Genomic DNA, 72,089 nt, shown 5'->3' with positions numbered 1-72,089 from the left:
GGTTCTCTTCCTCGTGAACTTTTGGAAGAGACGCCAAATTATGAAGATGTCTTGTGTGTGTAATGAAGTCATCCTACCGCCACATTCTGCAGTGGGCGTCCAGGTGTCCTGCTGCTGTGCTATCAACGACTCTTTTGAGGCTACTGTGGCGCTTCTTAATTTACAGTGCGCAAAGAAAAATGTGTTAGTGCTGCATTGTTTGGTGTGCGTGAAAAAGGGCAGTTCCGGACAGTGGACTATAAATTGCTCACCAGAAGCAGTTGTTTTTTCACCAGGCTCTAAACTAACTTCGTGTAACGTAACTCTCCCGCATTATGTGTCTCGTTGCTCCTTTCCTTGATAATCCCGCTACTAACTCAACTGCTGACCAGAGGCTTCTTCCTATGATCAGCGCATCGTTGAACACCTCACAACGACAGATATTCAAGAACCTCTTATTCCAACACGGTCGGTTTATGATTTCGCACAGTCCGAAGGCTCGCAACGTTTTCCGCTGTCGCGCATGCCATAGGTTGACGCGGCATCTGCCAATCCGATCCGCCAGAAGCTGTACCGCGTAGTTCTGTCAGAGCGCCAGTGGATCACCGAGCAAGTTTAAAGACATGTTGAACAGGGGCGTGACTCAGGAGGCATCGAGTCCTTGGGCTGCCCCCATGATATTGGTCAAAAAAAAAGGACGGAACATGGAGGTTCTGCATCGACTGCCGTTGCCTCAACTCCATCACTAAAAACGATGTGTATTCTTTCCCAAGCGTCGACGCTGCCTTAGATTGCCTTTTCTCTGCGTTCTATTTCTCTTCGGTAGATTTGCGATTGGGGAATTGGCAGATTCCGATGGACCCTGCCGACAAGGAAAAACTGCATTCGTAATGCCGGATGGTCTATCTGAATTTATTCGCCCGGCGTCGCTTCCTTATAGCCATCCCACGACCCAAATACCATAAGATATCTATGGCTACGGCACAGGGCTCTATATACAAGTCGTCCACTGACCAATCCCGCTCCCCATTGCCAAAAGCAAAACGGGTCACTAAGATGACAATAAGAAATATCACTTATTTACATAAATAAAATATTCACTTTCCTTTAAAAAATGATGATCGTGCATGCATGTCTCAACAGCCGCCAACAGGTAATCAAGAATCGTCTGACTACAGGCTGCGTATAGCGGTTAAGCGCCGCCCTTATCAGTTCTGCTTTCAGCATCACGACTCGCCACCTATGTTTTACCAGTGAGATGGTGCCTCTAAAGCACATGCAAACACGCTTTAAATATCTTTTTATGATTTCAAAGTACATTTATGATTTAGTTCCTTCTTGAAAAAAGGCGTGCAGTACCTAGAAACGATTGCGATAGTATAGAGTAGTTCAAAGCGTATGCATTCTTAAAATACCGCAATATCTTAGCATGTCAGTCAACTCAGGAGGCCGGCGCCAGACGGAAGGGGGACGAATATAACCACATGAAAATAATTTTGCCTGAATCCTTTTTTTTTTTTTTCGATTCATCAAGCGCGTATGTATGTAACCGTTTCTTTACACTTGCCGTGCTCTTTCAAACACTGAAAAGTAGGCGACATCATTTTCAAACTGCCTTTTTCAGACGCCACGATACCTTCGTGTTGGGAAGCCGGATATGCCCTTAACAGGCTCTCTATAAGCTAGCGTTTCATCAATTCGCAAAAGCTGCTCGCAACGTTCGGTCTATTGACGATTTTAGTTTCGATGCCTGAGCGCAGCCATCTTAGTTTGATGGTGGCGCCCCGTATGAGACAAACTGGAAAGGTCCGCTCCAGCTTCTCTTCGCGCCAATCTTGGGCTGTGCTGTGCATGTTGTTGCTGGAATGCGGCAGTGTAAAGGCGCTGTTTCGTGGTGCTCGTGAAGGCTATCTGACACCTTTGTGATATTTTGTGTTTTATTTGAGCGCGCCAGCAAAACCGTGTACCATTCGTTTGACATGGTGGCAACTGTTGGAAACAGCACTAGTGGCCGGGGCGACTGTGAAGGACTGCGCTCAGAGTTAACTGTGAAGATATATCTGTTGTGTCTTTAACGGTAGACGTATTTTAAATTATATATTTATTCCCCTCCCCCCCAATTATAACTGTACACACAAATACAGAGCGAATGAACCGTACGGGTAGCTACCGAACGCGGAATACCGACACTACGAAGGATGCCTTCCAGTCATTGCCGCATTGATTTAATGTGAAGAGCCACCCAGTTTTTTTCATGTATTTCCTGTCGGCAATCCATAATTGTAGACGATATTGCGCTGCTTTTATTTCGCATTAAAGGCACGGGCATCATTCATCGCGGTTACACCTCTAACCGCTGCTATTGCTTACAGAGCTTGACGAATGCGTGCGTGTCTGTGGTGCGCCGGAGACCGAGTGCGGAAAGCATACAATCGAGCTTTCCTGTTTCAAGAACGTATACTTTTAAAGCACGGTTCAAGAGCAGCACATAAAAGAAGCAGTGTCTTAAGTGCCATCCGCCGACGTTTTTATGCAGCCTTGGTACGTACATTCAGCGGCGCAGCAACATCTTATCCCCGTCCCATTGTAGCAGCATCGTTTGCACGACGCATTTTTGTGCAAAATGTCGAAGAACGTGCGGCCTCAGATGCACCATGAACAAAGGCGACAAATTCGCAGCACATACAGCAGCACTTACGAAAGTGGCGCGGCGGACGACGGCACTGTTGCCGAGCGCTACTCCCTAGTTGTCGCTTAGCCTAAATTTTTTCGCATCGAAGGCATATCCGACAGCGCTTTGTAATTGCTCCTCGCTAGAGTAATTGGCCCCCTGTGGAACTGTCTTACTGCCGATTCCATTGTATCACTATAAGGAAGAGGTAAATTACGGTAACGCCTTAGCAGCGGAGCCAGCGCGCAAACGATGAGCCGCGCGCTGCTCTTAAAAATCTTGCTGTGTTACAATTATCAATAACACGGTAAAGATCAGACCCGCAAGAATACATATATATATATATATATATATATATATATATATATATATATATATATATATATATATATATATATATATATGCAGATAAATGAAGGGGAAATGAGGATGAGGGTGCTCGTTATAATACATGAAGGAAAGAAGCCAACAGTCGGCGATGCCAAGGAAAGCATTGGGGATTATGTTGTATGTTTTTTTTTTTAATTTTTACTTGGATAATCACAGAAAGGAGTAATGTAATCTGCTTAGGGAAAATATAATGAAATAGATATATATATATATATATATATATAAATATATATATATATATATATATATATATATATATATATATATATATATATATATATATATATATATAATAGAGCGAAGGGTACGCTTCATTTAAAGAAACATTTTATTAGACATAGACCACACCAGGGTCCCTACCCAGGTGTGGTCTATGTCCAAATGCTTAAAAAGCCGCAACACTATCCAAGAAGATTCACTCTTGAGAAAGATCGGTCTCCGATCGAAACGTCGAGTCTAATAAAATATTTCTTTAAATGAAGCGTACCCTTCGCTCTATTATTTTTTAAGCCAAGTACGTTAAATGTTCTCGCATCCTATATATATATATATATATATATATATATATATATATATATATATATATATATATATATATATATATATATATATATATATATATATATATTGTCCTGAGCCTAGAAGAGTGCCGAAGTCCGAAAGTGGTCCGAGCAGCGGTCTGAACGCGGTTCCAGGCAACCAACTTCGTCGTCTACGCCAACTAGCCACTGATTGTCTCCGCTTCGTCGTCGACTATAGCTTGTATCCCTGCCCCCCTCCTCTGTAGCGTCGATTCGATGCGACGCGGTGCTACCAGGAAGAAGTTAGCGAAAGGGTGACGTCACTGCATAGGTGACGTCACTGATACGGCGAACAATCTCGTAAAGGCCGAAGTATCGGTGTAGTAACCTTTCAGATAGGCCGCGATGACGAACAGGTGTCCACACTCAGACAACGTCGCCCGGCTCGTAAGTGACGATTCTTCGGCTGAGATTATACCGAGCAGCGTCATTCGCCTGTTGTCGGTGGATTCTGAGGCGTGCTTGTTGCCGCGCTTCCTCAGCACGCTGAATAAAGATGTCGGCGTCAAGTTCGGCGTCAGAGCCGCAAGAAGGACCAACTGGCATCATGGCATCCAACGGCGTGCTCACTTGGCGACTGAAGACAAGCTGGAACGGGGTCAGTCGCGTCGTCTCTTGAGTGGCGGTATTGTACGCGAAAGTTATATAGGCAAAACTCGCATCCTAGGTGCGATGTTCTGCGTCCACATACATAGAAATTATGTCGCTGAGGGTGCGATTGAGGCGCTCCAGCAGCCCGTTGGTCTGAGGGTGATACGCCGTCGCAAGTCGATGGCTAGTGTGAGTCAGAGTCACGACCAACCGGATTACGCGAGCCGTAAAAGCTGTTCCGCGGTCAGTGATTATTACAGCGGGGGCGCCATGACGTAGGACAATGTTATGAACGAAATAATGAGCAACTTCGGCTCCAGTACCTTTAACAAGGAACGCGGTCTCTGCGTACCGTGTTAGGTAGTCTGTCGCGACGACTACTCAACGGTTGCCAGACGAAGGTTTCGGAAAAGGACCGAGAAGATCCATGACCACTTAATGGAAAGGGGTCTTCGGCGGAGCAATAGGCTGAAGAAATCCAGCGGCTTTCAGAGGCGGAGACTTCCGACGTTGGCAGTCACGGCATGAGCGTGCATAGGCCCGCACCGATGGAAGTAACCTGGGCTAATAATACTTTTGACGAATTCGTGCAAGTGTGCGGCTCACCCCCAGGTGGCCGGTGGTGGGTTCATCATGAAAGGCACTCAGTATATCTCGGCGCAACTCGGAGGGCACAAGGAGAAACGTTTCTTCACTGTTAGCAATGTGTCGCTTGTAGAGCACGTTACCACTCAGAGTGAACGTTTGAAGCCCACGATGAAAAACACTGGGAATACGGGCGTCGACGCCCAGCAGATAGTTGACGAGTGACGCTAACGCGGGGTCCATTCTCTGCAGCTGCGCCATTTGGGTTGTACTATAGCCCCCAGAAAGGGAAAATCATCGGCCGTTTCTTCTGGGCATATGGCGATGGGCGAGCGCGACAGACAGTCAGCATCCTGATGCTTCCGTCCTGATTTGTATACGACTGTTACGTCATACTCTTGTAATCTAAGGCTCCATCTATCCAATCGTCCTGAGGGGTCTCTGAGGCTCGCTAGCCAGCATAATGAATGGTGGTCGCTTATAACGCGGAAAGGTCGGCATTAGTGTTATGGTCGGAACTTGGTGAGGGCCCATATTACCGCCAGACATTACTTCTCAGTTGTTGAATAGTTGGTTTTGGAGCGGGTAAGTGTTCGGCTCGCGTAAGCGATGACCCGTTCTGCACCGCCTTGCCACTGAATTAGTACTGCACCAAACCCAACGTTGCTGGCATCAGTGTGAATGTCAGTAGCGCCGTTTTCGTCAAAATGGCCTAGTATTGTGGGATTATGTAGGCGGCTGCGAAACTCAAGGAAAAAGCGGCCTCTTGATCACTTCCCCACAGGAACTGCGTGTCATCTCGAGTCAGTGTGGTTAGCGGTTCCGCGATGTGCGAAAAGTCTCGTACAAAGCGTCTGTAATAGGAACACAAACCTAAGAACCGACGAACAGCTTTCTTGTCAGTAGGGTGCAGAAAACCAGAAACGGCAGCTGTCATTTCAGGGTCCGGGCGAACACCTTTTGCGTTGACCACGTGACCAAGAAAGCGAAGTTCCTCAAAGCCGAAGTGACATTTCTCCGGTTTGGTTGTCAGGTTGGCGTCTCGGAGAGCTTTTAACACAAGGCGTAACCTTTCTAGGTGTTGCTCGAAGGTGGTAGAAAATATGAAGACATCGTCCAGGTAAACAAAACCCGACTGCCCCTTGTGGGGCCCTGCACCACGTATCCGTAAGGCCCGTGCGCGCCGCGCATTCGAAGGCCCCGCAACTATCCCAATGCTCCCTGCGCGGTGCCTGTTTCCCTCTCCCCGCTCGTTCGGGGATAACCGGTCCCACGCGAGGGGGCTATAAAGGAAGCCACGCGCCGCCGTCGCTCTCTCTTGGTCTCTGCCTCTTCGTTCCTGCTTCGCTCCTGCTTCGCGCCTGGAGCTTCTGCACGGAAGACGACCCGCAGGCTGCAGCCCCCCGGATGACGACCTAGCACCGACTTCGACGATCCCTGGGAGATAAAAGATGTTTGTTATACGGCCCACTGTGTGTTTGTCGCACGCATCCATCGGGCAGATGAATCGCCCACAACTGGCGCCCAACATGGGGCTGAATTAGCACCCATGTGGACGATTTCTCTGCCAACGTGGCAGCGCACGGCAACACGACGGGCCGGTTCTTTGTATGTTAGGCGCGACGCCATTTTGAGTTTAATGCTAGCGTGTGTGCATATGAGGGGGAGTGTAGTATATGAGGCGGAGTGTAGTATAGTGGTGCTTGTACAGTGTTTTAATTTTGTTTTGGGCTAGGTGTGTGTTTTTTAGTGTCAGGCGGTTTGTGTTTAAATTTTTTTTGTGCATATGTTAGTTGTTTGAAGTGTTTAGCCTTTGTGAATAGCCTCCTGACGCGGGCTAGGTGGCAGTCGTGCGTGTGCAGCAGTTCTGCGGCTCTCTGCCGGCCTTAGTTGTTGAGTGCAATGCCTCCGAGAAAAGACGTGCCAGATAGGGCCGTCGCTTCGGACGCCAGTGCGTCCGGAAGTGAGGTGAGGGACGCAGTATAGTCTGCGCAGGTTACCGATGCGGCCGCCCTGATGAGGCAGATGAACGAAATGTTGTTGGTGTTCACCCGTCAGCTCGGTTCGGTGGCTGGCGCCAACTAAGCCACAGCTGCGGCGACAGTCTCGCGTCTGCGGATAAATGTAGAGGTTTCCTCCTTTTCCGGCTACACGGACGTGAAGTCAGTCCACGAGTTTGCAAGAACTCGAGGATTATCAGACGGCACTTGGTTCCCCAGTCGACGCGGTGTTAGCGCAGGTAATCCCCGTGGCACTTGTTGAAAGCGCGGCGCAATGGAGACGCTGTCAGCCGGACTTCCAGTCGATGGCAGACTTCACAGATCGCTTCCGCGCCGAGTTCTTGCAGCCCGATTACGAACGCCGGATGCTTGAGGAGCTAGCGTTGCGCACACAGCACCCAGAGGAGAGCCTCCTAGAGTATGTACGCGCAATGCAGGAGCTCTACAAGAGGGCAGATCCCACGGCAACCGATCTAGAACAGGTCACGCGCGTGATGAGGCAATGCCATCCGCGCTTCAGGCCGTATTTGCGGGGACGTGGTTTTGCAAACCTCGAGGCCCTAGCACAGGAAGCGAATGTAGTACAGGCGGATTTACTCGCTGAATTGCGCTACCAGCCACCCCCCAGGCCAGCCGAATTGCTAGAGCCGCGATGCGCCTGGGCCAGAGGCCAAGACTCCGTGCCGCGCGCCAGAGGCGCAGACGTAATGACGGTAGGGCAGGAAAGGCCAGCGGAAGGCTCCGCGATTCCTCGCGCTCTTGACCCGTATGCGTTCGAGCAGCGGCATTGAGCTGGGCTCGCCAGCGACGTCCGCACAGGCGCGGAGAGAGGGGAAAGACGTCCCCAGCCGCTTCGTGGAACGCGGCATCCCCCGACCGCGCGGCAGGGGACCGATCGGCTTTGCTGGAATTGCAACCAGCCGGGCCACGTGGCACGAGAGTGTCAAGTAAGGCGTATGCAGGGAAACGCGGACCGCCGGCGGCCATAACTGGTAACACCAGCCTGTCGCCGTCGGCGGGAGAATTTCGTGGTAGCCACGGCGGAAAATGGCAAATGTACTCCCACGCCGCGTCACCGGGTGACCGCCCCGGGGGGCCAGAGGCTTTCGTCCCCCTCGCCTGCAGAGCGCAAGGAATGTTGTCGCGCTCGAGCCCTTTTATGCAAGTGCGGTTAGCTGGTCAAATTTACTCGGCACTCATTGACACGGGCTCAACTCTGTTACTGGTCGGTGATGATGTGTTAGAGGCCTGCCGTAGATGTAACATCCGTGTCAGGCCAGCAGAAACCCCTTTGAGCTTAGCAGCAGGGACGACAAAAGCGGAAGGAGCGGTACGTCTGGTCCTGTGTTTTGACAGCAGGAAGCGGAGGCATCGCTTCGTCTATCTGCCCGGCTTAGCCATACCAGTTATTCTGGGAAGAGATTTTCTTTCGAGCGAAGGCATTGTGCTTGACATGGGGGAGAATGGCTATCGCTACAACCCCTTCACCCCCCTCATTCCCTTTGTTAGCGCACCCAAACAGGAATGCGTCGCTGAGCGAGCGAGCTTTCACGCTTGTGTGGCAGACAGCTCCCTCGCGACACTGAATGGTAGCCCATTAGAAGCAATTATCGCGTCCTTCTCAGGAACCGGTAGTGAGCGCCGAAGGCTAGTGGAAACTTTACTCCCGTTTTCGGATTGTTTCACAGAGAAACCAGGCAGAACCGACTTGCTTCAGCATGAGATCGAAACGGGTGATGCGCGTGCTTTCAGATGTAACCCGCGGCCGTTAAGCGCGCATAAGAGACAGCTTTTTGACAGCGCCCTTGACGAGATGTTAGATACCCGCGCGGTGAGTCCCTCATAAAGTCCCTGGGCGTCCCCAGTGGTTCTAGCGCCTAAGAAAGATGGTTCGGTCAGGCTGTATGTTGATTATCGAAAGCTCAACTCACTGACGCCTACGGTTTCGTACCCTTTCCAGTCGATCGAGGCTGTGATGTACGCGTTAGGAAACGCAAGGTTCTTCACAGTCCTGGATGCAAGCAGAGGGTACCTGCAGATTAAGGTGGCGGAAGGTGATATTCAGAAAACCGCATTCACCTCTCACCGCGGGCTCTTCGAATTTACTCGACTCCCGTTTGGTTTGTCTAATGCACCGAGCACGTTCATGCGATTGATGGACATCGTGCTGGGCGATGCAAGGTTCAACTCCGCGATGGCATACCTCGACGACGTCGTGATATTCTCACAGTCGTTCGAAGAGCATCTCATTCACCTGAATTCCGTTCTTGAAAGAATGAGACGTGCGGGTATAACGATCAACCCAAAGAAAGTGCAGTTGGCATCAAAGAGAGTGAACCTCTTGGGGTTTGTGGTTGATGATGGCACTTTGAGACCGAACGATGACAAACTGCAGGCAATTCTGAACTACCCCTGCCCGACGGACGGGAAAAGCTTGCAGAGCTGTTTGGGAATGGTTGCCTTCTACAGACAATTCATCCCTAGTTGTTCAGAGCTCGCTAGGCCGTTGAACCAGCTGTTGCGGAAACGCTCGAAGTGGGTCTGGGGCAAGGAACAGAACGACGCTTTTGTTTCCTTGGCTCGCGCGATAGCGAACACCGCTAGTTTGTGCCTCCCCGACCGAGAACAAGCCGTTTGTCTTGCAGACAGATGCTAGTGAGGCCGGTGTAGGAGCTGTTTTGTGGCAGCAACACGAGGGCAAGTTGCGCCCTGTTGCGTTCGCTAGCCGCGCGCTCACATCGGCGGAGCGGAATTCCTCCGTGACCGAAAAGGAATGCCTGGCGATAATGTTCGCATTGTCAAAGTTCGACATGTACCTAGACGGAGGGGTTTTCACCGTGCAGACAGATCACCGGGCGCTTTCGTGGTTAAAGAGGCTGAAAAACCCCGCAGGCAGACTCGCGAGATGGGCGCTGACGTTGCAACGTTACGCGTACGCCATTGAGTACCGCCGGGGCAGCATGAATAAGGTGGCCGATGCGTTATCGCGCGCACCGTTGAAGGCTGGCAGAAGCGCAGAAGAGGCGCAGACCAGCTTTGCTGAAAGCGGCGTCGCCGCTAGTGGAGAGGAGGAGAGGGCGGACCCGAGTGTCGCGCCCTGCGTAGTTAAAGAGAGAAAGAAGACGGACAGAGTTGCCGCGCGGTGCTGCGAGAGAGAGAAGGCGCAGCAGCTGGTGGCGGCGACTACTCGCCTGCCAAGAAGCGAGGCAGAGAGAAATCGGTCATGGGGAGTAGCGGTCAGTAGGGAAGAGCTAATTGGGGCCCAGAAAGCAGACGGTATATGCCAGCGGGTGCTTACAGAGCTTGCGAGTAGTGCAGCTTACACCGGGAACGCTGAGGGCAAGTACGGCGCGTATCTGCTGGGCGATGACGGCTTACTGCTCCGCTACATCCCCAACTTGATGAGGAAGAGACGATTGCATCCCCCTTCCGAGTCGTGGTCCCGAGGAAATTGCGGAAACGATTCCTCCAGTACTTCCATGACTCAGCGCTGGCAGGCCATGGCAGCGGCAGTAAGACTTACGATAAGTTATGCCGTGTCGCGACCTGGCCAGGTATGAGAAAAGGATGTGCTGGGTTACGCCCGTACATGTCCTGTTTGCCAGGTAGCCAAGCCTCAGGCGGGGAAACCCGCTGGCATGATGAAGAAGGTAGTTAACAACTATCCGTGGCAGGTGGTCGCGTGCGATATCATGGGACCCCTCCCTCGCTCCGCGCGCGGACACCAATATATCCTGGTAATAACGGACCACTATTCCAAGTGGGTTGAGGCTTTCCCCCTTATGAAGCTTGTGTCAGAACGGATTTGGGAGAAACTGTTGGAGACATTCATTCGTTTCGGTTTCCCTTCTGACCTGATTACAGACAATGCCTCGTACTTCACAAGCAAAGTCTTTGTTGATTCCTGTCGGGCGCTTCAAATCCGCCACAGGAAAACGAGTCCCTACCACGCTCAGAGCAATATAACCGAGAGAGTGAATCGGAATGTTAAGAGTATGCTGGTCGCGACGACCGAGCAGCACAGAGACTGGGACGCACGGCTGTCCGAACTGGCTTTCGCCACTAGAACAACCGTGAAGAGGTCGGTGGGTATGACACCTGCCTTCTTGAATTTTGGGAAAGAGATCACTTTTCCGCTAGAGAACGTCCTACTTGACGCGGCGGGGCCCGCGCCCCCTCCGCTTACGCAGTACGCGGCAAAGCTCCGCGAGCGCCTTGTGGCAGCGCAGCGCGCGGCTCGTGAAAACCTCGATGTCGCGCGCATGGAGCAAGCGGATCCGTACAACAAAGGTCGTCGTCACGTCGTTTTCAACACGGGCGACTTGGTACTAAAATGAACGCACCCGCTTAGTAACGCAGCGCGTGGTTTTGCCGCTGTCGCTAGCGCACAAGTGGGTTGGACCGTTCGAAGTTACGGCACGGACTACGCCACTCACCTACCAGCTGCGGTTGTTGACGAGCGGTGAAACCGCTGGTTCGGTGCATGTCGCAGACTTGAAAGCTTACCACCTTCGCAAGGACGATAACTGCGAAGCGGGGGAAGCTCAAAGCAATGCAGCGCTATCCCCCAAAGTAAGGCGTACAGGTAGCAATCCGGGTTGCAACCGACGCTATAACCTAAGGCCAAGGTAGTGCACTACTTTGTCTAACGTCTTTGCTTCTTTCAGAATGCATTCTGATAAGATTTTGCAGCAGCCAGATGAACCACCGTCGCTGGGGCGGGAAACCGCACCCAGCGCATGGTTCAAGGAGGGGCCACTTAAACAGGGGGTACCTCCCTAGTTTGTAGTGGTTTGTGGCCCATCATTGTGACAAGCGCGGCCATGCTGGCCGTCTTCAATGAATCTGGATTGGAGCCTACTGCCCAGGCCTGGAGTACGGGCCTCAGGAAGCCAGGTGTGCCCGGGGCGGAAACGCCTGCTGCAATGTGCATCCAGCACGGCGACACGTGGAAAGTGGTCAACAATGTAGAGCAGCAGATCAGGGCCGCTGCCAGGCGTATCCGGGGCCGAGCCCAGCTGCGCTGTGACCCCGAGGATGTGGCCGCCGCCGGAGAGGGACCAGCCGGAACAGGTGGCAGAACGTGGCGAGGTCCAGCGTCGTCTTGAAGAGCTTCTTCCACGGTGCACAAATGTGGACACTCCGCGACGTCTTGGAAGAAGATCACCGTGCCGTTGACGAGGTGCCGCCTCTGAAGTCGCCGAGTTTTTCCTGCGTGCGATAGTTTTGCGTCATGGTGCTCCTCGTATTCTCATTAGCGACTGTGGAAAGACATTTCTTTCTCATGTCCTTGAGGAAGTACTGCGCGCAGCCAACACCGTCCATAAGACTTCTTCTAGCTACCACCCTCAAACCAACGGACTCATCGAGCGGTTTCATTGCACTTTGTCCGACATGATATCCATGTATATCGCTCCTGATCACCGGAACTGGGACAACGTTTTACCTTTCGTCACCTACGCCTACAATTCCGCTGTTCAGCGCACTACTGGTTATAGCCCTTTCTTTTTAGTTTATGGCCGTCAACCATCGACATTATTCGACGCTACTTTCTTCTCTGCTCCCTCTACGTCTGAGTCTCTGGGCGATGAGTTTGCCACTCGTATGGCCCAGTGTCGCCAACTTGCCCGTTTGAACACTGAAGATGCTCAACAAGAACGCAAAGCCCTGTATGATCAACGCCATCGAACTCCCTCCTTTTAGCCCGGTGTTGAAGTTCTCCTGTGGACACCAATCCGCATTCCTGACCTGTGTGAGAAGTTCCTCCATCGTTACATTGGCCCTTATACAGTACTCCAACAAACGTCTCCGGTGAACTATCGCGTTATTCCCTCGCACACCGTCGCACATCAACTTCGTCGCTCCGAAGAGATCGTCCACGTCTCGCGCATGAAGCCTTATGCCCGTCGTCCCTCATCCCTGTAATCAGCGACCAGGGTGGTCGCTCTCTTGTCGGGGGGGATTTGTGTGAGCGCAACGCGTGAACTTTCACCTCTTTCATCTGTATAGATCCATCATCATCATCATCAACGCTGACTGCTGCTCGGAGCGTCGCGCGCTGTGTGCCAGCTGGGTCTGGAATAGAACAGACGTTTTGTGCAAGTGCTGTCCCATATATATATATATATATATATATATATATATATATATATATATATATATATATATATATATATATATATATAGTAAATAGGCGTACTTGGTTGTTATACACAAGTGAAAAATTGCTTCATACTGTTTCCAAGTTTATTTGGAGTTGACGTTTCGACAGGAGCCCTGCCTTTCTCAAGACTGAGGGTACATGGTTCTTGTTTGTCTTCTTATAGTGTTGGCAAGAGGTGATAGAAACATAACATGGGCACGTACAGGTGAACCAGCTGCGCACGCACAACACACGCATACACACACACGCGCGGAGAGCAGGGTAGGCACGAAGGGTCATCCACCCTGGAGTCGGATGTATACAATACAGGCAGCGGCGGAACAACCTCGTGAGAAAAAAAGAGAAAAAGAAAAAAGAAGAGGTGGGGGACGGTGTTTGCTGCTGATGGTATAGCTGCAGCAAACACCGTCTTATAACTTATAAATAAATAAATAGTTGCCCTAATACTTTATAAGTTTAGGACAATGATGGGATGAGCAAAAACATTGGGACAATGTCTTCTATACCAGCCCTGCAGGTTGAATGCTAAGCTCTTATATTACTGTCCCTTAACAGTTTTCGTTTCCCTCCGGTTGTTTTCTCCCCCCTTTTTTTTCTTTTTCGCTTCTTTGAGGCCCTCCATATCCCAATTCTCCCGAAAACCTCCTTCATATTTGGCTCTCACATCTTTTAGCGAAAACCTCAAAGTATGCCACCACTCTACTGTCCCCCAGATTTTTTTTTTATTTTCTTCCTTTGAGGTTCGTTCTCATCGCAAGTTGCTTACCGCTCTAAGCAGGCTGGAACTTCACTCGCCGCTGACAGGTTCTTCGCAATGTCCACCCGGTTGGTGTTTTTTTCATTCTGTTGGGCCTGCGGATCCAAGCAAGGAAGGGGAGGATAACAGATACAGTGAAAAGAGGATAGGGAGAGGGAGGACAAAAGGGGAAATAAAAAATATTCAAAGCGAACCCGTTGACCATTCATAGTCGGCCACTTCTCGCAAAAACCTCCTTCACGTTTGGCGCTCCCATGTTTTAGTGAGAACCACAAATTTGTCACCATCTTCAGCAAACACTGTCTCCCACCTCTTCTTTTTTTTTCTTCTTTTTCTCTCCTTTTTTAGGTAGTTCCGCGGCGCCTTTATTGTATACAGCTGACTCCAGGGTGGATGACTCTTTGTACCTACCCTGCTCTCCGTGCGTGTGTGTGTATGTGTGTGTTGTGCGTGCGCAGCTGGTTCACCTGTATGTGCCCATATTCTGTTTGTATCACCTCTTGCCAACGCTATAAGAGGACAAAAAAGAAACGTGTACCCTCAGTCTTGAGAAAGGCAGGACTCCTGCCGAAACATCGACTCCAAACAAGCTCGGAAACAGTATGAAGCAATTTGTCACTTGTATATATATATTGTACCAAGCCTGAACAGGAAAAACAGAAGATAGGGGAAAAGGCGTTGAAAAATACGCGGAGACTCTCGTGTCGGCCCAGCCGTTGACCAGCAGAGCTCTCTGCCCTCTGGCCCTTTTGTTGAGCGCTCCGACGTCACACCCCCGTCGTAACAAATTGGTGGTCAGGTGCGGTGTACGACTACCATCACGACGCCTCCTCAACCGCTGGAGCTTCGCCGGAGCCGTAGCCTCGCTGGTCTCCCGCCCGTATCAGTAAGCCTGCAACAGACTATCGACCAGTGCCGAATATCAACACGAGAGCATCTGTCCCGTCTGGCGAAGTGCCGCCGACCACTACGAATGCGACGCTACTGTTTCTTGAGCATCGTTTTTTGCCGATCAAGCAGGGGAAGATGTTGATGACTGGATCACTCATTATGAGCGTGCGAGCCGCTACAACCGCTGGGATTCGGTGGCTAAACTCTATAATGTTGTCTTTGTTTTGACGCAAACCGCGTTGATGTGGAATGAGAACCACGAGGACACCCTGACCACTTGGAACAGTTTTGTCGAAGCACTCAGGGAATGCTTCGTTGACCTAACTGCGGAGAGGAAACAGGCCGACCTAACTGCAAAGAAGAAACAGAGCGTTAATTGAGTGCTACCTAGAAAACCTCATGGAAATTGTTGTTTAACACCACACTTCATCAACTTTAATACATCTTTATTTTTGGGGTTCCACATAAGAGCATTTTAGGCACCGTAGTATTTACTAACTATAATAACCACTTATATTAGAAGTCCTCACCGGTGATTTTAAGGATAGGGATCTGTTATAATATGGAAACCAATTTTTCGAATATTCGCAAGAATTGTAGGGAAAACATTGTTTAACGGTAAATGGTAGGAAAACTAATGAAATCACCTTCCGACCAAAGACGGAACACGCAATGACGTTTGATCTTATGATGAGTGGCGCACGAAATAATGTTGTTTACAGTATAAAATGGCTAGGGATGGTGCACGCGTAAATCATCCGCTTGACAAACATATAAACAATGTTCGCAAAAAAAAAGTTTACTCAGTGGTCTTCTGAATCGACTTAGATATACACTTCCTTCAAAAATAAAGACGCTTATGCATAACACATACTTACTCCCTATTATTACCTAATGCATGAGTGTGGGGGGTACCACCACAAATCAGAAACACAAGCAACTAGTTTCACAGAAACATGTCAGAATGATTGCAAATATAACATGTCTCCCATGCGTTTTGTTATTTTCAGTAATCTGGTGTTTGTTCTAATATGATTGCACCGTTCAAATTAGTATGTTCATAAAAATGATGTTAGACAAATAATCAAATAATGCTGGCAGCCTTCAGCCTACAGCAGTACACACTTGTGTACAATACACGATCTCTCTTGCCCTGGCTTCTACCATTATTCCGCACCTCATACTTTAAACGGTCCTTGTCCTATAACATCAAAAATTTTCTTGAAATACTACCAGCAAATAACATATGAACAAAAGTCGCTTCACGGAATCAGATTTTATCACGCATTTTCATTTTGCTGCGAAAGCAACACTGCGCTAGTCCCTGAGCCATTTCGCCCAGCTCTGGAAAGGCCAAGCTGCTCATGCCCAAGAAGCGGGTTACGTCACAGGGTGCGCCGCTGGCACGCTAGTGCTGCCATCACCGCCGTGCGCTCTCCATCGCTTTGCCGATAATAACCCTGTCTCTGTCTCCCTCTCTGATACGCAGTAGCGATTGCGCATAAGAATCTGCGTGGTTTTTGGTGTTTTTACGCGTCTATGGCTACCGCCACGTAGCAGTCAGTAAACAGCCAACCATGGAGTAGAAAAGTAAAGCGGGTGCTGAATGGCGTAGAGAGCCGTAAAGCTTATAGCTCTTCAGATCTCGATGTGGTTGCTTGGTAGAAGGCCCGGTGTATCGTAGCCTTCCACTACGGCCCCTCTATTTCCCTGTTTTCTTTCACTCCCGTCTTGCTCCCTTCTATTACGGCGTGGCACATGTTTCCGCGGAGAATTGTGACAGATACTACCCCTTTTCTATCCCTTAAATCGATTTCAAACGCCGCTGATGCCTTCTGTGCTAATGCCTCCTAGATATATGGGTCTGCTTTTGTTTGCTGTTTTGTGCGGCATTTTAGGAAGCGGCAAAAGAAAGGCGCCACATGGACGCCTGGATCGGATGCTTGGCGGGTCAGCCACAGAGAAACATACGTAAGTATGTTTCTCTATGGGTCAGCTTCGCATATGCATATGTTGTTGTTGTTATGAACTTTATTTTTCAACCGATGTAGGAGGCCCCCTACTCCCCGCCCCCGGCAAGCAGGCCTACGGGACGGAGGCCGGGGCCTCCGCGACTAAAGACAGGCGAAGCGACAGTGTTTCTTCGCGGCTTCAGCCGCCAGGCGGACAGCTTGCTGCTGGCTGGCGGGCGACTCGCTCCGCAGTAGCAGTTCCCAGGCTTCTCTACTATTTATGTTTTCCTTGGCGCCAGGGGAATCAAGGCATTGTCAGATTATGTGATGCAGAGTACCCCTTTTTATATGCATAAATCGCTAGATGACGTCATGACCTGCCGGGACGGTGCATCGCGCGCCCCTGGTCGAGCACTACCAGCATTTTATTGAAGGATTATTATTATTATCATGAACGTTCACCGGCGTTCTATAATCAGTTTACAAGAAAAGGAAAGGCGCAGTATCAATTACGCGCGGAATCCCGCTATCATCATCACGGCAGACAAGGGGACTTATGAAGAGAGTTACACGATCCGGGCCGTGGCGCAGTTGGTGAAACGCTGGGCTGGGTATCCAAGGGATGGAGGTTTGATTCCCGGTAGACCAAGATGGAATGCGAACAAAACGGTTCTATAATCACCATGTCTAGCCACTTCAATGAAACCAGCAGCTTCGACTATAGCGAAAATATTAGGCCTAGCCATAGCAAAACAGCAAGCGTAGCGATGAAGATGTTGCTTTCGCAATCCTCCAGGTTTAACTACAGCAAACAAAGTGGCGTCCGTGTGCTGTGCGATGTCAGCGGACGTTAAAGATTCCCAGGTGGTCGAAACCACTGTGCTGTGCGATGTCAGCGCACGTTAAAGATCCCCAGGTGGTCGAAACCACTCCGTAGTCGTCCACTACGGCTCCCCTGTCTCTCTTTCCACTTTCACTCCAACCTTCATCCCTTCCCTTTCGGCCTGGTCCAGGTGTCCACATAACAACTGCGACAGATACTGCGCCTTTCCCTTCCTGTGAACCAATTATTAATATAACGACAGCAAGCCACAACCAATTTTTAGAGTCTGTTGTTGTGGCACTCTAAATATGTTTTGTGTATTTTAAGTGCGTCTTGTCGTTGCCTGTGCTTTTTGTGTTGTACTTTTTGCGGATAACCATGATAGCTTTACATGATCCCAGCCAACTAGCCCGACAACAACTCTTGTTAAGTATGTTGTTATATTTTATTGGAGATTTTTAGTTGGGCTTGGGAAGAAATCGGCATGAGCCAGACATGAAGTGCCAAGAGAGGATAACGGATGGTCGCGTAGGGTAACAAATTGGATTCCAAGGGAAGGAAAGCGTAGCAGGGGGCGGCAGAAAGTTAGGGGTGCGGATGAGGTCAAGAAGTTCGCAGGGGTCAAGTGGATGCAGCTAGCACAGAACCGGGTTAAGTGGAGAAATATGGAAGAGGCCTTCGCCCTGCAGTGGGTATAGTCAAGCTGATGATGATGAGTTGGGCGCACGCAGCGACAATACGGGTAACAAATGCGCATGCGCAGATTCGTAAGGAACGCGTCTTGTCTTGTTGGTGCACGCACGCATAAATCCCGGCGTATGGCTATAGTGCTCTCTGTCTAAATGGTGGCGTTATTTTCTACTACACTCACTGTCGCCCACATGACAAGGTATCAGCTACAAATATCTCTAGTTTTTTATATATGTTCGTGCATTTCAAGCTGTTAGGCCTATCTGTGAGCTTTATATCTGGTTGACATAGCAGCGACATCCATTGTCAGGCTTAAGCTCCGTATAGCTTTGGCTCGTGGCGTGTGGCTTCTTGGACGTTTTCATTTTGTTCACTTTTTGCCACTTCTAATTAAAAACGTTGGTAACGCGACTGGTATTCTCATCAGTATTTGCAGTTTAAAGATATTTTTTTCAAACCAGCGCGTATCTGCTTTCACGTATTGCAACTAGACAGCGCCACAGTGCGCACCGCTTGTGGCGGACGCTGCGGCACGGCCAACTAGAGGTGTCGTGGTCGCAACATTTGCAGCGCACGCAACGCAGTGAGCGATGTGTACGGACATTAGAGAGTTTTAGTACTGCGTAGTGAGCGCTGCGTACGCACATCCCACGTACTTTGCGGAACGCTACGGCATCGTCGCGTACATGCTAGAGAAAGAGTAGGGCGCAAGCACATACGTGCGCAGGGATCCGAAAGCTAACGGGGCAAGTGGATGGATGGATGGATGGATGGATGGATGGATGGATGGATGGATGGATGGATGGATGGACGGACGGACGGACGGACGGACGGATGGATAAATGGATGGATGGATGGATGGATGGATGGATGGAAGGATGGGTGGATGGATGGATGGATGGATGGATGGATGGATAGGTGGGTGGGTGGGTGGGTGGGCGGGTGGGTGGATGGATGGGTGGGTGGGTGGGTGGATGGATGGATGGATGGAAGAATGGAATATAGGAGCGTCCAATTTGAAACGGGGTGGTAGCAGTAGCTATCATGCTCATTTTTCTCCCTATATCTTAACTATTGATTTGGATTGGTTAACTAAACAATCATTCTATATAATAAATTTTTGTTTCTACATTACTAACACTACATTACTAAAATTAACAGTGCAACGGCCTGTGTAGCGCCATCTCGTAGCCATCCAAAAACTGAATTTTCTAACGCAAGGACGCCTGCTTCTTGGTTTTTCCGACAAGCGAGAGATGGAACCCATGGTGCAAAGGTGCAAGAAGAGTTTAGCTCGGCAAACAATACCCAAACAATGCAGCTAGCACAGAACCATACAAACAATGCAGCTAGCACAGAACCGGGTTAAGTGGAGAAATATGGAAGAGGCCTTCGCCCTGCAGTGGGTATAGTCAAGCTGATGATGATGAGTTGGGCGTACGCAGCGACAATACGGGTAACAAATGCGCATGCGCAGATTCGTAAGGAACGCGTCTTGTCTTGCTGGTGCACGCACGCATAAATCCCGGCGTATGGCTATAGTGCTCTCTGTCTAAATGGTGGCGTTATTTTCTACTACACTCACTGTCGCCCACATGACAAGGTATCAGCTACAAATATCTCTAGTTTTTTATATATGTTCGTGCATTTCAAGCTGTTAGGCCTATCTGTAAGCTTTATATCTGGTTGACATAGCAGCGACATCCATTGTCAGGCTTAAGCTCCGTATAGCTTTGGCTCGTGGCGTGTGGCTTCTTGGACGTTTTCATTTTTGTTCACTTTTTGCCACTTCTAATTAAAAAAGTTGGTAACGCGACTGGTATTCTCATCAGTAATTGCAGTTTAAAGATATTTTTTTCAAACCAGCGCGTATCTGCTTTCACGTATTGCAACTAGACAGCGCCACAGTGCGCACCGCTTGTGGCGGACGCTGCGGCACGGCCAACTAGAGGTGTCGTGGTCGCAACATTTGCAACGCACGCAACGCAGTGAGCGATGTGTACGGACATTAGAGAGTTTTAGTACTGCGTAGTGAGCGCTGCGTACGCACATCCCACGTACTTTGCGGAACGCTACGGCATCGTCGCGTACATGCTAGAGAAAGAGTAGGGCGCAAGCACATACGTGCGCAGGGGTCCGAAAGCTAACGCGGCAAGTGGATGGATGGATGGATAGATGGATGGATGGATGGATGGATGGATGGATGGATGGATGGATGGATGGATGGATGGATGGATGGATGGATGGATGGATGGATGGACGGACGGACGGACGGACGGACGGACGGACGGACGGACGGATAAATGGATGGATGGATGGATGGATGGGTGGGTAGGTTTTGGGTGGGTGGGCGGGTGGGTGGATGGGTGGGTGGGTGGGTGGGTGGATGGATGGATGGATGGATGGATGGATGGATGGATGGATGGAATAATGGAATATAGGAGCGTCCAATTTGAAACGGGGTGGTAGCAGTAGCTATCATGCTCATTTTTCTCCCTATATCTTAACTATTGATTTGGATTGGTTAACTAAACAATCATTCTATATAATAAATTTTTGTTTCTACATTACTAACACTACATTACTAAAATTAACAGTGCAACGGCCTGTGTAGCGCCATCTCGTAGCCATCCAAAAACTGAATTTTCTAACGCAAGGACGCCTGCTTCTTGGTTTTTCCGACAAGCGAGAGATGGAACCCATGGTGCAAAGGTGCAAGATGAGTTTAGCTCGGCAAACAATACCCCCCGGGCTTACATGGAATCACCCAGGCCGAACCCCTTCCCAAGAGATAAGTCCCGTAAATGACGGGCATAAACGCCAGGAACCGCGCTTGTACCAGTTTACGTCCGGTCATCGTCGAGTTCCAAAACGAATCCTGACAGCTCTCCGTGGCGTGTGGCGGACTTGTCAACTACTGCCACTGCTTTGGTCGCGTTGTGGGTCGCTCCCGCGTGTTCGGGCAGGCGGGATCACGACACCCGTGGTACATTTCCATGACGTGCCCCCCTATGATTCGTCGTTGTTGCAGAGGATGAGGATATAATGAATAACTTTGAGCGAATCGGGACGCAACTCCCTGCAAACTTAGTAGAAAGAAAAAGTTAGCAATACGACCTCGCAGAAAACGTAAATCCGTTGAAACAAACCGTTTTTTTCGAGAGAAACAATGTCATGTCAAAACAGTTTTCTGAGTTCACAGTGCGCCTATGATGTCATCATTCAGTACAAATGAAACTATGAACCTCAGAGAACACACTGCGAAATTACACGAAGTCTCATTAGAGAAGCGGAGTATATTTAAAATGCCACGAAACGTATGCCGTAAAACTCGGAAGCATGGCCCATGGAAACATATGCAAATAAAACTTACCAAAATATTTTTCCGGTTTAGGCCAGCACCAATGAACACGGCATATGGTTAAAAGTTAGCGAATGTTTTGAATAAAACGTATGTCAAAATATGCTACGGCTTTTTTTGGAGCCAAACAATGTTTAACGCGCCACGATGAACCTGCGTTGTAAAGACCTACATACGCGTGAAACCTAGCTGTCCGCTCTTCCGAGGGCTTCAACGTTCCCTCTTAAATGTGTCCACTCAAACGACAGAAGCTTTTAAGCTGGAGGTAGTCATCACTCGGCACGAAAAACGAACCGTGCACAGCAGCAGACGACCAGCAGTCCGTCTGCTCACACGAATGTCGTTCGCGGTCGGCGGCGTCGTCTGCGATGGAATAGATTGTCGGCTGCGCAGCCGTCTACTACAATGGACCGTTCCCTTCCGAAGTTTAAAAATGCTTTTTGAATGTAGTTTTGTCTATGGGCTGCTTATTTGAATGACAGGTATTAGTAAAATTTAGTACATACGGCAGCTGTATACGAGAAGCTTCCGCGATTGGGAGAATCACCCAGCGTATAGCGAGCGTGTATGCGATATGTGCGGCTTCACAACACAAATTTTAGGGTTGTTTATAGACAGATTACCCGCGCAATGAGTTAGCATACTTTGTTACACATTGATTCAAAGCACTCGCCAACTTTTAATGATAGGCAGCCGCCATTGATACTTTACGAAACGAGAAAGATACAGCGGTAAGTTGGTTTACATGTTTTCTAAGGGTCCTACCAACTCGTACCCCTATAAGTATCGCAGTCTTATATAGGTATTCCGCCTTTGAAACGGCATTTCATATTTTCACAGTCTGTTCTAAGATGTTTGTACTTGCTCAATACCAAAAAAGAAAACATCATAGGTGCTTCGTGAAGACATAAAACGGCTTTGAAATCTTTCGCTTCCACATCTTTTCATGGGTGGTAGGCCTATACATTTCACCCCCAGTCTGCGGCAGAGTCGCAAGCGCCCTTTTGCTTGTAAACACGGCGTTTGTCTAAGGCCACGGGAAACTTGGTACTTACTGCTTCAGCTTTCAGCGACCCTGGCGAACACCTGCTAGAAGTTGGACCGTTCGCGCAGTGCATCCATATAAAACAAATTGTGCGTCGCATAAGGCACAATTTGAAATTCGGGCCCTCTACTTCGGAGCAAAAAATTAATTAGACGTTTTCACTTCTCGCGAAACGCCCAGTCATCTGCAATAAAAAGAAAAAAAGAACGGCGTGTTTTCTGCTTATCATGCGCGGACATATAGCCAAACGTGTCTGTCGAGCTTTCTCATACACGAGAGCAACACACAGACGGATCAGGGAACGCACGCAGATGTAGGGCATTCTGCGTATGCAAGCAACGTATACGCAGTACGCAAGAATCGTGCTGCGTATGACGCATGCGCAGTAATCAACACGCATACAGCCTACGTAAGCAAGGGTCCTGCGTATGCTTACATACGCAGTACTAAAACTCTCCATTTACTGCTTACGCCAAACAAAAAGTCTCTATTATGTGAATTTTGTGTGTAGCATACGCAGTGAAAATTATGTGGTTTTCCCCTTTTTCCCTTTTTATTGGAATTCCATTTGTCACTATAGCCGTGTGTTTGCGAACACACGGTTTTCGACTGCTCCTTGGGGCGGTGCGTGCTAATTTAAGCTGCAGCATACAGCCTTTTAGCCAGTGTCTCATCTTTCTATTGCAGTGTGTGTGAGAGAAAAATAAACTTTCAAATAGAATTAGTGTAGTCAAGCGTTTCACGAAGCGTGGCTCGAAGCCATCTGACATGTTATGATGTAGTAAGTTCAACAATATGTGTTGAATTACCTCACAAGGTTTTTCCTTTTCCTTGTGAACAGCATATGATGACTGTTGCTGGTAATCATAGCCGTTTGTCAGCAGTTAATCAAAATAGGCACTTTTTTAAAGACCCCTGCAGAACAGATTTATTGGCACGACATTTACCTGGACAATACAAGATAATATAATTGCCATACTGTCTAAAGGTAGACTTGAGCCCTAGTACTAAATATTTGTATAAACCAGAAATTGCATAGATAATTAGTTCTGTTCTATGGTTAAGGCTTATTCCCAAATCTCCTTCGCTGTTTAGCGTGCGCTTCTGTTCACAGCCGGCCGATGCAGCGAAATTGGCAACTAAATTCCTTTTTAGCAGCACAACTATTAGTTGCAAGCCATTGCTGATGTACGAGCGTGGGTTAATAATTTTTTCCTCTGCCTTTCATGTCCATACCTATTTAGCATCTGCCTTCACAAGAATGATTCCAGTCCTATTACAGTTCTTATGAATTAACCGTCCGCAGTGGCTATAAATTCCCGCTTGCATCGCTCTTCTTCCTTAATCCTCCACTGCAAAATAGCTACAAACATAAATTCAAACCAAATAAATTTTCCATAGTTCCCTCTAACATTTATCTGCCTCATCCGTACCTGCTTGGGAGTTTCGCATACACAACTCTTCCACGTGGCTGAACAATGCCATGGAATTTCCGCCGCAAACAGGCGCATCGTTGGACGTTGCGAGAGAGATCGTAAAGCTGCAGAACAGCTGCGATACGCGGTCGTGTCGCCCGTTTTCTGTCTGCGGGAATTTCTGTTGGCCGTTAGGCGCATAGCAGCCACTGGTATCACATGCTATCAAGCTTTACTTTGACACCGCACACCGAGAAAAACGGAGGCCGAAGAAGAGGTACAAAGATGGTGCCCCGAGCTAAGTTATCTTTCAGATTTCCCAACCATTTCTGAGCTCGAAGAAGCGGTTGCCCTGAAAAAAGAACCTGCTCCTTTCAGTGTCATCAGAAAATGGCCAGTGTAAACTACGCACACAACCCCTCCCTACTTGAGCATTGCAAACGTGAAGATCAAACGAGCGAAATGGCAAACGCTCCGCGACTGTTCTTGCTCACAAAACTTCTGTAATCTTCGCTGCCTGTTCAGGTAAGTTCGGTTGGTCATCTAGTTGGCCGCACTCCGGCATACTCGAAAGTTATATCTTTGCGAGTCACAAATATGGGCAAGTGAGAGAATCGTCTTACCTTGCTTTCAGGAGCTGCGACCTTGATTGCCCTCGGTGTCAGCAGCAACGGTTTCATTATTCATCAGGTCGAATCCGATCTGCTTCCTCATGGCGGCTTCCAGTGTCGGGGAGAAGGCGCAACCCATTTATCCTCAGGACTGTTGCTGGACGATACCATTGGCAGCGATGTGCGCTGCATTCCTCTTCAGCATGGCGCAATCAAGCACGGGTTATTTGTATGTGCTCTTTATGGACAAGTTTGGCATCAACCGTGAATTGGCATCGTGGCCCGAAAGCATTATTCTGCTCACGCAGAATCTAGGTGGTAAGTAATTTTCCACTTGCTGATGAAAACATAAACCCGCTAGCTACTCTTCAAATTCCTCGCTTATATTTTCATTGTAGGACGGGCTTAATGCATCTACGCAGGTTACACAGATGCTAATATTTAGTCGTTTTACATACGGCATCAAAGAACGTTTAGTCAGCGCTCATGGCACTAGAAAAACAGTAATAGTAATAAGGTACCATTCAACTCACGGCATCAGCTACGCACACGTGAGTGCAGAAAGCAGATGGTTTGCGATATGTCTCCACAATAGTTCCCATTGGTTGCGACGCTACTCATAACCAACAGTAATAATTGCCGGTCTAATCCGTGCTATGCAAAGATTATTCCATAGCACGGATGTATGAGTGCTGGCCTACGCTTTTTTGGCACGAACAAAATGCAGATTGTGAATAAAGGTAGTTTTAATTAAGAGTGTGCTCCTGTGCTGTCCAACGTAAGAGCTATAGTACCGGCGTGTGCTAATTGAGTTAACGCAGACTTCATGCCGTTTATATCGACATGTGCAAATTCGCATTTAATAATAAATTAAGACTGGTGGTGGAATAATAAAAATAACCACCGCTCATAGTATCTCAGCCACATAGTTGGCAGTTGACAAGTGAGAAATGCAAACGGAAAACGTGGTCGTTTCAATACAAGAACCTAATTTGAGGAGCATACGGCTACTTTATTGACGTCAATAGCGCGATTGAAACAGACTTTTGGCGTGCTTGCGGCGCCATGCGGCGACACTGTTCCTGCAACGGCATTCCTTGATGCAGGGCTAGAAGTGTTCACACACTAACGGTCTATTATCTTCGTTATATCGTTGGTGGAGGCAGTGATAATTCAAAAGACTATTCACAGTTTTTACTTCTTTGCCTGACATTATGTTGAAGTGTCACTTACGATAATGACACATGAAAATGTCTGAAACTCCTGCTATAGTAACATTTCTATGTCGGGATATCCATCTGCCTTATTGGACTTAACCATGACGGGCAACGAAAGTTGAAAATGTAGCCGGTAAATAGATTCGTGCATCGAAAACACTTAGAAATGTGATTAGAACACTCCGTTCTCGTCTATGGAATGGTCATAAATAAGTCAGACATAACCACACTGCAAAAACCAGGTTCGATTTAGGACATAGCAAGCTGAATCTTTACTCATGACATATATTTCTGAAGACACTTTTTTCTATTGAGCTTAAAAACTTTTTAACAAATACTTGATTGCTTTAGTTATGTGATGTTAGGAAGATAGTGGGAGACCGGAAAGCGTGGCGTGACATGGTCCATAGGGTCACGAAGAGTCGGACACGACTGAACGACTGAACTGAACTGAACTGATTGCTTTGGCTTGAAATGTGCGCTCTTATAGACCATACCGGGAATCAAGGGATTAAAGAAGGGCTGTATTTGGTACAGATGTATAACAAAACGTAAAGCTCACGCTTACTCTCATTAAACGAGGAGGCTTATGCAGGAATGGTTCTTTCGGAATGGTGAGCAGGAGTGTAATTGTAGCAAAAAATTAGTGTTCCTGTTATTCTATGATGCACGATCAAATTAATATCCTACAGAGAATGCATTCGATGGCTGGCAGCTCGAAAAGGGACAAACGTCAAAGATTAATTGCGCTGGGCAGGCGGGTATTAGATTCCGGCCCACTTACCTCTAAGAACCTCAGGGGTCTACTTTCCTGACGCGGCTAGAGGCGGATTCTATGCATTCATGCTCTCAACTTCATTTATACGACCATCGTAACTTATTGTTTACTGGGTGCTTGGTTCGAGATTATCACTGGAGTACAAAGGCAGTGCAGTGCTTAATCACTAAGCTGGCGTGAAATATCCTCCTGCTTTTTTCCTGTGAAAGTTGGCAGAAAGAGGCAGCAGGAGACGCCCTTCCATATATAACCACAATCATTGACCACATTGCGGCTCTTCGTTATGGCTGCCATTCGCATCAGCGTTCCCATGTCAAACACAGCCTGCTGGTCGCAGCGTCTTGGCGAAATATTGTAATCATTTGTAATAATTTCGCGACCTTATTTTTTTGTTTCTCGGATGTTATCAGCAGCGGGGTCAGATAATTTTAAACGTTCGTTGATTACGGACTTCTAGGTGCCCGGTCATATGTTGTATCTGAGAATGAGAAACTCTGTAGGGCTTAATCAAGTAGCCAAAGTAGACGTCAATCACCTTTTGCCTGCAGCTTCATGGAGTAGTGCATATTGCCTATTCTTTTAACGCATATGTAACCAATGTGACATCACACATAAGACCTGCTATACTTAGTATAAGAGGAGCATGGAATAAATACACATAAGCGCCTGCGTAAATACACCGCAATAAACGAATTTCAGAGAAGCTGCAGTTTAAATTGTTCCTGTGGCGTGGTCGTTGGTGTAATTGCAAAGTACTGATTGCGTGTTCGTAGCTGTGAACGCTTATCTCAAGTCTGCAATGCAAGCCAAACCCAAGCGTAGCCTCCTAATATTATTCTCAGAATAGCTAAATGCTACTAATCGAGAATCTATATATCTCCCAATAAAGCTGCCGCAACGTCAATACTGCATTTGCTTTAAAGACCCACGCTATGATGATGACGCTGCCTCCTCCTAGTGCGCCACTTCGGCCTGTCTACGTATATTCACTGGAACAGCAGAATAGCGCTACCACCCGGCTTTATGGTCTATTTGTACTTACCTAAAATGTAGCTCCAGACGTCCGTACATTGGACATATTCGTCAGTGTTGTCCACTGCGAAAAGGCGTGCGGAAACTCCTTTGTTCATCATGGTTCGCTGCTGCTGGAATGTTGGAAGCTGTGTTCGTTCCACAAAAGCTTTTCTTTTAAGCTCTGTTGTCTGATCGTCTTGGCAGCGAGAATGAATAAAAAACAGGCTTCATAAATTGAAAATGCTCGTTTTGCAATATGATAAAGGCGCACTTCTGAGACGCAGTGAGCGTCAGCCTGGATTAATCCATATCAGAATAGCATAAACATTGATATACAGCCTCCCGTTGAGAGTTCTGCAGCTTCACTGCATGTTCTTCTTAATGTATAGGTGGTCAGGCGCCGCACCTTTTCCCTACTGCACGCTACTCGTAAAGCTGCACACATGTAACGATTTCCCGCAAACTTCTGTTACACGACATCAAGGCAAGTGCTACAGCTGGTTGACGAAAGGAGAGTCTTTCTAAATGGCATTTGCTCGAGCATGTCGCATATATTTCCAAAAGCAAAACATGATGCTGCTGCTGAGGAATTTCGGTAGCAAAACCCACTTGAGGCTAGTCGACAAGTCATTACTAAGAAGGAAGCCCAAGAGTGAGAAGTACACTCGGGCTTCATCTATTGTAATACATAAGGAACCTAGTTATGATTCCAGACAATGCTGAAGCGTCACCTTGTAGGAACCCTTGCTCCTTTTTAGGATTTCTTCGTTTTTTCTGCTTTTACCAAGACAAAGGTTCAGAACATGCTGCACGTTATTTTTGCAAGCGTTTCCAATGCTCCACATAGTGTCGGGAATATCTGGGCCTATTCGGTGTCCAGCAGCATTTCTCCTGAAAAAAGGCTGTAGTGTAGAACCCACATGTTTCTGCTAGTTTGCTGTCAGTGGAAAAAAAAAGCAGTGATTCATATACCGAAGGAGCGAGAAACAAAAATAAGAGGTGGCCACCGAGCCACGAACTGAGTTTAATGTGAAATAAAGGTTTGTGGTTTTGTGGGTTTGTGGGGTTTAACGTCCCAAAGCGACTAAGGCGACGTAACTAGCGGAAAAGGGGAAAAGACAAAAAGACATCAAAATACTTAGGAAATTAATGGTAGTAAAACTCGCACGCAACCCAGAGACTTGCTCATGAAGAGCAAGGCAAATCAATCAGAACAAAAGCAAGCGTCTTTCAAGATCGGAACCTTTTTCTCGGAACGGCTTACTCCCTCTTGACGGCCACTTTGTGTGCTATAACAGCTATAAAGGTTCTGCTTCAAGGTTTACAATTCGAAAATGCAGAAAACATCTGCTGCAGTGCATGCGCATTGTTTCTAGCCAATCCTGTTACTGGTATGCCTGTGCCGCGGTGCCGTCTCACGATAGCATTGACCTCGTAACAGTGACCTCGCAGTCATGCCAGCAGGTGCACGTTTTCCTCTAGGCCTGGAAGCATTGCATACATCGGAAAAGCGTTCCAGAATTACAAGGACACCAAGAGATAAATCAAGTACGAGCTACAAAATATACAGATTCTAGGCACATAGCCTTTCATAGCAACAGCTGCAGATGTTTCTCATTATCCCGAAGGGCAGGTTGTGTAGCAACCACAAGGAAAATAATTCAAGCCTTGCTGCATTTTCCAAAAGAGTATGCAGCGACGACGTCTGATGAAGAATGTCCTTGTCGCATACACCAAATCTAGTGGTAGCGACTGTTCACGGTTGTTTTTGACCGGCTTTACTAGTGTGTTCTTTTTCTTCTCCACCTAAACCTCTTAGGCTCGCAGTAACGCTGCGGCACACGTTCGCAATAAACCTGCATGCCACGAGACCTGGAGGCGGCGGTTCTCCTTGAGTTGACCGCGTATGCTCCTGCTCTGTTGGCTGAGAACACCAACTGCACTTGTTTTCGCCCTGTTGTATTTAGAAGCAACTTCATAAGCATAGAAACTAAGACTTGTATAAGGTGCTGGTGCTGTTTGGTTTGGGAATATGCTGTATGCTCATTTCTGCCCCACGCGAACAGAAAAATATTGCTTAAAAGCGAAAGATGATACCCATATTGAGCTCCAGCCTAATCCTCCGCCCCTGTAGTGCGCAAAATACGAACGAATCAAGGGGTCACTGATGCCATACAATTCTTTACTGCATTGATCGTTTAGAAAGGACAATGTAATCTTCAAGATGAGCGATTACTATGTACAAGAAAAGATAAAATGTCGCAGTCGGCATCAGAGCCTATGGCCGGCGAGTCAAGTTTAGGAAATGTGCAGGTATTTATTTAATTAATAATAAAGGCCACGCCCTTAAAGAAATGGGTTTGCGAGCCATGGTCTCGCCCGGAGAGTAACAAATCCAGTCTTTTTTCAAAACACCGGTTTATTCCGGATAAACGAAAAAGCAGTCAATAAAAAGAAACAACATCGAGCGCTACTGCGCCGGAAACATACCTTTCATGCGCGTGGCAATAGAACAACAAAGATGAAGCAAAAGGAGGGCCAGGGCTTTTCCGCGGCGAGACACGCAAATACGACTAAGCCATTCCTGCCGGCCCTGCTTCCGTCTTCTCGCAGATCTTTGTGTGGTCGTTTGTGCACATTCGGCTGGTCCTGAATGCACGCTGGCCGCCCCACGCTAGTCTGCCGGGCAAAAAGCAACGAGCCTTGCTTTAGACGCGCTTATTTACTTTCGCTTCCCCGCCTATACCATTCCACATGCGCACTAGGCCTGCTCGCGCAAACACGAATGCAAACAGAAAAAAGCGCGCGCGCTTTGAGACAATAACAATGGCCGCAGTGCCCCCAAATGAACAGAGGCACGCGCTTTGAGACAATAACAATGGCCGCAGTGCCCCCATATGAACAGAGGCAGTGTGGTTGGCGCGTAAGCTATCAGCTGCTGGTGCTCCCCTGAATATTGTGATCTTCTATGGCTTCAAGCACATGCACAAGGTGCGAGAAATACCGCGGCGGCCCGACTTCTGAACGCCGATTTCAGTCAGTGATGGCCAGCATGTTTTACTTTCTCCACACTAAGCCAATATAGCCCCTTCAAAGCGGCAACAATTTCTGCTTTTCGTTGCCATCGTAAATCCTTGCCTGCTAAATGTTACAGGTAATACAATAAAATGCAATCACTTTGCATCTTCATCTTCCTGGCCACTTATATGTCATCTTCAATCGTCGTGCTATTTTTCAGTATTCCTCACCGCCTGCTTGTTATCGTTGTACCAACTTGTTCACTCTTCCCCTTTGACTAACCTTTTCTTTCCCAAGTCCTGGATTATATAAACCGCTGTATATTCTTGTACGCTGTTTTTATCCAAAAATAAATTTTTAACTTCAACTTCAACTTCAACACATGAACGTTCAACGTGTGTTTTACCAACAGTGTCGTTCAGAGTACGTGAACAGCTGCTGAAGCATGTAAATGAGTATAATCTATCAGTATCCGGCGTTTCGCCATCCTAAGTGTGCACAAACGAAATTCTTAAAATTGTTGAAATATATTCGGCTATGTTTAACTCTTACTGGCTGGCAACAGTGGAGTGTTTTTTTTTGCGTTCGGGGTTTTCTTCGCGTTTTTTTTCTTGTTCTGATGGATGATTACCGAACTATTTCTTGTACTCAGCAAACCTCTCGTATGTTTCTGGTTCGTTTGGTGCCTTGAATGACACTTAACGTGGCAATGTTTTATTTATCGCAGTGCATTTTATGACAGGCGATGAAAATAAAAGAGCCCAAAGTGCAGAAATTTGTTCACGAGAGCCACAACTCAAAACATGGTAAACATGTCCCGCTGAGCTCTCCTTTAATGTCATTGCCTTGCTTCAAAAATATGAAATTTATTTAGGCATAACAAACAAGATTGCTGCGATTTTTGTGCTGGATCCTTCATTTGGTTGAAATCATTCTTCTTCGTCTTCTCCTCCTGCTCCTCCTCCTCCTGTTTCTCTTCCTTTCAACATACGGAACACGGTGCCACGGCGCAACGCCGACGGCTTGAAAACTTAGCGCAGTGTAGTTTTCGCTACGAAATTATGAATTTACTTGGTGAAAGCATTTTCTCTCGATTTGAGACTGCAACTGCCCAGTAGTGTGATCTTGACAAGACTAGATACCCACGAAATAATGGCTAGTTGCCGAGGCGCCGGGTGAATCTGAGGTTTCTGAGAGTGTGTCCAAAGATATATTGAAAAAGGAAGTGTCATGCCTCACTGGAGCCATAAATAATTCCCCCAAGAGCAAATGTCCGCTACAATATAAACTGACCACAAAAGTGGGCATTCGCGGTTGCAAAAAGAAAAAAAAAACGCCTCTTTATAGAAAGCTGTCTTCTTAGTCACGAAGAAGTTCGCCGCTAATAGCTAAAATTGTGAAGTGCTGCCTTTTTCAGCCGATAATATTTAGTGGTTCATATATTGCATCAGTTCAGTTCAGTTGTTCATAAGTGTCCGACTCTTCATGACCCTATGGACAATGTCACGCCACACTATCCGGTCTCTTACTATCTTCCTAACATCACATAACTTCATCTGCAGCGCCTCGAGGATGCCATCTAGCCATCACGTTCGCTGCCTACTCCTTCTCCGGTGACCCTCAACCTTTCCCAACATCAAATCTTTCTCCAGCTACTCCTCTCTTCTCACGAGATGACCAAAGTAGCTGAGCTTTAACTTTACAATTCGACCCTCCAATGAGCAGTCAGGGTTTATGATCGACAATATAGACGGATTTGATCTTCTGGCAGTCCAAGGAACTCTCAAGAGTCTTCGCCAGCACCACAATTCAAACGCGTCAATTCTTCGGCAGTCAGCCTTTTTCACAGTCCAACTCTCGCATCCATACATCACAACTGGAAAGACCATAGCACGAGTTATACGGATCTTGGTTGGCGGACTAATGTCTCTGCTCTTTACTAGGCGGTCAAGGCTAACCATGGCTCTTTTTCCCAGAAGCAGGCGTCTCCTAATTTCATGGCTGCAGTCTCCTTCCGGAGTAATCTTGGAGCCCAAGGAGAGAAAATCTGTCACAGCTTCCAGTTCTTGTCCCTTGATGCTCCAGGACTTGATAGGCAAGACGCCATAACCTTTGTCTTTTTAATCTTCAGTATAAGCCCAAACTTCTCATTCTCTTCTTGTACGAGCATCGGAAGTCTCTTGAGTTCCACTTCACTTTCTGCCAATAAAGTGGTATCATCCGCATATCTAAGGTTGTTGATACGTTTTCCAGCAATCTTCACTCTATCTGAAGACTCGTCCAGGCCGGCCTTTATTATGATGCACTCTGCATATAGGTTAAATAGGCAGGGCGACAGTATGCAGCCTTGTCTCACTCCTTTCTCAATCGGAAACCAATCAGTAAGACCATGCCCAGTTCTGACTGTGGCCTCTTGCCTTTCATACAGGTTCCTGAGAAAACAGATGCGGTGAATATGAACTACCATATCTTGTAGAGCATGCCACAATCTGCTGTGATCTACTCAGTCAAACGCTCGCGCATAATCAATGAAGCAGAAGTAGATGGGTTTCTGGAATTTTCTTGCTTTTTCCATGGTCCAGCGAAGTTTGGCCATCTGGTCTCTAGTTCCTCTGCTCTTGCGAAACCCAGCTTGCACGTCCGGAAGCTCCCGTCCACATACTGCTGTAGCCTACCTTGGAGGATTTTCAACATCGCCTTGCTAGAATGCGATATAAGCGCGATCGTGCGGTAGTTGCAACAATATTTGGTACTGCCTTTCCTTGGAATGGGGATGTAAACTAACCTCCTCCAATCCTGTGGCCAGTGCAGGGTTGTCCAAATTTTCTTACATAATGTATGCAGAATGTTGACAGTGTCATGGTTGAGGCTTTGAAGTGACTCAGCTGGAATGCCATCAATTCTGCTAGCATTTTTTTAGCAAGGCTGACTAAGGCCCATTCAACTTCACTTATCAGGATGCCCGGCTCGAGATCAGTAATCACAACCGTCTTATGTTGGGTTTGCACATCCGAGTCCTTCTTGTGCAGTTCTTCTGTGTATTCCTGCTACCTCTTCTTAATCTCTGAGGCTTCAGTGAGGTTCTTGCCTTGTTTCTCCGTTATTACGCCCAGCTTAGCACAGAGGCTTCCTTTGATATTTTTGATTGTCTTATACAGAGCTCTTGTGTTCCTTAATTGCCTTTTGTCCTCAACTGCTTAGCACTGCATGTTCAGGAAGGCATTCTTATCTCTCCTTTCTATTTTCTGAAAATTCGTATTGAGAACCTTGTATCTTACTCTTTTCCCCATAAATTTGACCATCCTCCTTTCCTCCGCTATTTGTAAAGCCTCTTCAGATAACCAGTTTGCTTTCTTGCATTTCTTTTGCTTTGGAACTACCTTAGTAGCAACTTCTTGTATTATATCACGAACATCAGTGCACATCTCTTCAGGCTTTCTGTCTTCTAGATCTAATTCTTGAAACCGATTCCTCACTTCCAGAGCATATTCTGATGGAATTTGATCCAGATTATACCTGAAAGGCCTTCTAGTTTTCTGCTTTTTCCACAATCGAAGCTTAATTTTAGCAACAAGGAGCGGTTGATCGGGGCCACAATCGGCCCCAGGCCATGTTTTTACTGCTTTTATAGCGCTTTCCATCTCTTCCGGCAAAGAACATAATCGATCTGATTCCTGCACAGACCGGCCGGTGAAGTCCATGTGCACAGGCGCCTCTTGTGCTGTTGAAAAAGAGTATTGGCTATGGTCAGGTTGCTCTCTTGATAAAACTCTACTAGCCTCTGCCCAGCTTTACTCAGCTCACCAAGACCGAACTTGCCTGTAATTTTGGATATTTCTTCACTGCCGACCTTCGCATTCCATTCTCCTATGAGAAAAACGACGTCTGATGATGGACTGCGGTCTAAAAGGCATTGCAGGTCAGCATAAAATCTCTCATCGTCAGCTTCTTCAGCAGTAGTGGTTGGTGCATAGACTTGGATAACTGTTATGTTGAAAGGATGACCTTAGATCCGAATTGAAATCATTCGGTCGTTTTTGGGGTTGTACCGTAGCACCGCTTTCCCCATTCTTCTGTTTACTATGAGAGCGACCCCATTCCTTCTCTTGGATTCGTGCCCACCATAAAATACATAATGGTCGCCGGATTTAAATTCTCCCATTCCGGTCCCCTTGAGCTCGCTGAAACCCAAGTTTGCATAATAAGGGGAAAATTGGAAAGTATTGCAGCCAATCTGTACATATTCTATAAGAAATAGGAAATACGGAATATACGAAATACGCTGCTGTGGCTACTAATAGGACACACTGAGTGATGAGCGTGGCAACCTTGCCGTGAACACTGTACCGCAAACAAAACTGCGGAACTTGTGTTTCGCCTTTTATAACGTGACCGGAAACGAGTAGAATCATTGTCCCGCTCGTTGGGCGTGGCATTGTTACAGTGCCGGATATAAGAGTCATTAGCGGCAAAATTTTGTGTTGCAACTCTGAAATCACGCCATCGAGAACAGCACTGGAAATGAGCAGACACAAGAAGACAGACACGAGCGCTGATTGATGCGTAAGGCAACCCTTGTATGATTCTGTCTCCTTGCGGCCTTTTCCTGGCGGCATTTCGTTTTTTTTTTTCATATGTCATCTGGCCCCGATGTTTTCCGCAACGCACCCATAATAACCTCTGTACGCGAGAATAAAATCCGAGGAGCTAGGAGCAGTAATCACAATGTGATCAATCCCAGTTTCTAAATCTGCAGGTAAGACAATAAAATATGCGAACACACCTGTCACAAGCGCACGCCACACGAAACATGTACTAAAAGCATTAGTGGTGCTCCGCATGTCTCGATCAAGTTATTCGAGACAGGTATAATGCTTAAAGAATTGTAAATTTCAATTGTGAGGCCAGATTACAAAAATGGTCAGAGGAATTTGTGCGCAAACTGCAGGCCGATTGCTGCACATGCACACATGGTGGAAAAATATATATTCTCTGCAATTCTGTCATTGTGCGAAAAGTATTGCCTGAATAACACGGCGAATTAGGGGTCCACAAAAAATAAAAAGTTCCTTGCTAGAAGAATTCTCGTATTATATAAGCACAGCATAGAAAATAATATTGGAGTTTTAGCTATATTCCTATGCTTAACAAATGCATTTAATACGGTAGAGAATAATTTATTACTGATGAAGTTAGCGAAGCTAGGTTTCACGCTTTTATTAATTTTTTTTTTTCAGAATTATTTTGCTCACTGGCTGCAGTGCGCTAAACTAGAGGACCGTTGATGTTAATTTCAAATAATAACATTTGTGTGCCGCAAGGAAGCACACAAGGCCAATACGTCATAACATATAATTTCTGATCTCGGAATGTTGCCGCTGAATGAAAACAACTTTCGCTACCATGATGACAGAGTAATTGCGCTGAAAATTCAGCATTTTCACACGGGACGTCAAAGCTTTCAAGATGGCATATCAGCGGTTGCACAATAGTTCTCCCAGATTGCGATTTTCATAACCATCAAAAATTACCACTAATGTGCTTCAGAAATTCTGATAAGATGCTTTTGTTGAATAGGAACAAATATTTACATACCACTAATTGTACCATATGCTTTTGCGAACATTTACAGTTCGAGTCAGTAGTTAAGTGTTTAGGAATCTTGTTTGACCAGCATTTTTCCTGGAGCCACCTTGCCACGTACGCGTGCGGAAAGCTGAGAGCTGTTGCGGCTATGATTTATTGAATGCGAGGGAAAAGTCATGTCATGATTAGAACTATGTATAGGCTCAGTCGAAAAAACAACTACAGAAATTAAATGTTATGTAGTTCTGTTGCAAACGTCAGAATTTACTATGGATCTGTATATTTCCTGTAGCTTTCTGTTTTTTGCAGTCTTGTTGTACTTTTCTGTTGTAACTACATAAAACTCTAATGTTACTACAGAAAGTTCTGCTTTGACAACAGGTTTCCTCTCAAGAGCAGCACAAACATTTTGTCGTAAATAAAGAACATTTTTTGTAGCTTTTTTCGACTGGGAGGCACTAGCCGAATAAGTTGTTGCCTATGGTGTCACTTTATATGGTACACGTTTTCATTATAAATAACAAACTATTGACCGTGTATTTAAAAGAATTGTCAACATCATAACCTATGAAACCGAATGAGAACAAGCAGACACAAAATAAAGCACTAAATTCGGGGAATGCTTTCAGTACATGAGCTCTTTACGCACACTGTCCTGACCTGAAATTATTATTCAAACGAATTTAAGTATCAGTAAAAAAGATCTATCGTTGCAAAAAACATAGGGATACGGTTAATCGTGGGTACTCACTATGGAAAGAAAGCCAGAATTTATTATGTACCGGGTACGTTTACGAACTAAGTGAAACATTGCATGGATCAAAATCATAAACTAAAAGGCTGACAGACGTAAGGAAGTGGTGTTTAACATTGTCTTGTTAAATGTTATTTTACATATGACTATTTTTGCCTAGTGGGAAACTTGCTGTTATTTTTGTTTGTGTGTGCGTGTTGTTTTCTTTCCCTCTTTCTTGATAATGAATCGTTGCAGAAATTGTAATGATTTATTCCCACTAAAACATGCAACATAGGCTGCCTGGGCTTCTCACAAGCATTGCGTGCTGTTTGATCAGCATACATTTCTGTGTATTCATGTTGGGAAATAAAAGTTGGTATATGATTGATTGATGACAGTCCTAAACACCTGAATGTTTTGTGCGCTGACTTGTCTGAGAACATCATGATTAGACATGGTGAATTTCTTAAGTCGTCTCCTTGACATAGTTGCTATATCTGATAAATCCTTCGCTGTACTTATCTTAAAGAGTTCACAGAGTTGCAGGCAATTGCATATTACTAACCCATGGTTGTAAGCGAAGAGGAACTGTTTTATACTTTCTCAATTTCAAAGAGCATAGGACTAGGTCGCAGAGTGGTCGGACATGAATTTTCACATTTTTAAACGTTTTGGGCTATAAAATACTTGTCGCACTAATGGAAATAATTCAATGTTCTCATACTTCCCGAAATTTTTAGCCAATGCAGAAATCACTTCAATCCATTTCTTTGACTGTCGTGCAGGGTTCTTAGTAACTGTTCTTCAAACGAAGATCCCTGTCTATTATGTGGCCGTGCTGTCAGCCTTTCTCAGCGTCATCGGACTCGTGGGTGCGGCTTTCTCTCCAAACATCCAATGGATGAGCGTTGCACTCGGTGGTATTTACGGTAAGCTCTCTGTGCAGTATTCTGCTACAAGACTGAAACAAATTAATTGGCTAGAGGCATAAGGAAGAAGTGTAAAACAGACAGGATTTGTCAGTAACGTAAGAAAACCCGATTTGAATTATAGTGATACCTGCAATCGATGTAATCGATGCAAATGTAATTATCGATAATACAAACTTGACAACTAAAACCTTCAATGAACCAACGTTTAACCAGTTTCCTTAAAGGCTACTCGAGGGTCGATAATACTATATTTGCAGCCATGTGAAAGCTATCTGCGCCAAATAAAAATATCACAGGTGACTAATGGAGGGCATACGGTATGCACGCGAGGATGCATCGCATTATGGACAGATTATGACTACCAGCTTACTGGTATCGCCTACGAGGAAAGTATACAATAAGGACGCGGGATCGAATCCCGGCCTCGGCGGCAGCTTTTCGGTGGAGGCGAAAAGCAAGGCGTCCGTGTGCTGTGCGATGTCAGCGCACGTTAAAGAACCCCAGGTGGTCGAAATTTCCGGAGTCCTCCACTACGGCGTCTCTCATAGCCTGAGTTGCTTTGGGACGTTAAACCCCACAAACCAACCAACCAACCAATTTTACCTGTACTCACCTATGGGGCTGAAATGTGGAGGCTAACCAAGAGGGTTCTACTTAAGTTGAGGACAGCGCAGAGGGCTATGGAACGAAAAATAGTAGGGGTAACATTAAGAGATAAGAAGCGCACAGAGTGGGTCAAAGAAATAACTTAAGTTACTGGCATTCTAGTGGAAATCAAGAAGAAGAAAAGGGCATGGACAAGACATGTAGTGTGAAGAGAGGGTAACCGATGGTCGCTAAGGGTAACAAACTGGATTCTAAGAGACGGAAAACGTAGCAGGGGACGGCAGAAAGTTAGGTGGGCGGATAAGGTTAGGAAGTTTGCAGGGTTCATATGGATGCAGATAGCACAGAACGGGGTTAATTGGCGAAATATGGGAGAGGCCTTGGCCCTGCAGTGGATATATTCAGGCGGATGATGATGATGATTATGATGATGAACAGGTATGCAGGAAGGACTTATACTTCCATATGATATGATATGATATGATATGATCATGCCATTTCAAATACAAACAAGTAAGAGCGCAATCGGTGATCATTCGTCAATCATTTACAACAGGTTTTGTATTAGTATGCTAGTTATTCTTACGCGATTGCGCATTGATCTCGTTCGGCCAAATTCCCTTCGCCATACCTCAGGATTGAGATGCGCAAGAGAAGTGTCGGAAACTATATGGAATAAAACATCCACGTGGGTTTGCATCCAAACTATGCGGCAGCCGCTCTTAGTGCGGCGTTCAGGGTGACCTCATACCAATTTGCTGTCCACATAACTATAAGGTTGCGATGAGAATTTGAACCAACGAGATAAGTACCTCACATTGAAAACCTTTATTTGTAAGCGGAGGCGTTCGCCGAGACGTCAGGCAGAGGAACCGCCTTCCTACACCCTACCAACGTGAAACAAAATACGTATAACAATTTGCGGGACCAAATGGTTCTGCAAAAAGGCGCTATCGAGTCTGCTTTTCAGGAGAAGCTTGAGCCTCCCCCAACTGTTTAAGCGATGTCACTATCGCACCCACAACTGTTTCCCGTGCTTTAAGGTAACGCCCACTGTAGACTTAATGACCGAGCACCGGCAACCAGCGCACCTCCGACCTGTTACTGACACTCCATGTCACCTGCCAGACTACCTGCCCGAAGGTATGCACATAAACATTCCACGCTGCGAGGCTTTAAACGGAGAGTGAGCAAGGGTTGCGGTATTTGTCATTAGGTGACACAAACCGCCTATATCAAAGTTGAGCTCTTTTTTTCAAACCTGCGAAATTGCATCCCGGGAAATAAGGGCCACGGAATTTGTCATATTTTATTTCCAACCCTAACAGATGTATGTTTGCAATTTCTGGGATGGGCGTACGAACACTGTCGCACATTGCGCATCAGTTGTGCTAGCTGCCATGCAAGCGATTTCTTCAGTCTACCAAGCATCAAAAAGTCGACGCCTACACCGACAGAAATTGTTTATTGCGTAAGCAATACTAAGCGGGGGCAGCTATGGCGTAGCGGTAGAACATGCGCCTCGCAGGCAAGAAAAACGGGGTTCGAATTCCGGTGCCGCGCAATCTCTACCGGATAAAAAAAAAAAAATCCGCGTGTCGATGGAATTGCATAAACAGATTTGGGGTGCAACCAGATGCCGGTGAACACCTCCGGCCACGCACTCCCTCACCGGGACAGGAGGTGGCCTGCTGGTGCAGTAATTAGCCGCAACCTTCAATGATTATTCCTATCAACCACGGCCCTCAGTTACCAGCGGCTGCGGAACTGATCACGACGGCGGTTAGACCTGTGAGCAGTAAGGAGTGGTAAGAATTCCTGTACCTGCTGGACAGGCCGCCAGTGGAAACGTATAATTAGGGACAGCGCAAAGGACGGGACACAGAGACACAAGAAAGCACAAACACAGGGCGCTGACTATCAACTGAGGTTTATTGCAAAAAAGCAGAGATTACATAGCGAAGACACCTGGGAGTTGAACATCGATAAAGATAGTGCTCAGTCAACAGCCGTCAGAAGATAGTCACGTCCCGAAGAAACTGTGGTGAAAAAACATCCCTGAATGTAAAACAAAATAAACAATAGATTAGCAATAAAGGAAGATGACATGGAAAAGCAATGGCGGTAAATACTATAAACCTAAAAATTAAAAATTCGAAATTGTGGTGAAAACAGCCGTCGATGGAACACAAGATAAGTAATGGATTAACAATAATGAGAGATGAAAGGCAACATCGGTAAAATATATAAAACCTAAAAGGTGAAATTCAAGGTGTAGAGGGCCTTCGTGAGAATAAAACACACTAAAGCAAACTGAAGCCGAAGGGCAGAAGCAATTGTCAGCGCCCAAAAGGGTAAAATCGTAAAAATCTTTAAAAGTATAACATTATGAGGAGTAACATGGCTACGGGTGAAGAAACAATTACAACCAGTAAAATTGTAGATACAGCAAAAAGCCAGGCGGTGAACAATAAAACAGTAAGAAAGGAAAGGAAACCATTATAACGCATGCCCGGAGGCGCTTAGAAATTTCAGTTCTTTCTCCGATAATGAGATTGAAGGTGTGCTTACACAGTGGTCCTTGGCGCAGCGGATGTTGATATCTTCAATAATCTCGCTGAGTACGCTGCAGAAGTAGGCGGTCGGATTGTTAGAGAGGATACCGGTAAGCTGTCTAAGGAGGCGAGATATTTGATTAAGAAACGCTGGAGTATGAAAGCTTCAAATCCACCAGACCAGATAGAATTAGCAGAGATATCGAAGCTGATCAATAAGCGCAAAGTGTCCGATATAAGGAAGTATAACATGGGGAAAATTGAGCATGCTGTAGAGAACAGGGGAAGCCTTAAAGCGGAGAAGGAGAAATTGGTCATAGGCAAAAATTAGATGTATGCGCTAAGGGACAAGGCGGGCAACGTCTTTACGAATATGGACAAGATAGTCAAAGTAGTTGAGGAGTCCTATACGGATATCTACAGTAGCCAAATTAGTCAGGCCCATAATGATATTGGCGGTAGGGAAAACAGTCAGACGTTTCACCAGTGACTAAGGACGAGGTTAAGGAAGCAATAAAAACAATGAAAAGTGGAAAGCTGCTGGAGAGGATCAGATAACTATATATTTGTTGAAGGACGGGGGGGACATTGTGCCAGAAAAACTGGGCGCCCTGTATACGCAGTGCCTGGTGTCATGGACGGTGACGGAACAATGGAAGAACTTAAACATTATCCGCATTCATAAGAAAGGGGACGCTAATTACTGTCTGTTACGCATAAGATAATTACTAAGGTAATCGCTAATAGATCAGGACAACCTTAGTCTGCAATCCAGCAAAGGATCAAGCAGGTTTTCGGAAACGGCACTTTATTATCGATCAAATCCAGACCATCAACCAGGTGATAGAAAAATGCTCGGAATATAACCAGCCCTTATACATAGCATTCGTTGATTACGAAAAAGCATTTGATTCAGTTGAAACCTCGGCGGTGATGCAGGCATTGCGAAATCAGGCGGTATAAGACCCGTACGTGAAAGTGCTGGAAGATATATATAGTGGCTGCACAGCAACCATAGTTCTGCATAAAGAAAGTAACAAAATTTCCATAAAGAAAGGTGTTAGGCAATGAGACACAATCTCCCCAGTACTATTCACAGCTTGCTTAGAGGAAGTATTCAGAGACTTAGAATGGGAGCAGTTAAGGATAAGGGTAGATGGAGAATACCTCTGTAATCTGCATCTTGCTGATGGCATTGCCTTGCTAGGCAACTCTGATGATGAACTGTCTGATCTTTGTATAACAAACAGCGATATTCACGGTACAATAGCAGGAGTACTGCTGAGTGACGTCAGTGATCACCTATCAACTTTCTGCTTCATTCAAAGGTCATATAAACAGATCGTCGAACGTACCGATCGACCACAAAATTTCCGGATTATAAGCAAGATAAAAATTGACCATTTTCGTCAACTCGTTTCCTCTATAGACTGGAGCGAATTACTATGCGAGGAGGATCCTAATATTTTGACGACAGATTCTTGGATAAAATAACAAATTTGTATGAATGTGCTTTCCCAGCTGTAGCAACTGCCAAATGCAGAAAAGGAAGGAAGCCTTGGATTACGCAAGACCTGCTTAGACGAATCAATGCACGAAATAGACTTTTCAGCCAGTTTATAAAATCGAAAGATTTGTCAGTCCTAAAAGAGTATAGAAAAATTAGAAATAAGTTAGGTGCTGGTATAAAAAAGTCTAGAATTAACTATTACGCTCAGAAGTTCTCGGATGTTTATTTTGGCTATGGAACGAAAAATGGTAGGGGTAACATTAAGAGATAGAAAGCGTGCAGAGTGGGTCAGAGAAATAACTCAAGTTAACGACATTCTAGTGGAAATTAAGAAGAAGAAATGGACATGGGCAGGACATGTAGTGCGAAGAGAGGATAACCGATGGTCGCTGAGGGTAACAAACTGGATTCCAAGGGAAGGAAAGCGTAGCAGGGGGCGGCAGAAAGTTAGGTGGGCCGATGAGATTAAGAAGTTCGCAGGGGTCAAGTGGATGCAGCTAGCACAGAACCGGGTTAAGTGGAGAGATATGGGAGAGGCCTTCGCCCTGTAGTGGGTATAATCAGGCTGATGATGATGATGATTTTGACACTCAAAAAACCTGGCGTACAGTATAAGATCTTCTACAGAAACCGGAGAAGAACGTACCAACTCAAATGACAATTCAAGGAACTGATCTTAGTGGTAAAGATCTTGCTAATGAGTTTAACAGGCGTTTTTTGGCACTTGGAGCCTTTCGTGCAACAACGTCCAGAAATACTGGACAATACGTAGAATCTAATGTACAACATAGCCTTTTCCTATATCGCACAACTCCTTCACAGGTTAATGACATAATACTTGGCCTCAAAAACAGCTGTTCCTGTGGTTTTGATGGCATTAAGGTAGCACCAATTAAAGCAATTGCTGACTTAATAGTTAACCTACTTTGTCATCTGACAAATCTAATCTTGACAACAGGTGTTTTCCCCGACAAAATGAAGATAGCAAGAGTGGCTGTTTTGTTTAAAGGCGGTGCTGCAAATATCATCAGTAAATACCGACCTATATCAGTTCTCCCGTTGTTTTCCAAATTAGTAGAGAAAGTGATTAATATTAGAATCACTAACTACCTTAATAAACATGAGTTAATCTCTTCTAGCCAATACGGATTTCAAAAAAATAACTCGACTGAATCTGCTTTGCTTAGTATCAAGGAAAAGCTTATCAAAAACATAGAAAATCATCTGTACACATTAGGTGTTTTTCTAGATTTTAGTAAAGCATTCGATTCAATTAAACATGATATACTTCTTAACAAACTGCCATTTTATGGAATACGAGGGGTTCCACTTAAACTATTGCAGAATTACCATTCATGCCGCTCTCAGTATGTTGTTGTCAATGGTTTCACCTCCGAGGTAGGGTCAATTTTAGGACCTACCTTGTTTCTTCTGTACATTAACGACATTGTATCTCTACCAGAAACTCCTCCTATCATCCTTTACGCCGACGATACAAGTGTATTTTTTTCAGCAGAAAACTTAGACTCCTTAATTCCACATATAAATCTATGACTTGAGAATTTATCTGATTGGCTTATTGCAAATGAGCTAGCATTAAATGTTGACAAAACAAAGTATATTGTGTTTACTCCAGTTAACAAGGCTGTTCATATTAGTAATGAAGTGATATTTCAGTCGCGACCACTAGAACGGGTTTCAGAAATCAAATTTTTAGGCGTTCAGTTTCAGGAAAACCTGAGTTGGCCTTGTCATGTTCGCTTCATTAAACGCAGTGTTGCACAATGCATTGGTATGCTCAATCGGTTTCGTTTACTGTTGCCTCGTTATCTCCGGCATCAGCTCTATTTCAGCACTGTTCACTCGCGGCTACATTACTGCCTGCTTGTATGGGGCAGCACTTCGAGGACAAATATGGAAAGCCTCTATATATTACAGAAGAAAGGTGTCCGCTTTATTGAAAATCTATCACGACGTGACTCGACATCAATACATTTTAGGCCAAATCGAATTCTGGACATTGAATCATTATTTAAGCTGCGATTGTCAGAGGTTGCCTTTTCAGATTTTAAAAGCAATCCAGCACTATTCATATTCAAATATACAAAACATGAGCCACATTACGAATTTAGGAAAACCATTTTTATCAAGAACAACTGCCGGACGAATTATGGTAGACAATTATTCAGTTGGCAAATTCCTAACCTCCTGAACCTCTATCCTGACCTGATTGATACCATGAAAACCTGTTCCTCTCTGCCTGCTTCCGGAAACAGGCAAAGATTTTCTTCTTTAGTCATTTTCTTCAGCGAATGCCACGTGAATAAGTTTAAACCAGCTGGCGTGTGTAAGCAATGCAATGTTCGCATATTATACACTGTTTGGAAGATCAAGTTCTTCTGGAATGTCTTTCTTTTCGCTCTGTCAAATTAACGTGTCTGTATGTATTATTTTTTTGGAACAAAGTTTTTTTTTTGTCAAGCAAACCTATCTGTGGGTATTGTTTGTTTTGTAACAAAGGTGTTTTTTTTTCCTATGTATATATTGCAACATGAAATCGTTTGCTGTGTTCTTGCTATGCTCCAAACTTGCTGTGTTCTTGCTGTGTTCCAAACTCTGTCTGCATGAATGCAGGGTGTCTAGGGCCCAGTCAGGTGACCACGCGTGTCACCTTTAGCCCTCTTCACCCAGACAGTTTTGTCTAAATCAAATAAACTCAAACTCAAACTCAAATAATGATTGATGACCTAGACAGGAAAAGTAGAAAGGTAGGTTGAAAATCAAAATGCAGGAGGCTAAGGTAATGTTCAACAGCTACGGAGAGGAGCAGCAGTTTACATTAGGTAGCGAAGTGCTGGAAGTAGTGTACTTAGGAGAGGTAGTAACCGCAGATCCGGACCATGAAAAGGAAATAACAAGAAGAATAAGATTGGGATGGAGCGCATTTGGCAAGGACTCGCAGATTATGACAAGCAGCTTACCGGTATCGCTCAAGAGGAAAGTATACAACAGTTTCATCTGATCTGTACTCACCTAAGGGGTTGAAACGTGGAGGCTAACCAAAAAATTTTTACTCACGTTGAGGACAACCCAGAGGGCTATGGAACGAAAAATGGTAGGGGTAACATTAAGAGATAGGAAGCGTGCGGAGTGGGTGAGAGAAATAACTCAAGTTACTTCTATTCCCTTGCAATGTTCATTGGTGAAACTGGATGGTATCTAACAAAAAGACGTCAGGAACGCAAAATAAATCTAAGGGCCACAAAACACAGGAGGAGTGAAAAACATTATACACAATGGAGGGGCTTCTTAATCTCTTAAAAGTTTGCGAATATTCGCTCACGTACAATACTTGCACTTTATTGCTTACCTTTTGAAGCTCTGTTTTTTCTCGAATAGTTTTTATCGGAATCCTCCTAACATACCGTTGCGCAAAGAATAGGCTACATGAACATAAAGCGGTACTTCAACCGTACGAACGCGCCTTCGTGGCCTACGGGTAGTATGCTTGCCTCGCAATTCAGAGATTCTCAAAGGTTTGACTTCCCTCATGCTCCCATCTGATTGTGTAGCCATGTTGGAAGCTGTCACATGGTTGTATGATGTCGCTCAGGCCTGATAACCAATTAGCGCCTTGTCACGTCATCTGCCATCAGTGAGCGCTCCTGGAAATGCTCGATTTTTTGTTGACAGCCAACAGTGACGAATGACATTTTTTTATAGCAAAGCTTTCAACATTGTAGCATTTAACACCGGAACACCTCTAGAAGGTTGACAGTACAAAATGTCGTGGCCTCAAAATTTTCATATAATGTTGTCACTACCTTCTCGATGCACCCGAAGGAGAAAATCTGGTCTATTTTAAATGACAGATATTGTATGAATAATTGCTAAGAAGGAGGCCAGAGGATGAGATGGTTATCTGCCACATACATGTGATTTCCTTTATCTTTATTGTGTTGTTAATTGCAACTGTTTTTTTTTATAAGCTGCTTCGCGGAACAACATCTTTACTTGGCAAGTGCTTGTGTTTGCGTTTGTTTCGCATCTCATAAATATTACTACAGCACTTTATCCCTCACTAAGAATGAGCTCGATTTTGAACATTTATATCTCTAATAAATGCACATTTCTCTTTTCCGCTGCAGAAGTTTTGATAATTATCACATGCCAATCACCAATATTTGCAGCGCACATGCCCAATTTACCTATAATATCCCACACCGCGGCGATTTGGGTATGGATAAATGCCTCACCATGGTGGCAGAGCGCTTAGGGCGCCGAGCTATTGAACACATAAAGTCAAGCTCGGTGGCCGTACTTCGACGGAGGAAAATGCATGTGACCTTGTGCTGTACGCGTAAAAGACTCAGATGGTCAAAACTATCGGTAGCCCTCCGCCGCAACGTGTCTCATTGCTTGAGAGGCTTCGGGAAGTTATGCCCTGTAAAACGAAACAGAACCATTGTATGAAAGAAAAAACAACTCAAAAAATGACAGCACCCACTAGTTCGTGAGTGAGCAACACACCGGAACCACCCAAGTCTGTCAGTTACCTGAAGAATGAATGCCTCTCCTGATCCTGAAAGCAAGAAGCAAAATGCAAATTAAAAAAGCTCCCTATGTTTTCCTTAGCCTCGCCGGCTGCTGGCTTCATTTCTTGATGTCTCCGTGAGGAGCCCCTCATTTCAAACTTCATTTTCTCCTAGATTTAGAGTGTTTCTAAAAATACTCAACTGAGTGAGAGTAGGGGAAAAGCCAGGCTATACGGCTGCTGATATATTTTCACGATTTTACTGAGTACGCCTATAATCACTCAACATTGACTAATTATTCACCTTTTCTCGTTATATGACAACAATTGTAAATAGTGATCATGTGTCCAGTATGTTTTCCAGTAACAATAGTGAATTCAAATTGTCATGTAAATGCCCTGACTTGCCCTGGCATTATGCAGGAAAAATACATAAATTTTTAGCTCTTGTCGTTTGCTTCGTCGATGACTATCTAGTAAAAAGGACGTTGAATAATCCTCAGCAGGCGGCTTTCCTCGAAACCTGTATCCTGAGAATGCAGTCATCGTATTCTTAACATCATGCTTGTTAGGAGTAGAAAGACTGTCGCCTTCCTGGTCACGACGTTGTTCGGGTACCTCCAGATAAGGTGTTCATTATTTGCGGCTTCTTCTCAGGTTGTTGTGCTGTCCACCGAGAGTCGTCTAAAACCTATTCATGCGGATAACAAGTGACAGAGTAAATATAATGGCGAGGAAAACACTGGTACCGAAGACATGAATGTAAAGCTTAGATGGGTGATCATTACTGTTAGCCCACTAAATAGACACGGCGAGGTAGGATTTATTTTTAACTCTGCCCTGACGAATCTGTGTCTGCTATTTTCGGTTTGGACCAGATGGCATAAAAGGAACAAAGGCTTCCCTGCCTGGTTGCCAGCTTTCCGGAAAGGACCCTAGTGAAAAATCCCGTATCGCGACAAACGGGTTTGAACCGGTCCTGTATTATTCCGTATAAATTTGATACCGGTGTGACCAGTCCTATATGAAGCTTAAACGGGTTTATATCGGACAGGTCATGTCCGGTATGAATCTCAAATCGGACGGTCCAGTCCGGTATCGAGTTAATACAGGGCAGACCATTCCCGGTATGCAGCTTATACACGACATCCCAATCCGGTATTGATGTGAAACAGGGCGGACCAGTCCTGTATGAAGCTTAAACGGGTTTATATCGGACAGGTCATGTCCGGTATGAATCTCAATCCGGACGATCCAGTCCGGTATCGAGTTAATACAGGGCAGACCATTTCTCGTATGCATCTTATACACGACATCCCAGTCCGGTATGGATATGAAACAGGGCGGACCAGTCCTGTATTGACTGGTCCGTACAAATCCGGACAAATCCGATATGAATGAAACTGATACGGGACAGAGTATTTCCGCTTCTCAGTACAACTCGGGCGGATCGTGAAGCTCAGCCAGGACGACCACGTCGGAATATGCCTTCACGCTAAATAAGCATGAAACCATATATAATATACGTTAAAACTTTTCTGTATATGTGGAGTACGCGTTGTTTCGTACATACCTAGAAGATATGAAGCCGTGGATGTGTGCGCTAGCAAGTATATACATGCATCGCGTTTTGTTTTTGTGCGTGCAACAGTCGCTGCAGCTTGTACGATATTGCGGTGCATCTTCATAATCTGCGACTGAAGATCTGCCACCTTCAACGCGAAAGTGCAAGCAAGAACGTAGCGGTTCGTTAGCGCGGATAAAATACGCTCGAGAATAAATGAAACATCGCTGACCATCGAAACATGCACAGGTCAGGCGAATATCAAGAGTCGCTTCCTCAAGTGTTTACGCATGCAAAACACTTGGTCAGAAGTAAATTCATTGACGTCGCGGCTCCGCTGGCAGCAGGTGAAGCTAAAACAAGCAGTATTACAAGTGTTGGTGCACCGCATATATCTATATGTAGCAAAAATTGCATGCGTTCGAAGACGATGACAAAACACATAAGCACTAGTAAATTGTGACATTCGGAGGTTTGTCTGCAAGAAAGCGATACATTGTAAAGATGCGGGACGCGGATAACCCTTCGTGATAGCCAGGAAAAAGATGCAGCGTGTTTCAAGGGCGATCGTTCAATTACGACCACAAATTCTACACCCTACAAAAATACACAAACTACAAAAGAGCAATCTCGACTACATAAGTAGATATATAACCACCAACACCGTGTCCTGCTGTGGTGTAGTTTTTTTTTTCTTTATTTCCTGACCGAGGACGTACACAAAAAAGACACATGTGACATCAATAACATGACAAAATAAAAGATCAAGCATTGACTTAAAGCTTCGGCCTTCCTTAGCTAAAGTTGTCGGATTAAAAATCCCTCATATGTGACAACCCTTCAGAAATAACCAACCATTCTGACTCTAGCTTTAACGCTTTCTGTTCATCCCCATATGCCCGTGGTTAAAGTGCGTGCTTGCAGGCCTAAAAGACCGAAGTTCGAATCACATGCAATTTTTTTTTTCCTTTTCTATTTTCTTTTTGTTTCTTTTTCTTTTTTGCTTTTCTTTTTTTTTTCTTTTTCAAATGTAGTAGTGTTATGTATTATTCAGCCTGTATCAATTAACCAGAAACCGGACGAACACGTCATTTCTGGAACTGATACCGGGCAGAGTATTCCGCTTCTGAACAGAAGCCGGGCCGATCGACGAAGCTCAACCAGAATGACCATGCCGGACACGCCAGTGCACTAAATAAGCATGATACCAAACATCTTATACAACTGTTCTGTATATAAAGGGCGCGCTTCGTTTCCCAAATACCTCAAAAATGCGAAGCCGTCGAAGTGTGCGCTAGCAAGCATATACGCGCGTCGCGTCGCTTTTGCGCGTACAACAGTCGCTGCAGCTCGTACGATCTTGCGGTGCGTCTTCATATCTGCGACTGAAGATCTGCCGCCTACAACACGAAAGTAGAAGCACGAACGTATCGTTTCGCTAGCGATGACAAAAACTGTTCGCGAAAAAATAAACAAACATCGCTGACCATCGAAAGATGCGCAGATAGCCGCACACCGCGCGACGCGTTCTCGAATGTTTACATATTGAAACCGATCAGTCGGAAGTGTATTCATTGGCATCGATGCTCCATTGGTAGCACGTGAAGCTAAAACACCCAGTATTACAAGTATTAGTGCAGCGGATATCTCTATGTAGGAAAACTTACAAGCGTTCGTAGACGATGAAAAACACATCAGCACTAGCAAATTATGATATCTCGAGGTTTGCCTTCAATAAAGCGATGCATTATAAAGATACGCCACATTTGTGAACCCTCGTGATAGCCTGCGAAGATATTCAGCGTGTTTAAAGGGCGATCGGTGAATTACGGCCACAAATTCTACTGCCAAGGAAAATATACAAGTACGAAAGAGCAAAAGTAGCTACATATACTGAATAGTAACCACTGTAACCATAAGCCGCCGTAGAGTAGTTTTTTTTTTTGGTTAAGGTGCCCGTCTGGAAACCATAAGGACCGAGGTTCGATCCCACATTCGGTACTAAATTTTTTTTTATTTTTTTCATTTTATATATTATTTTAAATATAGTCGTTTTATTTTATATTGTCGCATGCTTTTTCCACCCTGGCGACGCGTTTTTTTTTCGGGAAACGAGGGCCATCAACCATACAGGCCATTCCCGTATCAGAGCTCCGCGCGGTTTCATTCCGGACTTTCCAGGGCAGTACAGGAATTTGCTGAAATAGCCCCCAATCCTGTATCCCAGATCCTGTACAGTAAACCTGTATACGATTTCCTGTACGAATTTTATACAGGATTTTTCAGTAGGGTAGCACGAGCACTTTGCCACAGATTTGGTTTATTCTGCTCGTGGTCGCCAGGAATGGTATGACCGGCGCCAGCGTGGAAGAGGGAGTTCTTTAAAGGCAGTTTTGAATGCGGTCCAAGCTGTTTCGACATTTCTTACCGCTTAAGCTAAAATTCTCCGTCTTCCAATGTTCCAGCTAACAAAACGCAGAATGCATATCAAGAAGTTTAAATCAGGTTTACTGTTGCGATTCATATTCACTGGATAGCGAATAAGATGCCAGACATATAGACTTGTTCGGCTGCGATTCTCGTTAATATAACCGTAATACTGATGAAGGTAGAATCGCTAATAGAATCAGGACAACCTTAGACTGCAATCAAGCAAAGGATCAAGCAGGGTTTCGGAAAAGGTAGTCTACTATCGATCATATCCATACCATCAATCAGGTGATAGAAAAATGCTCGGAATATAACCAGCCCTTATACATAGCATTCATTGATTACAAAAAAGCATTTGACTCAGTTGAAACCTCGGCGGTGATGCAGGCATTACGAAATCAGGGGGTAGGCGAGCCGTACGGGAAAGTGCTGGAAGATATATATAGTGGCTGCACAGCAACCATAGTTCTGCATAAAGAAAGTAACAAATTTCCCATAAAGAAAGGTGTTAGTCAAGAAGACACAATCTCCCCAGTACTATTCACAGTTTGTTGGAGGAAGTATTCATAGACTTGGAATGGGAGCAGTTAGGGATGAGGGTAAATGGAGAATACCTCAGTAATCTGCGATTTGCTGATGAAATTGCCTTGCTAAGCAACTCGGGGGATGAACTGCAAATAATGATTGATGACCTAGACAGAAAAAGTAGAAAGGTAGGCTTGAAAATCAATATGCAGAAGACTAAGGTAATGTTCAACATCCTCGGGAAGGAACAGCAGTTTACATTAGATAGCGAAATACTGGAAGTAGTAGGCGAATATGTCTACTTAGGACAGGTAGTAGCCGCAGACCCGGACCACGAAAAGGAAATAACAAGAAGAATACGATTGGGATGGAGCGCATTTGGCAAGCACTCGCAGATTATGACTAGCAGCTTACCGGTATCGCTCAAGAGGAAAGTATACAACAGTTGCATCTTGCCTGTACTCACCTATGGGGCTGAAACGTGGAGGCTAACCAAGAGAGTTGTACTTAAGTTGAGGACAACCCAGAGGGCCATGGAACGAAAAATGGTAGGGGTAACATTAAGAGATAGAAAGCGTGCAGAGTGGGTCAGAGAAATAACTCAAGTTACCGACATTCTAGTAGAAATTAAGAAGAAGAAATGGACATGGGCAGGACATGTAGTGCGAAGAGAGGATAACCGATGGTCGCTGAGGGTAACAAACTGGATTCCAAGGGAAGGAAAGCGTAGCAGGGGGCGGCAGAAAGTTAGGTGGGCGGATGAGATTAAGAAGTTCGCAGGGGTCAAGTGGATGCAGCTAGCACAGAACCGGGTTAAGTGGAGAAATATGGGAGAGGCCTTGGCCCTGCAGTGGGTATAATCAGGATGATGATGATGATGATGACGACTGATGAAGGCGTGCTTTTGTAATAATAAAGCCGCATCCTTAAGTTTAGATTACCATTTATTCTGAATTTATTACCTAGCCTGCTATACCTAATAGACCCGAAGACTTGAAATGAATTTTTATTTTCCTCTCTCGACCAAACTGTGCTCTTGGAGAAACTCTGAAATCCCTTATGCATCATTGCTCTATTCTTTGCAGTGAACGTCGAAAACAAATTTTTAAACCATACCACATCTGCTCTATATATTTTCTACACTATCCATAATAGGCGCCTCACTCCAATTCCGCGGCTTCATAGCACATTATTTGACATTTCTCGTTCCGTACACCTCTCTCCTCCGTTGTTTCTGATCCCATTCGCAAAGTAGCAGCCCAGCGTGTCTGTAAAACATGCTTAAATTTCCTTTGATTTTAAAAACAAGATTACCCCCTCTTTCTCTGGCTCTGTTGCTAATCGTACTGTTTTTTCTTTCTTTCTTGCGCAGGTACGGGGTGTGGAGCTTCGATTATATCTTATACGGTGTACACTATGTTGTATTTCGACAAATACAGGGCCACCGCTACCGCCTTCAAGTATATCGGCTGGGCAGGGTCTGGACTTGCGGGTCCTTTGGTTTTCTCAGTCCTTGCAGACCATTACGGCCTAGGAGGCAGCCTGCTCATTGGAGCAGGAATCACATTTCACGCAGTGCCAATAGCGATGACCCTTCGACGTCCTCAACAGCTCAGATGCAAGGCTGTCAAGCGCTGTTTTCGGAATAAAGCGATCAAACATATAGAGCACCGGGTGGAAGAAGAAGGCAGAATCACTACTGGGGGTGGCTCTCAAACAGAAGAGCAAGTAATGTCGCAGAAAGGATCACCTACCGAAATGCAACCGGAATTCAAAACATCCGGCAGCGATTGGTGCACGTGTAAGAAAGAAACGTCGGCAGTGCGACCGACGCCGGTTACTCACAACCAAAGCTCGGACGTTTCTTTTGCCGGGGGTGGGTTTCCTTATATGTCGAGCGGGACTAATGACAACAAAATCGTTCTAAATATAGCACCACCATCGCACGTTCATATGGCTAGGAGGCAGCCGCGGTCCGATCAAGAAACTAGAGATTCCTTGAGACAGCTTACCATATTTTGTGAGCCTGCATTTTACGTGCTCTTAGTAGTCTACGCCTTCTGCGACTGCGCCATCTCAATGCACACGACAACCGTTGTGGACTACGGCATGGATAAGGGATCTCCCTTGGACAGGGCGAAACTTGTACTCACTTATAACGCTGCGGGTCAGTTCGCGGGGAGGACACTCCTACCGCTTGCCTCGGACAACGTCAGCCATAGCCGATGCCCCTTCGCTGTCGTCTGCTTCGCCTGTGCTGGTGCCTGTTTGCTAGCCATGTCGGCGATGGAATCGTTCCCTGCATTCGTGGCTTTGAACATGCTCATCGGAGTGTCAGAGGGATTTGTGACATGCATCCGAAGTGTGCTGGTAAACGATTACCTTGGAGTCGACCGGTTGCCGACATTCTTCGGAATCCTTGGCTTGGCGCTGGTTCCACTTTCTTTAAGTGGGCCTACTGTGATAGGTGAGAAGTTCACAATTACTCCACCTCTTGATAAGGGACACTAAGTAATAAGATATACTGTAGCACTTTCAACCGCCTGAAAAACTTTATTCCCTGAGTTAATTCAGCAATTGCCGCTTATTGTTTCAGGAGGCGATGAAGACAGCTACAATGAATTATTGTTGTCAGTAAATAATTGACGCTTTCCTAATTAGCGGTATGCTGACGTTATTCCGAAGAAGCAAACATTGATGTAAGATGAACGTCATCTATAAAAATCTTAACTTTAAACTCTAATGTACACACTCAGATGTAAGTACTTGTTGCTGCAAGTGGAAGTGTGCGGCTCTCTAAAATAGCCTAATTGAAAGTCGTTCAGTGAATAGGTGTCGGCGCATGAGCCAATTGTTTTATATTTAGGCTTTCCCGGCCTCTATTTAAGTGGTGTTGTAAACTGCAGATTGCCGTAGTCTATCCACAGTGTCCGATTTCTGTTTGGCGGCTCCTTTTAAGGCTGTGGCTGCAATAACCTATGCTATGTAATTTTATGAATATCGACGGAAATCTTCCCTGTAGAGGCCTATTATAGGGTGACCCGTTCTGAACTGAAAAATGTATTTCCTTTAGCACGCCAGGTATAAATCTGTAATGCAACTAGGATATCGAAAGCTTCATTTACCAATGAAAGTCTCAACCATATACCCTTTGCATGCTAGGAAACAATGCAACTGGCGCACACATGTCGATGCTTCAACCGTCCTGATCTAGTAAGCGTACATCATTGAAGTGTAGGTTCCTCAGTGATTTTAGCGCTACCTTCTCCTAGCAAGCCCTTTTAGTGTTTCACACACATTCTTGGTGCCGCGAAGTTTTATGCAGAAAAAGAAAGACGATATATCTCAATTTATCTGCTTTATTTTGCTTTGTCACACTCTACAGACTCCTATAGATTAATGGTTTCATTTTACAAACTACCAATGTCTTATCTGAATAAAACATTAGAATATTTGTGTGTGGTGTCTTCGGCAAATACAAATGTGTCAAAAATAAATGCACAAAATTAGAGTTGAAAATTACTGATCTTCACCTGGAGCATCTTGTCTCAGCGCCAGAATAAACGCTCAGGTAATAAAAAAATGGAAACACCTCAGCGCCAATATCGCTATTAACGAGGGCTACGTATTTTCACGTAATGGACTTGGTGTCTTTGATCACCCAGGTTGCTTTTTTGTAAAGTATGAGCAGCAGCATTAATTAGAAAATGGATTCTCCATAATGTTCTTATGTGTGTTGATGAGGCGCTTAAAATGTCAACTTACTGGGAATCGTTTGAGCGCAAAGCATTTCGTGGAAGTGTTTCCAAATGTGGCACGCCAATGCCTGTATATGTGTACTAACATATTTACCACAATGAACAATTTCGATAAGATAAGTGCTGCTCACGTATAAAGTGCACAGCGTATTAGGCCAGGTGCAGTGTTTGCCATCCCCACTAAATTTATATTGATGAGCAGAGATTGAGTCGGCGTAGGCGAGAAGAACACAATACATCCAGGGAGAGATTTCTGCAGATAGGTATAAAAGCGACAGATTTCGGGAGCCCGGCGAAGCAAAAGGCATCAGTTTCAGCTGAATATTCTTCAGTTAAGCATTCGGACTATCAGTGACTGAAAACAAAGAAAGGCTTCGGAAGCGCAATTTGCAGGAGGCATACAAAATTCAGGTAATAATCACTGGTGCGAACAACAGAATTACATTTCCGCCTTTTGTAGCCTTTCTGATTATTTATATTAAACGCACTAATATTACACGCAGGATTCTTTCGAGACACCCTTGGGTCATACAACAACTTCTACCGGATGCTCGGCGCCATGAATTTGTGCATCGGTGTACTCCTCGTCACCCTGGTGTTGCGGGACAAGAGAAGACGAAAAACCTTTGATCTGGCTCCCGCAGTGATCAGGGAGAAAGATTAAGACAGGCAGCAGCTCCCTTTGCCGCGGTGCCTTTACACTTTGTGACGAAACAGGACGAGGATTGCAGCGACAGACGTGAGAATGGTAATGGTCTGACTCCTGTGAAAGAAAGTAGAACAGCGCCGTGCGACAAGGATGATTCCTATCTTAAAATGAAATAATGCATTTGGGTAATTCTATTCATTTTTCGTTTCATCGGGCCAAATGCGATAGTCTCTACGGGCACCTCTGAAATGCATTGGGTTAGCTATGTATCAGTGTACAAGAACATTATGTGGAGCAATTCATTGCGAAGATTCTGTAGAGTCTACGACAGCATTACCACACTCTACAATCATTTCGGCCATTCAACTTCGCCTTAATATTAACAGAGAGCTCAACCCAACGCTCGTTTCGGCCTGCGGCGGCGCCAGTTTGTGTAAACGTGCATCGTGAACAGAGCTTCGCAATGACATGAATGCGAAAGAAGCCCCTTATATCTCAATCTGACGAAAAAACTTCTCGTTTGCTCTGTTTGCATGCATTCAGATAAATTGAGTTAACGTTAGTCATGGGTAGCCATGAGTATTTTCATAGTCATGGTTAGGCATAGTAACGCTTAGACATAATCAGTCTCGGTTTTTACAATCATGGCCATTTGGTAGTCATAGTCATATTCATAGTTATTCAGTCATTGTCTTGAATGATAATTAGTTTTAGGCAGAATGGTTAGTCAGTCATAGTCATGGCAATAGACTAATTATAACTACCTAACTATAAATATCACTAAACATGGGTATGACAAAGTATCCCTATGAATAACTTTGAGAATGAATAACTAGGACTCTGACAAACCATTATTGTGACTCTTCTTCATCATCATCATCATCATCATCATCACCAGCTTGACTATACCCACTGCAGGGCGAAGGCCTCTCCCATATTTCTCCAATTAACCCGGTTTTGTGCTACCTGCATCCACGTGACCCCTGCGAACTTCTTATTCTCATCCACCCACCTAATTTTCTGCCTCCCCCTACTACGCTTTCCTTCCCTTGGAATCCAGTTTGTTACCCTAAGCGGCCATCGGCTATCCGCTCTTCGTACTAAATGTCCTGCTCATGCCCATTTCTTCTTAATTTGCACTAGAATGTCAGTAACTTGAGTTATTTATCTGACCCATTCTGCATGCTTCCTACCTCCTAATGTTACCCCTAAAATTTTTCGTTCCATAGCCCTCTGCGTTGCACTGAACCTAAGTAGAACCCTCTTGGTTAGCCTCCACGTTTCAGCCCCATAGGTGAGTACAGGCAAGATGCAACTGTTGTATACTTTCTTCTTGAGCGATACCGGTAGGCTGCTAGTCATAATTTGCGAGTGCTTACCAAATTCGCCCCAGTACAATCTTATTCTTCTTGTTATTTGCTTTTCATGATCCGGATCTTCGGCTACTACCTGTCCTAAGTAGGCATATTCGAATGCTACATCCAGTGCTTCGCTGCCTAACTTAAACTGCTGTTCCTTCCCGAGGCTGTTGAACATTACCTTAGTCTTCTGCGTATTCATTTTCAAGCCTACCTTTCTACCTTTCCTGTCTAAGTCATCAATCATTCTTTGCAATGCATCCTCTATATTACTTAGCAAGACAATGTCATCAGCAAATCGCAGATTACTGAGGTATTCTCCATCTACCCTTATCCCTAACTGCTCTCATTCCAAGTCTCTGAATACTTCTGCTAAGCAAGCTGTGAATAGTACTGAGAAGATCGTGTCTTCTCGCCTAACACCTTTGTTTATAGGCATTTCGTTACTTCCTTTTGCAGAACCAGGGCTGCTGTGCACCCTCTATATATAACTTCTAGCAATTTCACGTACGGCTCGTCTATACACTGATTTCGGAACGCCTGCATGACCGCAATAGTTTCTTTTGAGTCAAATGCAACAAGGGCTGGTTATATTCGGAGCATTTTGATCTGCTTGATCTTTTGCTTGGTTCCAGTCTAAAGTCCTCATTCTATCAACGATTACTTTTGGTAAATACCTTATACGTAACAGACAGTAAGCTGACTGATCTTTAATTTTTCAAGTTCTAAACATTGGCTTTCTTATGAATTGAGATAATGTTTTGGTTCTTCCATGGTTCCGCTATCGTCGATGACACCAGGCACTTCGTATACAGGATGGCCATTATTGTGGCAGTTACTGATCAAAACTTAATATTGGGAATTATTATATGATTGATTGCATATTATTGAGTGTCGACTGGATGGATAACAGGTGGGAAAGTTGTTTTCCGGTTATGCTTTCTGGTGACAGTTTCTGATGACGCGAAGCGTGGGAATATGTGCTGTCAAATCAATAGCAGTGGTGCGAACGGGAGCCAGGTTTGGTAAGCCAACCAAAATGCGTGGATATCGACCGCTATGTTTAGTTGGCTGGTGCTATTTTTGAAGCCCTCCTCTGGGGCAGCACTTCCTCTCTCCTTTTTATCCCTTTTCCTTCCCTTACGGTGCGGTCACATTTCCAACCTAAATTCTGACAGATACTGTGCCTTCCTCCTACCCAATTTACAATTTTACAAATAAACAGAAACCACTGCAACGTACTGCAGTGATCACCAAGGCTGTGTCTGTAATCATTGCAGCGTGAAAAAAAAAATGGAGTAAACTTCAAAAGAAGCCTTGCGTCTTATAACAGCAGAGATACTGGTCAAGATTCGGTTCAGCAGCAATGAACCAAGCTACTGTTTCTGGACGTGCATCCCTGAGCTAATGGGCGTTTCTTAAACTTGGATCAACCGTGGATTTTGTCCAGGCTATGCAGAGTTTAACAGCGAAATCCCATGGGCTGCTCAGTAGCATGCTATCGTAAATAGATTGGTACATGGTATTGTTACAGCGATGAGTAATGTATAATATAAGCGGGAAATGAATGAAATCGGGGAGCAGCCAGCATCCACACAAATCGAAACCCGAGTACACGCTGCTTGACCTCTCCCTGCTCTGCCTTTAGTGCTGTGTCTGGCCGTGCAGCGTAATTGGCACAACTCTCCCCGGGCAGAAGACGTTTCTCTTCGAGCGAATCAAAGAACGTTTTAGGATTGGGACGTTTCAGTGGAAGCACGTGAGTGATCTGCATCTTCTATGAGCAGTGAATCACGAGGATACTTTTGCAATGGCACTGCTGATGTCTTCCAGCATTGTGACAAAGAGAAACGGTCCTACGTATTGGCACAAGAATATCTCGTCCTCGGTGTCGTAAGCTAAACAAGATCATCATCATCAGCCTGATTATACCCACTGCAGGGCAAAGGCCTCTCCCATATTTCTCCACTTAACCCGGTTCTGTGCTAGCTGCATCCACTTGACCCCTGCGAACTTCTTAATCTCATCCGCCCACCTAACTTTCTGCCGCCCCTTGCTACGCTTTACTTCCCTTGGAATCCACTTTGTTACCCTCAGCGACCATCGGTTATCCTCTCTTCGCACTACATGACCTGCTTATGTCCACTTCTTAATTTCCACTAGAATGTCGGTAACTTGAGTTATTTCTCTGACCCACTCTGCACGCTTTCTATCTCTTAATGTTACCCCTACCATGTTTCGTTCCATAGCCCTCTGGGTTGTCCTCAACTTAACTAGAACTGTCTTGGTTAGCCCCCCCGTTTCAGCCCCATACGTGAGTACAGGCAAGATGCAACAGTTGTATGCTTTCCTCTTGAGCGATACCGGTAAGCTGCTAGTCATAATCTGCGAGTGCTTGCCAAATGCGCTCCATCCCAATCTTATTCTTCTTGTTATTTCCTTTTCATGGTCTGGATCTGCGGTTACTACCTGTCCTAAGTAGACATTTTCGCCTACTACTTCCAGTATTTCGCTATCTAATGTAAACTGCTGTTCCTTCCCGAGGATGTTGAACATTACCTTAGTCTTCTGCATATTGATTTTCAAGCCTACCTTTCTACTTTTTCTGTCTAGGTCATCAATCATTATTTGCAGTTCATCCCCCGAGTTGCTTAGCAAGGCAATTTCATCAGCAAATCGCAGATTACTGAGGTATTCTCCATTTACCCTCATCCCTAACTGCTCCCATTCCAAGTCTATGAATACTTCCTCCAACAAACTGTGAATAGTACTGGGGAGATTGTGTCTTCTTGACTAACACCTTTCTTTATGGGAAATTTGTTACTTTCTTTTTGCAGAACTATGGTTGCTGTGCAGCCACTATATATATCTTCCAGCACTTTCCCGTACGGCTCGCCTACCCCCTGATTTCGTAATGCCTGCATCAACGCCGAGGTTTCAACTGAGTAAAATGCTTTTTCGTAATCAATGAATGCTATGTATAAGGGCTGGTGATATTCCGAGCATTTTTCTATCACCTGATTGATGGTATGGATATGATCCATAGTAGAGTACCGTTTCCGAACCCCTGCTTGATCCTTCGCTTGATTGCAGTCTAAGGTTGTCCTGATTCTATTAGCGATTACCTTAGTAAATACCTTATACGGAACAGACAGTAAGCTGATTAGTCTGTAATTTTTTAGGTCCTTAGAATCCCCTTTCTTGTGAATGAGGATAATGTTTGCATTATTCCATGGTTCCGGTGCCGTCGATGACACCAGGCACTGCGTATAAGAATGGCCAGTTTTTCTAGCACGATATCCCCTCCGTCCTTCAGCAAATCTGTAGTTATCTGATCTTCTCCAGCTGATTTCTCCCTTTTCATAGTTTCTAGTGCTTTCTTGACTTCGTCCTTCGTCACTGGTGAAACGTCTGACTGTTTTTCCCTACCGCCAATCTCATTACGGTCCTGACTACTTTGGCTACTGTAGAGATCTGTATAGAACTCCTCGGCTACTTTGACTATCTTTTCCATATTAGTGATGACGTTGCCCGCCTTGTCCCTAATCGCATACATCTGGTTTTTGCCTATGCCCAATTTCTTCTTTACCGCTTTAAGGCTTCCCCCGTTTTTTACAGCATGCTCAATTTTCTCCATGTTATACTTCCTTATATCGGCCGCCTTGCGCTTATTGATTAGCTTTGATATCTCGGCCAATTGAATCAGGTTTGTTGGATTGGAAGCTTTCATACTCTGGCGTTTCTTAATCAAATCTTTCGTCTCCTTAGACAGCTTACCGGTATCCTCTCTAACTATCCTACCGCCTACTTCTACCGCGCACTCAGTAATGATGCCTCTGAAATTATTGTTCCTTGCCTCTAGGGTAATGTAGCCATCCTCAGTTAGAGCTGAATACCTATTCATTAGCGAGATCCTGAACTCTTCTACCCTCCCCCTCACCGCTAATTCGTTGATGGGTTTCTTTCTTACTAATCTGTTGCGTTCCTTCTTCAGATTTAGGCTAATTTGGGACCTCACCATCCTGTGATCACTGCATCGCACTTTCCCGATTACCTCTACATCCTGCACAATGGCGGGGTTGAACACATTATGAAGTCGATTTCATTTTTAGTCTCTCCGTTAGCACTTTTCGAAGTCCATTTCTGGTTCTTCCGTTTGCTGAATAAGATATTCATGATTCGTAAGTTATTGCGCTCTGCAAACTCAACTAGTAACACCACCTGCAATTTCTAGAACCAATGTCATAGTCACCTACTGCCTTGTCTCCTGCCTGTTTTTTCCCAACCCGGCATTGAAGTCGCCCATTAGTACAGTATACTGCTTCTTTACTTTTCGCATTGCCGATTCTACATCTTCATAGAAGCTTTCAACTGCCTGGTCATCATAACTACATGTAGGTGCATAGGCCTGTACAACCTTCAGTTTATACCACTTATTAAGCCTAATTACGATGCCTACAACCCTATCATTAATACTATAGAATTCATCTATATTACCCGCTATATACTTATTGACAAGGAAACCTACTCCTAGTTGTCGCCTCTCTGGTAAACCTCGATAACACAGTAAATGCCCATCCTTCAGTACAGTATATGCCTCATTCCGCCTCCTAACCTCACTAAGCCCTATGATATCCCATTTCATGCCCTCTAGTTCCTCTAACAGCACTGCTAAACTAGCTTCACTAGCTAGGGTTCTAGCATTAAACGTTGCCAGGGTCAGTTTCCAATGGCGGCCTGTCCAGCGGAGCCAGGCTTTCTTAGCACCCCCTGCTGCGTCATAGGTCTGACCGCCGCCGTGGTCAGTTGTTCCGCAGCCGCTGGTTATTGAAGGCCGGGGTTTTATGGAGCTTATCATAGGAGGTTGTGGCCAATTACTGCACCAGGGTGGCCACCTCCTGTTCTGGTGAGGGAGTGCGTTGCCGGAGGTGTTCACCGGCATCGGGTCGCACCTCAAACCTGTTTATGCAATTCCATCGACGCGCGGATTTTTTTTTCATCCGGTGGAGAATTGCGCGGCACCGGAATTTGAACCCCGGTCGTCTTGCATGCGAGGCGGGTGTTCTGCCGCTACGCCACCGCTGCACCCTTCTGCAACAAGATCTCTGGTGGCTTTAGATTGCTTTGCATCGCTTGAGATCACGGCACGTCTTCGGGATGCGGTGGTGCGCAGATGAGCTAGACAAGGATCTTTAACGTGCAATTTAAGTGCATGTAAAAATCCCCAGGAAGTCGAAAATATTCTAGCGCCATCATATAGGGTGCCTAATTCTCTCTTTCGTCTCTTACTCCCTATTTCTCTCTTCTGCTGATGGTGGGTGTTAGACGAAGACAAGTCCACTTGTCGAAACGTTGGCTCATCTGCGAACTGAGGCATACCCCATTTACCTTTGTTCAGTTCTTCATACCATGCAAACTATCTTCTTCCTTTTGTTCTACCTGGATCCTCAACAACGCAAGATGACGACGGAACAAGGTAAGCAGCCTCCTCTTCTTTCACTGGCACACATAACGCTTATCGGTGACAGTCAGTACAAATACATTCACACTCACTTTTCTTCTGGAGAACACGCACCTTACATTAGGTTTCAAAGCGGCGCCAAGACTGATTACATAAGAAAACGCATAGCCGCAGCACCACGATACATCACCCATTTCATCATTCACTGCGGTACTAAAGACTTAAAACACAGCACCGGAGAAGAGATGATGCAGGCTATGCAAACGCTCCTACATGGTGTTCATGTCAACAGACCAGACGCAAAACTCACACTGACGACCATCCTACTTGGGCTCACAAACAAGCATCAAATGTACATGTACCACTCACGCACCCTAGCAGCACACGCAGAGAATGCATTTAAAGTTAACCACTTCTTGCATGACATGGAACTCAGTCATGAACACGTCGATGTCATCCACTACGCAGAAATCCACTATGAACCACACTCTTAGAAAAAAGGTTAGTAAGAAGCTAGTAAATGCAGCAGTTACTAACTTCGAATGGGTTTTACTACCTTTTTACTAACCTTGAACTAACTCGCAACTTTTTGAGGTAGTAACGGCTCCCTTTACTAACAAGTGAGTTTCTGTTAGTAGTTTTGACGAGTTAAATGATAGAATCCCTGGACAACTTTACCATGGTATCTTGCTAGCGTAAATTTACCAATATTTTCAGAAATTCATGATTTGGCTGTTCTTGCCAGTCATACATTAAAACTTATCCTGAAATTAACGAGATACATTACTTTCGATCATTTAATGGCGTTCGTTTTAGTTTATTTTTTTTTTTGAAATCTATGTTTTTGTGCACACTTCAAGCTAAAGAAAAACATTACAGAATTTGAGTTTTCGTGCCCCATGCGAGCTTCTGACAGCGTATTGCGGTGACGAAAAAAATCAGAGCGACACTTAGCTCTTCCAGGAAAAGCCTGCAGTATAGTGAACTGGGACGCTTTGTGGGAACGACCTACAGTCAGTCACGGACAAACGCTCAAGTGCGGATGGCGTCATTTTAGAAACAAGACATTTAAAAAAAATTGAAAATAATTTGTATTCACGTTGCATTGAATAACGTTTTTGCGTCTACTGCTGTTGTTTTGTTCATCTTAACACTGTGCTTTCCACCAGTGCAACAGAAATGCACAACGACACGAAATCAATGCCTTCCCCCTCGCATGTAGTTGCCTGCAATCAACTTTTATTCCATTTTCTTTACGTATGGTCCAAGCATCAACACCCTGTAAGCAAAAAAAAAAACACACATACACAGAACGGTGCCGGGAAGAATGCGCGTGGGCTAGACGGCTGGCACGGGCTGTACCGTCGACATTTGATCCAGGCATCCAAACCGTCCAAACTTGCCAGCGCTGCAGGTGGGCGAAGTACGGCGGACGGTAGACGCCGAAATATGAAACGGTTTCACGCGCGGCTATAAAAAGAACAATGGGGCGATGGCTAATACTCGGGCATATTCCCCTCTCACTTTGCGCATGCTTTCCGCTGTGCGAAACGGCGCGCTGTGGACGGGAGCATCGTCGTTGTGCTGGTGGAATGGTGGTTGTCGAATCTCACACTTTCGTAAATGTCTGCGTGTCCTGGTCCACATATTAAAGTTCATGAGCGCCATCGGAAAGTCCACACATCAAGCACAACGTAAATGTTGCTCTTGCAGACATCGACTCCAGGACCCCATCGTTTTTGACAGCAGCGCCGCCGCTCGTTTGCCGCGCATTGCGCCAGCATCGACTTGTCAGACTGGCTTATTTTCATTCGTTCTGCTTCGAGGTGCTGGCCGTCTGCCACCGATACTGATATTGGCGGGAAGAGTGACGCCGAGGCGCTGTGTTCGTCGCCCATGTCTAGTGATTTGGAAAGACCGAAAGAGAAATATTCAAGCCAGCGGGCAGCATCGGCAGGAAGATCTGATAAATGCTTTGCTGGATGGCGATTTAGGGATGGTGCAGAAAACGTGCGCTTCGAGGTAAGTTGCCCGTTTTTATCTTCATTGCTTGGAATGCAAAGACCTGCGTATTGCAAACGTAATTATTTATCGCCATTGTTAGTAAATTGTTGCCGACTGTTTCCTGATCCTGACAAGAAGTAAACGCCGTAGAAATAATGCCAACTCTGTTGAAGTGAAATTGAACAGAGTAAGCTGCAGAGCCATTTGCTACAAACATTATGCTCAACGAAAACGACATGTCCTGTTGTCGCTTTTCTTTTTCTTGTGAAAATGCTGTTTTTGTTGAGCATAAACACCGCTGAAAGTAAAACGAACCTAACACAGTAAAAATTATGCATCGTGCGAAGGAAAGAATGTGTCCTTTTTTTTTTTTTTGAAATCAGGTTTGCACAAGTATAACTAAATCATGTTTTTTCGCACGTGATTACATCGCAGTTCTATCGCGTTTTTGTAGTAATTTGTAGGTTTGTATAAACCCAAACCTTGTGGACATCTTTGTTATCTTTTGGCACCCGCAGTCCTAGAATTTTTTGTAGCAAACTGTAGGTTTGTAGTAAATTTAAACTTTTGCTGACATTAATAGAGTCGAATGATGAGCTAGTTGGTCACACATCTCTTGGAGGAAGGCAGCAGAGCAGGTAACACCAACACAAAGCAAAAGAGGCACACACACACGCACACAAGGACTACGCTGCACTGACAACTATTTCAACTGGAAACCGCACACCTTCTTCTTTCACTTCTTCCTTCACTTTACGTCTGCAGCCAACTTCTTTCTTGTCGTTAACATCCTGCCGGTTTGCGCAAAAATTTACTTCCTTCTTCAACAAAACCACCGATGGCATGCTGACACATTGGTCTCCCAAGTCACAGATTGCATATGCTTCATAAATCTCTCTGGCTAACTTGTCCTTTATCCTTCTCATAACCTTAACATTGTGAAGGTCAGCCGGACATTTTTGGTCTCTATAATCAACGCAGTCTTTGCAGTGCACAGCCAGATTTGTGCCAGACTTGTCCGATATTGCCTTAGCGTGCTCTCTAATCCTTTCATTGAGGCATCTTCCTGTTTGTCCAATATATTTCTTTCCACAATGCAAGGGAATCTCATAAACAACCCCCTGAATGCACTTAGAGTACCTAGTCCGGTGCAAAGTTTTGCATCCAGAGTTGAAGTCCTGGTCATTAACCTGCATTCCGACGGCACCAAACAGGGCTAAAGGGATGTGTGTGCAGGTTAATAACCAGGATTTCAACTCTGGATGCAAAACTCCGCACCGGACTAGGTACTCTAAGTGTATTCAGGGGGTTGTTTATGAGATTCCCTTGCATTGTGGAAAGAAATATATTGGACAAACAGGAAGATGCCTCAATGAAAGGATTAGAGAGCACGCTAAGGCAATATCGGACAAGTCTGGCACAAATCTGGCTGTGCACTGCAAAGATTGCGTTGATTGCAGAGACCAAAAATGTCCGGCTGACCTTCACAATGTTAAGGTTATGAGAAGGATAAAGGACAAGTTAGCCAGAGAGATTTATGAAGCATATGCAATCTGTGACTTGGGAGACCAATGTGTCAGCATGCCATCGGTGGTTTTGTTGAAGAAAGAAGTAGAATTTTTGCGCAAACCGGCAGGATGTTAACGACAAGAAAGAAGTTGGCTGCAGACGTAAAGTGAAGGAGGAAGTGAAAGAAGAAGATGTGCGGTTTCCAGTTGAAATAGTTGTCAGTGCAGCGTAGTCCTTGTGTGCGTGTGTGTCCTCTTGTGCTTTGTGTTGGTGTTACCTGCTCTGCTGCCTTCATCCAAGAGTTTTGCTGACATTTTTGTTATTTGTTGGGAACATATAACTTGGTCACGAACTTACTTCAAGACCGTATGAGCTGAGTTTTTCTGCTTTGTTTTGTATACAATTATTGGATCCTAGTGCATCTGCTCGAGCTACGCGCGTCGTTAGAAATATGTTTCTGTAATCTGTACGCATTCCGAAAAATTCCTACAGCCTTGTCACAAACTGGAAATGATTTAGTCAAGTGAAACCAATTGCTGGGCTAGTTGGTGCATTTCACAGAAAATGAAAGATTCACAGCGCTAGCAAGTACGCACACATAGACACACATGGAATGATAGAATAGACGCCGACTCCAACTTTTTTTTTTCTTTTTCGAAACGACAGCAAAATGAAACGTATGTTTTTTTTAAGAAGTTTGGAGTCAGCGCCTGTCCTGTGTGTGTCTGTTTGTGAGTGTGTATTTTTTAGCGCTGTGAACCTTCCCTTTTTTGGAAATGATTGTATAAAATATACATCCCAAAATTTATATCTGTGTGTTTATATCTTTTTGGAAGAAGCATCGTTTTGGTGAAAGGCACTTACTAGCTTATACATCTGGTGTTACTTGACTAAATCGTTTCCAGTTTGCGACAAGGTTGTAGGACGTTTTTGAACTGCATACAGATCTTTTTTTTTTTTTTTAAGTTTGATTTTGGTGTCCTTTCGAAACAGAAGATGGAGTCAGCGCCTTTCTTGTGTGTGTGTATTTGTGAGTGTCTATTTGTTAGTGCTGTGAATCTATCCTTTTCTGGAAATTATTCTATAAAATACCCATCTCAAAATGTATATCTGTGTATCTGCATTTATTTTTAAAATTTCATTTTGTGAAATGAACCAACTAGCCTAGCAATTGTTTTTACTTGATTAAATCATTTCCAGTCCACGACAAGGTGTAGCAATTTTTTGAACTGCATATAAAATTCTTTTTTTCAAGAAGTTTCATTGTGGTGATTCGAAAAAAAAAAAGGATATTCAGTGCCTGTCATATGTGTGTGTGTATTTGTTAGCGCTGTAAATCTTTTCTTTTCTGGAAATGATTGTAAAAAATACCCATCCCAAAATTTTTACCTGTGTGTGGTATCATAATTCTATGAATGTTGCTTTGTGTTTAGCAAAAACAAAACAGCCTGTAAATCTAAAAGCACCGGAATATATGAAATAAAGGTAATATTTTTCTGTGGAATTTAGGCGTGTTCAATAAACTGCGGACTTCATTATTTGAAAAAAAAAAACAACAATTTCATACGTTCCAAGTCTCTATTGCTCCCTTTTATTGTCATTGAAGAAGTGGTTTTAAAATATGTCAATTTTGTAATACTTGCAGATCACTTTGCTATTGAATGGTGGAACTTTTGCCTCTGCATGGTTGTGAAAGAATTGAAAGCCACATTTCCGGGTGAGGCCAGTAAGTATAAATTTGCTATAAATTCATTTGTGCCTTCTAATTTAATTACTTTCTATGTTGCATTTTAGGACATCTACCCAGCATTGGAGTGCGTCCAGATGAACCCTGATGACGCCGACGCAATATATGCTGGGTTTGAAGATATCAAGGTCGAATGCTGAACGTCATCGTGGGACTCACGCATGCCATTGAGAGCTACTGGATATTTAATGTCAGGCATTCAACGCGCAACGAAAACGTTTGCGCAGTGCTAGAGTATTTATGCAGCCTAAGAAGCTCATCCGCAGTGCTAGAGTATTCATGCAGCCTAAGAAGCTCATCGCCACTATGCATTTCTGCAATTGAAAAGGGCATAGCCACACTGCCTTTGAATATGAATAAAGTGAGTATTTGTTGTCCGCAAATTTTGTCGTCGTCATTGCTTGAAGACTAGTGCGAACAAGGTAAAATTAGTTAGCGTCTTGTTTGTAGATCAGCTCAATGTTGCACCGAACTTGAAGCCGATGACAATTGACCACATATTACGAATAATACAATTAGTTTTAATTACCCAATCTTTATTAAGATATTCAATATTTTCAGAAATAATTTACCTATCGATGCATATATTAGCTCCATACAGGTAGCAATTGATACCAGGTTTCTGCCGCAGTAAGCACTAGGACCTATGTAGTGAGAACCTCTAGGCCATGTAGTATTTTATACTAAAGAAAAGGTTGCACATTATACTACCTTTTCAATGGTAACCCATAATAAGAACTAGGTATATGTTGTAATAAGTACTACGACCTATCTAGTACGAATCTCTAGGTGCGGTAGTACTGCGTACTGCCGCAGTACTACCTTCTAGGTAGTACTGCGTGCAACCTAGAAGGTAGCATATTCCACTACCCTTCAAAGGCAAACTATAATGCACGAAGGTGTTGGTATTCACTAACCTACTACTAAGTGGCGCTAGTACTGTTCACTAACTTCCTGGGGTAGTAAATTTTACTAGCTGTATTTTTACTACCTCGAGTTACTAAGAAGGTAGTGATCTATGTGACAAGTAAAAGGTTAGTAGTTACTTAGTGAATTCACCAACCTTTTTTTTAAGAGTGCAGAGGCACACCTGGCCAGAGATGGACTACACCTCAACTTTCGAGGCGTCCGAATAATGGCAAACATGGTCAAGTATAAAACCAGGAACTCATTTAAGTGGACGCAGCCATGTGAAACTATCACACGCACCCCTCTGGCCAGCACGGATCAACTGAACACACACAAAACTGACAACGAACCGGAACGCCCACGACCTCCCATTGTCAGTACCCGCGACATGTACACACAAACGGAGTCTGTAGAATCAACACAAGTGAAACGAGACGCGAGCACAGACAGAAGACATACCGCAGTTTCTTCACACAGACACCCACCCATTCTAGGAGAAACACCAGCTGCCAGGCGGACACCGAAATGGACTTCACCACGAACACCAACCCTAAGTCAGCTACCCCCAAACACCTAACGCTTGTCAGGAAGTTCACTCGGAACAACAACAAAATGAAATGACCCGCTCCTAGAGCCGAAATCCCCCAGCCTAAACGTCGCCCTTTTCTTGTTGCTAGGAAATTAGCCGAAAGCACAGTAACTACATATCGCATTTAGATACTTACAAACAATTTTTAACGAAAGCAATGGTACCGAAAGGACTTAGGATAAATGTGAAGTGCGCTCTCGGCACACTTCGCCCTGAACTATTCATTCGCTGGAAAAATATTTAGATGACGCGTCATTAGCTTTGACAGCCATTTTACAACAACACTGTCAGGAAAAAGTAGATGAACTTGACGACCAAATGGCCAAACTAACACTAACCGCGGACGAGCATCAAGTTTTTTTTTATTATTGTTTTTTTGGTTCTAAAAGAATTCGTGAAAAGGAAAGAACAAAAACTTCATGTTAAAAAACAGCTTAAATTCAGAAGGAAGCGAAGAGTACCTCCTGCAGTTTCACAACAACGTCGGATATCACCTACGAGACAGGACATAGATGATAGCAACATCATTGACATTTCTAAATCTCTAAGCGATAGTTATAAACAGATTCTAAGGCGAGGCCTGACCTTCTGCCCAACGAATAACAGCTTTAATGAATATGAACCTCACAGAGATATAACTGAATTCGCAAAAAGAATGCGTATTAAAGAATTCTTCGCTGAAAATCCAAACAATGTACCGGAAGCTTCTAACCTACCCAGAGCCCCCAGCACATGGTTTCCTGATGCAGAGCGCAGTCCCGAACTGGACCTATACATTAAATCCGTCTCAAAAGAAATTATTGAAAAAACAAAGCTAGCTCGAAAGCCCAAATACCTTTCTTTAACTGAAAGAGCAACTCTTGATAACCTAGCTTCTAGAACTGACTAAATTATCAAGCCTGCAGACAAAGGTGGTAGCATAGTGATTCTCCCTGTTGAAAATTACAAAAATGAGGCATATAGACAGCTTAACAACTCTTGCCACTACGAAAAGTTAAATACTGATCCGACAGAACAGTTCAGTGAAGCCATCCTGAATAAAATAAGAGATCTATTAGCCAGGGAATTAATTACCTAGATGGACTAAAAATTTATTCAGCCGTCAAACAAAGAAGCAGGCCGATTTTATCTACTGCCCATGATCCATAAGGTTTCCGCAGAAGCAATGTTTACCACAGAGATACCAGGAAGACCAAATTGTTTCTAGCAATATTACGCCCACAGAAAACCTCTCAATATCTCTAAAGCACCACCTATCAAACCTCCCGACCCAGCTTCCTTCGTTTGTGCAGGACACACCTCACTTTCTCCGAATTATTGAGCGTATTAATAAAACCACCAATCTTGCAGATGATTGTACACTTGTTAAACTTGACGTCATGGCACTCTACACTAATAATCTTATCAATGATTTTATCGCCGCTCTTCAAAAGGCCCAGACGGAGACAAGTCCACTTGTCGAAACGTTGGCTCATCTGCGAACTGAGGCGTACCCCATTTACCCTTGTTCAGTTCTTCTTCATATCAAGGAGGAAAGTGTCTTTAAGTGCATATTCCAGAACAGAATTGAAAAGAAAGAAATAACCGAATGCAGTCAAATAAAATACATAATACAATCATCAAAACCGATACAAAAGTTCTGACAAAAACACGCAGGTTTAAGTTTACAATATCCTTACAAATAGGTAGAAACAATTTCGATAATATTAACGTTATTAAACTGGAGGAAATGCCCACATAAAGTAAATAAAAATAATTCTTGAAAGGAAACGGGATATGTGGTAAACAATATTGTTCGGATTATAATCTAATCAATTTCAAAGAAAAATTAAGAAAGGGACTTTCAATAGATATAAACGTGAGGACAAAAGACAAACAGCTTTCCATTCTCTCCAGAGGAGAGCGACAAAGCAGTAGTGGGGAAACTTGAAATGGTCTGTACTTCCTCCTGCTCCTCCCCAGAAGTCGCAGTAGGATGCTCTCAGATATCTGTGGTATAAAATGTGGCCATATGAAGTAGTTTGTACAAGTAATATCTGCCCTGACACGACGGCCGCTAAGAGAAGGAAGATCCGGCTAATTACTCCGCTTGAAGCGAGAGCTAGAAGTTGTACAGGAGAAACGATGTCGAAGTAAGGCCAAACACATTGTCTACTCCCTCATTTCTTAAAGAGTTCGATTTCCAAGCACCATTACAAACAACAGATGCATGGTCAAGAAGCGCCAAGCATGCGGAGAAGTACAGCTATAAGACGGGAAGTGAGATGCGGAAATATTTGGAAGGCCTACAGGTGAAACCGATTGTGCTCATAGCCCGCAGACCAGTGTGTTTAGTATGAGAGGAGATGTTGAAGGCACGGCTGGAAAGTACATCGAAATGCTTAATTTCATCCACCGTGGCAAACAGCTCAGAAATAGTAGAATAAGCGCAAAGAAGGCTAAGCGTTTTGGGAGTAAACGAAAATATTACAGAAATCAGATATATCCGATTGTAAAGACAAGCAATCTTGAAAAGACCGGATTATCTTGCGTATATTATATCCCAAGCGTAAAAGACGAAATTTGACTTGTTAACCACGAAAAAAATATAATTAA

At 44.9% G+C, this 72,089-nt stretch overlaps 1 protein-coding gene and 1 long non-coding RNA gene across 2 annotated transcripts; both read left to right on the top strand.

Moving 5' to 3' along the window:
- The first annotated feature begins 24,153 nt into the window (after positions 1-24,153).
- Positions 24,154-56,360, top strand: LOC146194849 (uncharacterized). The gene is made up of 5 exons (XM_084596652.1): positions 24,154-24,419; positions 24,529-24,823; positions 37,640-37,783; positions 52,883-53,977; positions 55,772-56,360. The coding sequence occupies exons 2-5, from the start codon at positions 24,607-24,609 to the stop codon at positions 55,930-55,932; spliced, it is 1,617 nt and encodes a 538-aa protein (XP_084452778.1). The 5' UTR covers positions 24,154-24,419; positions 24,529-24,606; the 3' UTR covers positions 55,933-56,360.
- A 7,954-nt stretch (positions 56,361-64,314) lies between these two features.
- Positions 64,315-68,370, top strand: LOC146194848 (uncharacterized). The gene is made up of 3 exons (XR_014705488.1): positions 64,315-64,758; positions 67,895-67,975; positions 68,044-68,370. It is a non-coding gene; the product is annotated as an uncharacterized LOC146194848 (long non-coding RNA).
- Positions 68,371-72,089: the final 3,719 nt, after the last annotated feature.

The sequence above is a fragment of the Amblyomma maculatum genome, chromosome 3 (genome assembly GCF_055883805.1).
Source record: "Amblyomma maculatum isolate TAMU_Amacu chromosome 3, ASM5588380v1, whole genome shotgun sequence".
In the NCBI taxonomy this organism is placed as follows: Eukaryota; Metazoa; Arthropoda; class Arachnida; order Ixodida; family Ixodidae; genus Amblyomma; species Amblyomma maculatum.
The sequence above is the reverse complement of the archived record's forward strand: the minus strand, read 5'-3'. Positions and strand labels throughout refer to the sequence as shown.

Excerpts from the sequence above, each read along its gene's own strand:
- LOC146194849 (XM_084596652.1), top strand. The coding sequence starts at position 24,607 with ATGGCGGCTTCCAGTGTCGGGGAGAAGGCGCAACCCATTTATCCTCAG. Across the intron at positions 37,784-52,882 it reads TGCACTCGGTGGTATTTACG|GTACGGGGTGTGGAGCTTCG; the intron begins GTAAGCTCTCTG and ends TTTCTTGCGCAG. Across the intron at positions 53,978-55,771 it reads AAGTGGGCCTACTGTGATAG|GATTCTTTCGAGACACCCTT; the intron begins GTGAGAAGTTCA and ends TATTACACGCAG.